The sequence below is a fragment of the Meleagris gallopavo genome, chromosome 9, assembly GCF_000146605.3.
Source record: "Meleagris gallopavo isolate NT-WF06-2002-E0010 breed Aviagen turkey brand Nicholas breeding stock chromosome 9, Turkey_5.1, whole genome shotgun sequence".
In the NCBI taxonomy this organism is placed as follows: domain Eukaryota; kingdom Metazoa; phylum Chordata; class Aves; order Galliformes; family Phasianidae; genus Meleagris; species Meleagris gallopavo.
Window position 1 is genome coordinate 1,725,210 of NC_015019.2, and position 63,749 is coordinate 1,788,958.

The following is a 63,749-nucleotide window of genomic DNA, read 5'->3' on the forward strand; positions in this document are numbered from 1 at the left end:
GTGGGGAGCGACAAGGCCTTCACTTACGACTACGTGTTCGACCCGACGGTTGAGCAGGAGGAGGTCTTCAACACCGCCGTCGCTCCGCTCGTACGGGACATCTTCAAAGGTCTGGCTCTTCCCCTCAGCTCACACTGATTTAGAAGGGAGGGCAGCGATGGCAAAGTGATTTCTCGGGACTCCCAAGAGAAGGGGGGTGTCGCCGTATGTTGGTACGGACTGATACCTTTTTACAGTGGCCACGTGCATTCCCTTGTAGAACTAATAAGGTACGTGGAGTAACTGCAGTGTTGGTGTAGGAGGTTATTCCAAAACGCTGAGGAACTTCTTGGTCCGTCAAGGACCGTGCGCTGTTGAAAGTTAAACTCGTAAGGAAAAGATGAGCTGGTTACCAACTTGCTTTATTTCAGTGTTCACGGGGTGGTGTCTGTGGCAAGTTGATGTTGTGTGCTGTTCATTTTGTATTTTGGTTGCGATAGTACCATGTTTTGTGTTAAATGTATTTGTTTGTTATTGTTAAATGTGTAATTGTCACTCTTCCTTCTATTGGGATCAACCTTACATTTCTATACTTAACAATGGCTGCTATTAAGGAAAGTAATAGCACTCTCATTAGTGGGCATGAATATCGTAATGGAAGTAATCTAATGAGCAGGGTGTCGTTTTGGGGTGAAAGGGTTTTCTAAGGGTTGGCTGGGCAGAGATGGGAGAGCTCCAACTCCCACCAGGCATAGTGAGAACTATTTGAAGCCAGCATCAAAATCCAAGGAGGATTACCAAGGGGGTTAAAAGGGTAAATCACCCATTGGTAAGGTATAATGCAGGGTACCACAGCTTTGTGAGAGCCCTTATCCCAGTGTTAGGAGCTGGAAAAGGCTATAATGAGTATCTCTGCAACTCTACAAATAGTAGAAAATGCCACAACAAACGCAGTCCAAGAGGAGGCATCCTCTTTGTCCAAAGTAGTACTCCAAAACAGGATGGCACTGGATCTATTAACAGCTAAAGAAGGAGGAGCGTGCACAATAATAAATCAGTTGCTGTGCTTACCTAAATAAGGATTTGAGAACAGACTTAAGGAAAATCTGGGAGCAATCAAAAGTCCTGCATAGGACAAGTATCAATTACACGACTGGGAAACAGATCCATGGGCTCGCTTACCAGCTGGTTACTGAATCTAGGGTGGTTAAGGTGGCTCTTCTTGGCATGCATCATACTGGTACTATTGGTGGGCCTTGCCTGTGTGTAATGAGGTGTTCTATGTGCCTATGCTGCAATATTAGAAGGAAGTATGAGGTATGGAAGAGACATGAGTTAAGGCAAAAGGTGGAAAGTGAGGTTTATTTCACACACTGAGAAGGAGTAATGTAGCAGGTGGAAATCCTGCTGGACTAAAGAAAAGGGGGGAATTGAAAGGTGAGAAGGGCCCCACAATTGGAAGTAAAAAGGTAAGAAGGCTTCACAGTGACTGAGAACAAGGAGGGTGAAGGGGAATAGTTATAGATGGTTTATAGAAGCAGGAACGTAGAGCTTGTTAGGAAATAAGAGATGGCAGACACTGAGACTGGGATAGTGAGGGGGATGAAGGCCATGAAGATAAGGGTTTGAGAACAGTCTGAGGGCATTTGGCAGTAGGTGATCAGATGTCCACAGGGCAAGAAGAAACTGGTTTGGGGGGACGCCCCCCTGAAAGGTCAGAAGCCTTCACAAGGAAAACAACAAATCTTCAGCACACAACCTGCTGCACACAGCAGGAGGGGAGGGTCTGCATGCTAACGAACTCTCAGGGGTGTAATGAATATGGATCCAAATTCTGGGAAAGCTATTGATTATGTTTTAGTTCAGCCTATATTTGTAGCATGATTTTTCCAGACAGTGTGCAAGTTAGGCAGATCTATGCCCCCCCTGCACAGCACTGGATAAACCGTACCTGCTTTGTAATCTTACTTGGGCTACAGAGTTTGATTCCACACGTCACTCATTCTGGCTCTATTGAAGCAACAGAGCAAGTTTATTTTTAAAGAACTGACATACTGATTATTTAAAATACTTTTCATTCAGTCTACTTCTTAATGTTGTTAAAGTTGTTTGATAAAATTGTTCTTTCCTATGAGAGTGGTGAGGTGCTGGAACAGCTGCCCAGAGAGGCTGTGGATCCCCGTCCATCCCTGGAGGTGTTCAAGGCCAGGTTGGATGGGGCCCTGGGCAGCCTGGGCTGCTATGATATGTGGAGGTTGGTGACACTGCGCGTGGCAGAGGGGTTGCAGATTTGTGACCCTTGAGGTCCCTCCCAACCTGGGCCATTCTGTGATTCTGTAAGTATCATCTGTGCATAAAAGTTGTATAAACCAACAGTGGGTTGCTTTTCCTGGAGTGCTGCTTTTCTTGTTGAAGTTTCTTCTGGCTTCTTCTCCAGCATCTGATCTGGACGTCCTTTGTTCCCTCAGGGTACAATGCCACAGTCCTGGCCTATGGACAGACGGGATCTGGAAAAACGTACTCTATGGGAGGTAGTTACACTGCCAGTCAGGAGCATGATCCCAGCATGGGGGTCATCCCTCGTGTAATCAAGCTGCTGTTTAAGGAGAAAGAGCAGAGGCAGGATTGGGAATTTGTCCTCAAAGTCTCCTATTTGGAGGTAAATGTTTTGATCATCAAACTGTTATAAATGTATGAACTGCAGATAAGGAGATTTTTAACAAGGCCAGGCCTACGTCAGACTGCATAAGATCTTGTCTGAGTGCTCGATATCTTGCTCTAAAAGTAAGATGAGTGCACTATCACGTGAACTTAGCCCTGATTTCAATGCAGGTGTACATCATTCTTCATGCAAATTGCTTTCTCAAAAAGCTGCTAATTCTCAACTGCTGTTCTGATGCTTTCAGATCTACAATGAAGATATTCTAGACCTACTGTGTTCATCGAGAGAACGGTCTTCTCAAATCAGTATTCGGGAGGATCCGAAGGAAGGCATAAAGGTCTGCTGGGCTGTCAGAAGCAGTTTGGGGGCTGTGTCACTGCAGACAAATGTTCCAGTGAAACCACTGTCGGTCTGCTTGAGCACTACTTTATATTAGTGCATAGGAAATCGCTGCAGCTTCTCCTTCCAATTGAACTCTTGATGGTCCTTATGTGTACTTAAAAGATAACACCAGTAGGGTTACATTTGGGTGTAGAAATGTGATGGGTGAGAGGTAAAGGACTTAAACCCCCGATACAAACTTTCTCTGGGGGGTCCATACCAAACCTCTGTCTTGAACTGAGACTGTGATGCTTGTGAATGCGCACGTACACTGAAGATAATTTTTGTGATGCAGAAAGGTAGTGGTGAAGAGGAAGGAGAAGATAAATGATGCTTTCTTTCTGGATGCAGATTGTAGGATTAACAGAAAGAAATGTCGCCTGTGCACGAGATACTGTATCCTGTCTAGAGCAAGGGAACAATTCCAGAACTGTGGCCTCCACGGCAATGAACTCCCAGTCCTCACGGTCCCATGCAATCTTCACCATTTGCATTGATCAGAAAAAGAAAAATGACAAGTAAGTCATCCCGCAGCTGCCAGGAGCCGTACTTATTAAAATTGCATTCTCTTGGTCTTCTCCTCTCTTGGTAGCTCAGCTGAGCTATTCTTGAGGCAGTTCTTTTCTTTAAACTGCCTCTGATAACAGGTACATTTCTAAGCCCTGTAGCTCAAGTGTAGTAACTGCTGGACTGCTTCTTTCCCAACTTTACGTTTACTTCAGCAAGTAAGAGTCTGTCTCTGCCATAGGAACAGCAGTTTTCACTCCAAGCTACACCTGGTTGATCTTGCTGGATCTGAGAGGCAAAAGAAGACCAAAGCTGAAGGAGACCGGCTGAAAGAAGGTCTGTAGGAAAATGAAATAGCTTGGCTGCTAAAATTCAACTTCATAAATGAGTTCTTGTCAGGGAAAGAAGATACTTCTTGAATATTTTTAATGCATGCACTTTTTGAGTAAACCTTCCTATGCTTTGTAAGAAAGGCAGGAACTGAGTGGTTTGTAGCTACTAAGGTGGCTCTACTCATCATCATTTGTTTGTGCACAGGTATCAACATTAACAGAGGTCTCCTCTGCCTGGGGAATGTAATTAGTGCTCTTGGTGAAGAAAATAAAAAGGGTGGTTTTGTCCCCTACAGAGACTCAAAGTTAACAAGATTACTGCAAGGTAAGAGACAGATAATGACAAAGCTTAAATCTACAGATGCAATTTAAATAACAAAGTACCAAAAGAAATAATTCACTAATTATTTTGGCTTTTTCTCAGAGCATTGATCATGTCCTGTTTTCCTTCTCAGATTCTCTGGGTGGTAACAGCCACACTCTCATGATTGCCTGTGTAAGCCCAGCAGATTCCAATCTAGAAGAAACTCTAAATACCCTGCGCTACGCTGACAGGGCAAGAAAAATAAAAAACAAACCAATCATCAACGTCGATCCCCAGGCAGCTGAGCTGCATCATCTAAAGCAGCAGGTATTGGTTGCTTTCTTCATGTGGCAAGAATAGATCTATCCTTTTGGTAATCAGCTCAGTAAGTAGCAGGCACAGAGATGGGACACCTGCACAAAGTATGGAAGATATTCAGTATGTTTCTCCATCTCTTGAGATGGCTGTGTAAGTGCTGTAGGGAGAGTATGTGAAAGCTGCTCCTAATTCTGCAGCAACTGTTCCATGTGATAGAAAAGCAGCAACAGTGATTGACGTTTTGCTTGCCTGCCCATTAGCCTAGAATCTCTCATGTAATGGAGCAACAGCATTGGTTCAGCAAAGTGTGAGACCTTCCCTTTGGTTCACTGGGGTCTGACACCGAGCTCAGGGCAGCCTGCAGGTGACTCAGCATGCTGTGACCTGGGCACTCCTGGTAGGTGAGCCTGGTAGGTGAGGGAAGAAGATTATTTCACATACTGGAGAGACGTGCTCCCTTCCCTCGGGAAGCAGTGAAAGCACAGTTGTGGAGCACGTGGTCAGAGGCTCTTAGTTATATTCCTTCAGCTGTCTAGCTACTATAAGAGACTTGAAAGCACTGTTTGTTTGTGTTTCCAGGTACAACAGCTACAGGTATTATTGCTGCAGGCCCATGGAGGGACTCTCCCAGTGTCTATCAAGTAAGCTTTGTAGATAAATTCTCAGTGTAAACGATGGCCAAAATCAGTTGTGAGGAACTAGGCACTGTACTCCTGTATGCCTTTCTCAGGCCCGTCCATTCTTCCTCCTCCTTTCAACACTAAAAATTAGGGATCTCCATCTCCACTGTTTGTAAAAGCACAAAGCAAAAGGAGGAGTTTGGACTGTGTGGGTGTTTTCTCCTGAATATATTTTAAAATCCAAATGCAGTTTATAGACTTAGCATTGGTTAAGCAGCATTACTGTGTTAAAAGGATGTTTTCTTTTTTTGCAAGTGTCTGCTTTCAGTACCGTGAATTCCTCAGAGACTTTGAATTCAGATTAGTCTTTCTCCAATTTTTCTATTCATCTGCTATAACCTGTATTTGCTGTAAGTTATTTAAGAAACTTGGAGGCAGTTCCAGTGCTATTACAAAACCTCCAGTGAAGTCATGCTCACAAACAAAATGGTTCCTTGATATTTCAGTAGCATGGAGCCTTCAGAGAACCTGCAGTCTCTGATGGAGAAGAACCAGTCGCTAAAGGAAGAGAATGAAAAGCTGAGCAGAGGGCTGAGTGAAGCTGCTGGTCAGACAGCACAGATGCTGGAAAGGATCATCCTGGTAAGGCTCAGTTTCCTGAGAAGAGCCTTAATCTGTGTGATTTTTCCCTTTAGCTGAAGATTGATCAATAACTCCTGCACTAATGACATGTTAGCAGTCTCTTTAGAGTTCCACACGTTCATCTCAGATTTCTAGCTATTGGGTAGTCAGAGCCAAAAGTCTTCTGGATTCTGTCGAGGCCTGAAGATCTGGAGCCTACAGGAGATGAAGGAAACTGGATTCTTCCAGCTCTCCTGTTGCTTTAATGTTTTAAAGATGCTTTTGAACTCCCGCTCTCTCCTGTTTTTCCTTCCTCTTTGTTAATTCGTTGCTGTGTATAAACCTGCAATAAATAAATAAATATTGGATCTAAACAAGGTAATCAAAGTAATTGTGGAAAACATTTCAGTGTCTTGATTTGCCACAGACTGGCAGTTTTGTCTTTTGCTACAAATTGATTGGCTTCTTTCTTTTACATTCCTACAATTCACTGTAATTCTGTTTTCTCGTAGACAGAACAAGAAAATGAGAAGATGAATGCCAAACTAGAGCAACTTCAGCAGCATGCTGTGTAAGTCTGTTACCACAGCCTGCTTGTGCTGAGGAAATGTCTTACAGCATTAAATATCCTTGTTGGGGTAAACAGAATGCCATCAATTTGTTGATCCAGAACTCATTTGTTTGTTCTATGGGAAAATTTGTCACTTACTGGTGTGTGTGACACAAACCTGCCAAGTAAAACTTGTGGGCTTATTCCTGTGTCTGCTTCGCAGATGCAAGCTTGACCTCCAGAAGCTGGTGGAGACTGTGGAAGATGAGGAACTGAAAGAAAACGTGGAGGTGATCCGTAATCTGCAGCAAGTGTTGGCTCAGTTCCAGGTAAGACCAAATTCAAGGAGACAAGTGGGTTTTGTTAGTGAAGCTGCCTGACAAACCCAATTCCCACCTGGTCAACCTGCTGCAGCAGAAACCTCCCTTAAGGAGCCATGAATTAAAGCTGTTCAGTGACTCTAGATGTCCACTTCCAAACAAGCTGCCATTCTGTGCTTTTAATGCAACAGAAGGGCCACTTGTGCTCAAGTGCCTGCATGTACTGGCAGAACGGAAGGGAGGTAAGGGGAGGTAAGAGCCTCCATTAAAGAATCTAATGACTGGGAGAGCAGTGTGGATTTCCAATCCAAAATCTGAAAGCTGAATTAAAAATCTGGTGGCTTCATGGGCAGCCCCAATTGCAGAAACCTGGAATTGTTTTACAGAAGTTGCCAGATCTTTGTCTAATTGAGAACTTCTTTGTACTACCTTACTAGCTATTTTCCCTCCTCCCTCCTGCCCCACGTTCCTTGCTCTTGTGTCTGGGGAACACAGGCAGAATGCCTTGTCAGGAGGGGGAGGCTGCTCACTGTGCAGAAGAAGGAAGTCAATGGCATCCTCTTCCCAGAGATGGCTTTCTGGGCAGAGGAGGGTAACTGGCTTTGTTGTTATAGACCAAAAGGCTGCTATTAACTTCATCTTAATTTTCCACCTTCACTTTTTTTTTCTCCCTTTTTCCTTATATAGAGTGAAAGTGCTGCCTCAGTGGAAGCTGCTACGGAGATGACAAACTCTGAACAGGATGCTACAGGAGTAAGTGAGGGGAGTCCTGAGTCTGTAGCACAGTCTTACCAGTGGCATATCTTTGCTCTATTGCTCTCCTCTAATCTGTCTTTTTGCTACTTCTCTGATTCGAGTAACTGTGAATAATGTGTCACTTTTGTGTACTGCTTTTCTTCATCCTTATACACTCAGTTCAAGTTCAGTAACCTGTTCTCATAAATAAATACTTTTTTTCTTAAAAATGAATTTGTTCTGTAGAAACTAATTGTTGTCAAAGCGCTTTAGGCTGGCCATTCCAACTCATTGCTGTGTCTTCTCCAGGAAGGAGAAACAGGCCAGGTTACCAAGAGGTCCTCGGATGACTTTACCACACAGCATGCCCTCCGCCAGGCACAGATGTCTAAAGAGTTAGTTGAACTGAATAAAGCCCTGGCTCTGAAAGAGGCACTTGCAAAAAAAATGACACAGAATGAGAGTCATTTGGAGCCCATTCAGTACCAGGTAAATTCTTTCACAAGTAGCTCCTTTAAGGGTGTGTAAGTTTTGTTTTTGTTATTAATGTATCCATTGTACACTGGAGATCTACCCTTTCATGAACATTTCTTGAGTCTCTTTCCTTCAGTTTTGGCCATTGCCTTCTTGGGCAGGGGGGGATGTTGACTATAGGTCAGTAGAGAATAGAGAGAAGCCATGTCTGATTATCTAGAAGCAGCACAGCAGAAGGTGGTCTTTTCCCTGAAATAGATTATTAGCCACTGGATGTTTAATGTGAAGTAGGTTCCTTTTTTTTTTTTCTTCTTCAAGATTGACTTGACCATACTAAGCCAACATGCAATACTTATTAAACATCATAACGCAGCTAGCTGGTCTGGCTTTCCTCGTCACAAGCTGTGATGGGATCTCCCTTCTCTGAAACTGTTCATTTTTAACTTTTAGTTGATGTTACAGTGGCTTTGTGCACTGACTGCAGTTTCAGATGTGCTGGTTTTAGAAAATGTCCTACAGTCTGTTTGGAAGAAACGTGGTTCCCAGGGTGTCCTGTCTTAAGGCTTTGTCTCTAGGAGGGGGGTTTTTAGGTTGTTATTGGGAGGCTTACTGCTTCTGTCTTTGCAGACTAACATCAAGGATCTGGAATTAGAAGTCAGCAATTTGCAAAAAGAAAAGGAGGAGCTGATCCTTGCCCTGAACATGGTAAAGAAGGATGTCAACCAAGCCAAGTATGTGTGACTACACAAGCTGCATGCCTTACAGCGCTGAAATTTGTGTTAATGCATCTGAGAAAATACATTGTCTTAGCCTTACTTTAGCCACATGGCAAAGCTCTTATTTTGATGTAAGCACTGGATTAAGTGCACCTCTCATCCATGGTAGTGTGACATGCTAGTGAGTGACTGTAAACACTGCAAGCATCTTTGGTGTAGGGTATGTTTGGAGGCTCTGGGAGGAAGAAATCTGTTTGCCAGAATATTTTTGAGAATACTTGTTTAAGAGTAATGGTAATCAGAGGTCTGTTATTGAAATGTGGCTTCTCTACAGGCTGAGTGAACGGCGTCGGAAAAGACTTCAGGAATTGGAAGGGCAAATTAATGAGCTAAAGAAAAAGCTGAATGAACAAGCAAGGCTCCTAAAGCTGAAAGAATCAACAGAATGCACAGTCTCCAAATTGAACCAGGAGATCAGGGTAACTAACCCTAGCAGTTCTCAGCCCCAGTTTAGATAAAGTGGCTTCCAAACAGAAGACGCTGATGTTCTCAGTCTAATAAAGCAGAAAATAAAGCCAGTCTTTTGGCAAAGTTCTTCTGGCTACGTGATCTCTGCTCGTGCAATGCAATAGGGAGGTGACTGTGAGATGGAGGAATGGAAGAAGCCAGAAGTGTCTTCTAGCTATTCTGATAGTTTGCTGGCTTAGTCAAGTTTGATTTCCATGTCTACATCATGCATGCTTTTTTTTTTTTTTCCCCTTATGGCTTGAAAATGAATTCCTGGGGTTTAGCACTTTGAAAGCGTCCTTAGGCATGTCCTCCAAGAGAGCAGCATATTATAATGCTTTCTGCCCACCCCCACTCCTGGTAATCGTGTCTATCAAGCCACAGCATGGGAATGTGGGTTGAAACTACCCAGGGTTGAAATATTGGACAATTCTTCCAGCCCTCTGTATTTTGTAGGAAATGAAAAACCAAAGGGTGCAGCTGATGCGCCAGATGAAAGAGGATGCGGAGAAATTTAGACAGTGGAAACAACAGAAGGACAAGGAAGTGACCCAGCTGAAAGAACGGGTGAGCAAACAGCAAGCTTCCAAACTGTACCTCTTCAGAGTGAAACAAATCATGAATGCCTTTGCTGTAAGGCTTTACTGAATTTACAGGCATCTGGAAAAACATCTGGAGAATGCTTTGAAGATAACAAAACAGTTTATATGGTTGCCAACTTTTACCAGTTGTAAAAGGACTCTCATGCTTATGTCTGGAGAACTTAAAGCTATCAACAGCTATCGTTCAGCTCTGTCTAAAGCAAAAGACAAATATAAATATTTTTAAGTGTTTAAAGTCATAAGGTTTGGCTGCAAAATAGGAGTATTCAACCTTCCAAAGGAATATTCAGTCTGCAGTGAATAGTGAGTCAGTTAAATCCATCTGGCTTGTACTATTCAAGTCTAATAAAGAGCATACATATGTACCATTTGATTTCTGGTCTCATAGGAGATCTTAATACAAAAAGTTTACCCCCCAGTGCTTAGGGATGCTACATTCTAAGCTTTGATTTGCAGTCTCTTACAACCTTCAGGCTCCTAAACCTTTTTGCTGGGAAGTGTGGAGCCCTTCTACTCCAAGCCTAACAGCCAACTGTTAACAACAGTGCGTGACTTTAAGCTTGTAATGATCAATGAAATCACTGTCATGAAGCACTTCTCTTTGTTGTTCTCTATCAAAAAGTGTAAAATTGGCCACTGCTATTAAGATGACACACAACTTCCTGCATCTTGGATGTATTTCTTTGCAGGATCGCAAAAGGCAATATGAGCTACTGAAGCTTGAGCGAGACTTTCAGAAGCAGGCCAGCGTTCTTCGGCGCAAAACAGAAGAGGTGAGGAGCCATTACCTGCCAGAAACTGCTGACTGGTTCCAAATGTCTGCACGGTGTGTTGTGATGGGATGTGCAGAAACGTCCAAACAGCAGTTTGGTGGTATGTAAGTAGGGAGAAAGAGGGGCAGCCCGTAGGGAAAATGCTGTGCTTCTGTCCTGTAGCCTGAGGGATTCTGATTAAGTCCAGTCCTTAAAGGATAGATTATCCCCTGCTGAGCATCAGGTTGCTGAGGAGAACTTGTTGCAGACCCCCAAGCTGGAAAGTGTACGGTGAGCTTTGATGGATGCACTGGATTGCAGTTCAAAATTCCTTCACAATGCCTGAATAGAAGACATGAATCGCGAAGCCATTTTTTGGTTCTTTTCTTCTACCTTCTTGCATAGAAGCAAGCTGTCTTTAAAGCAAGACTTGTAGCAAATGAAAATATGTCAAGGACTCTGCAGTCTGTGCTTAGATCTGAAGTTGTTTCGGTTTTATTATCCTACTTTCTCACTGTGTCACTGAGCCTGGCTTGCACTGTGAATACCTCACGTTTTCAGCCATTAGATGTTAAATAACAAACCAGTGTAAATTCTTTTGCAGGCTGCAGCTGCTAACAAACGCCTGAAGGATGCTCTGCAGAAGCAACGGGAGGCTGCAGATAAACGGAAGGAGAGTCAGAATAGAGGAATGGAAGGAGTTGCTGCACGAGTGAAGGTGTGTAACAACAGGTTGTGCATCCCAAGGGATAACAGCAAACCTTGTTCTGCCACGTTATGAAGTGCTGCTGGGGTTGATGAGTGGTTATTGATGTAGTTATTGATTCCTGTTAATTGGAGGTAATTCAGAGGATTAGCTGTGAAGACATTTCAGATAAGGAACCAGTCCTGAAGCTGAGACTGCCATCAACCACTGTACTGTTCTTCCTCCAGAGCTGGCTGGCAAATGAAATAGAGGTACTGGTTAGTACTGAAGAGGCTCGCAGGCACCTTGCAGACCTTCTGGAGGACAGAAAGATCTTGGCACAGGAGCTCCTTCAGCTTAAAGAGAAAAAAGAGTCTGGGGAAAACCCACCCTCGAAGCTCCGGGTAAGAAAAGGAAATGCCACATTGCCTGTCCCACACCAGTGGCTGATTAGCAAGTGCCACAGCTTACTGCTACTTGAGCATTATTCCAGGAAAAGGTTAATGTTCTTATTTAATGCCACAGACTCTCTTGAGTTGGATGGGATCCTTAAGGGTTGTCTAGTCCAACTCCCCTGCCACGCACAGGGGTATCTACTGCTAGATAAGGTTGCTCAGAGCCCAGTCCAGTCTGACCTTAAATGTCCTTTTATGTGGTGGAAAACATGTACTTAACCTGCTACGTAATGCAGTGAATCTGAAGGGTAGGAGCTGGTCACAGCCCTTACCAGAGATTTTGCTGGTGCAAAAGAATAGTGAGATTTAAACTTTGAAGAAATACTTGGAGGCTTTTGCAATAATATCTCTACTTTTTGCTGAAATGCAAAAAGTAAATAAATGAAAGCTCAGCCTTGCATGCATTACTAAAACTACTGCTCTCTTCTGTCTTGCTGCAATTCTCTAGAGGCGAACCTACTCCATCGTAGATTTGCAGGCATCAGAGATGGACCTTTCTTTATCAAAGCAGATAGAAAGCCTGGAGACTGAGATGGAGCTCAGGTAAGGTAGTATTATAAAGCTGATTTCCACAGCCTAAGGCTCCTTTTTTCTGCTTTATGTCTACAACTGTTCTGTGAAACAGAAGAGGAATTAAATATTTTCCTTGTCAGTGTTTGAAATTATTGAAACAGAAAGAACCTGTAGTTTTCCTGGTTTAATTTTTTTCTAAAATGCAGCTATTTGAGGACACTGCTCAGTCACTGACATCTTGCCCCTCGCTGTTTGCAAGCATTTTTGGCTGCTGCAAAAGAATCCCTGTTGTAGTGCATAGCAGCTGTAGTCTGCATTTGTACATAGCAAAAACATTAACTTCATCTAATTTGTCTAAAATTTTGCTAAGTTTTTAACCTGTGTTCTCACCTGTGTTGTGACCACAAATATATGTGCTCTTCCAAAGGAGTGCCCAAATAGCAGACCTGCAGCAGAAACTCTTAGATGCAGACAGTGGAGACCGTGTGAAACAACGCTGGGACAATATTGCAACCATCCTAGAGGCTAAATGTGCTTTGAAGTATCTCGTTGGGGAGGTAAACTGAATCTTCCTATTTTAGAGCTTTTATTTTTAGTGGTGAAATCTACTTATCTAGAAATGAAAAGAAGTGAATAATAGATAGTAATCTGAATGGAGTAAAGGGCAGTGTTATCTGAGACCAGGCTGGAAGCAGTACAGTGAATGTTGGGGTGGTAGACCCTTAAACAAGACTGGAAGTAGAAGACAGTAAGAATTGGACAGTAAATCAGGGGAAAAAAAATCAACTGAGTGACAGAAACAAAATGCAGTTCCTGAAGCTAAAGGAAGAGAATGAAGGTAGTTATATTGGAGAGCATTTGTTTTTGGGGTTCTTTCTCCCCTTAAATACTGAGCAGGACAGGATTAGAACTGGCTAATAATATTTCCTGTTACCTTTTCTTCACTTCCATAGATGCTCACTCAGGATGTCTCATCTACTCCCTTTGTTGCTCAAGGGGCTGCTCTACTACTTAGAATGGCTGGCTGTTAAGCAGAAATGCTTCACATTCAGACTGCATTATTTCTGTCCCAAGTACACTATGAAATGTGTGGAACCAAGCAACCACCTTTGTCTTTCAGCTGGTTTCCTCCAAAGTCCAGGAAAGCAAACTGAAGAGCAACCTCCAGCAGAGTAAGGCCAGCCATGCAGACGTACAGAAGATGCTGATTGAAGAGCAAAACCATGCAAGAGAAATGGAGGCTGAATTTCAAAATCAGCTTCTGCAGCAGGAACAACAACACCAGGAAAAGGTAAAGCACACATCAGAAGTCTTGGGAGCCCCTGTGTTTAGGAACTCTGATTCCCAGATCTACTTATAAAGGTAGTCAGGAATGCTGAAGCTGATCTATTGCTATATGATAATATTTGTTAGGCTCTTGCAGGTAAGGTAACAAAAGCCCAAGAAATCTTCTGTCTCTTGCAAGTTATTGAATAAAATAACTTTTCAGTGCTCTAAGTGAGGATGTTGCACTTGAGCACATAACTTACAAAGCAGATCAGGTCAGAACAATACTGGAAGTAGCAAGAGCTTCTTTCTCAAATTGTTCAGGCCTTTACTGGCTGAGATGCCAGGTGTCACTTTAGGAATTCACACCTGTTTTGTCTTTGGTATGTATTTGCTTGTAGGTTCTGTACCTGGTCAGCAAATTTCAGCAAAAAGAAGCAGCAGAGAAAAGAATGCAAGATTCCCTAAGTGAGCAGGAGAAACAGATGCAGGAGAGACTCAAGTTTCAGGTAGTCTTTGTTATGTTTATTTTTTTCCCCAAGGGTCACCTGTTAATTGGAATAGTATCCTTAGAGTGAGGAACATGCAGAGGGATTTGCTGAGGGTGTTTGCATTTATAGCTAAGATCAATGCTGTTATTATTATTTTAATGTAAAAAGAGACATAAGAGGAATGATGCAGGCTTACTGGAGCTTGAATAGCAACTGTTCTTCAAGATCAGCAGTGTCTGACCAGTTCATGCAAGCATCTGTGCTCAGAGCACCTTTTGTTAGGATAGTCAAAATGCTATTACAAATTCTTTGCTGAGCTGACATCTCCACTGTGATAGCTGAAGCAGAGCAGCTTTTACTTGATCGTATGTGCGTGGTACAAACTGCACCTTGTCGTCTTGCTTCCTGCAGAAGGGCATACTTGGTGATGCACTGAACTAAAACTAGTCCTTGGTGCACCCCCTTTGTCATTGAGCCTTGGAAACAGAGGAAACTTTAGATCCTCAGTGGGCACTGTAAGAGAATTGACTTCTTTCTATTGTGTTGATAATGTTATGCATAAAATGAGACAGAGGCACTAATGATTTTCCTGACCTAGAATGCGGAGCTGATATCCTGTTGTAGAGTATATGGGAAACTGACACTGCAAGAAAGTTTGAAACACAAAAACTTTTCCCAAACTCCTACTTGTGTGTGTCATCCCTGTGTAGACCTGCTGACTTCATCTTGTCTTGCAAACAGGAGGAAGAGCTGGAGAAGATGAGGGAGATTTGTGAGAAGAACCAAGAACTTCTTCAGGAAAATGATATTCTTAAACAGGTAGAGATCTGTACAGATGTAAGTGATGTAAGGGCATCTTGGCAGTTGGGTTAATATATTTTACAAATTTTTGTCCTTCACAGAAACTGCTGCTTGTCCAAGTTGCCAGTGGACAGAAGCTCCATCGCATTCAGCAAGTGTCACCTGAGTCCCCAGACTCTCCTTTCGATTACATTCCACCCAAAGTAAAGTTGCTGCATAACAATTTTCTCATATTGTCCAAAACTGCATGTTGCTTAGTAATCCAGCTGGTTTCTCTGTAGCACCCTGTTGAATCCTGGAGTGAGGCATCTGTTGTAGCAAACGTAATCATGGCCCTGCAAAAGATCCAAATCTTAGTGCTGAGAAAATTAAATGATACAAAGCTATTTTGCCAAGACTATGACACAAATCAGTTAATTTTTCTGATGATTTGTCATCTGCATTTTTACAGACTCTCTAGCAGTTTAAGCTGACTGATTGAATTTTGAATCCTCACCACTATGATCATTGGTCTCTAACCCTGTAACTCCATCAGCTGTCTGAGAGGAATGAGGATGAATGAGGATGTGGAGTGGGACTTAATTGTAAAACCTTAAAAGGTGTGAAACCCCTCTTGTGTGTTCTGAGACTTCAACCCGTGTGATTTCTGTGTGCAGCCAAAGGCTCGCCGGCAAACGGTGGCAAAACCATGTGCACCAATCCCAGAAATGAACGTGGAAGAGCTGTTTTCTGACTCAGGAGAGTCTGGAGAGGAGGAGGAGGAGGATGCAGAATGGGTTCCAGTAAAAGCAGTCAAAGGAACAAAGAGGAGTGTATCAGGGGTGAGGTCACTTTTGTCACTTGATTATCTATGAGGGACTTGCATCCCTGAGCATCTAGTAGGCGTACAGCAAAGCAGTGAGATTGTAGTGTCTGCTCTGCTGGGCATCTGAGCTGTGCAGTCTGCTATTGCTTCTTGTACCCAAGCTAGCAAAGAAATGTTCCTCAAATATGCCATGAAATAACTAAATTGTGTCACTTCCATTTAGAGAGAGGGCCCAGGGTATGGTGGTGGTGGTGGTTTGCCTCTTAGTGTTTTTGTGTTAGCTTGTTCAACTGGAACTGACTTCCTTTGGGGTTACTTGAAGTCAAGTTCTTCAGAACCAAAGATTTATTTTCCATACTGAAGGTGAAGAGGACATTATTTTTCCCAAGGTGTCAGACTAGCAATGAAAGAATGAAAGGTATGTGATAGTTTGGGGTTACTGTCCTTCAAATGACTCCAGGTGTGGACAGCTGTAGCAATCTAGATACAGCCTATAAAGCACTGAAGCCTTTTCTCTACAAAACTCTTTTTTTACTCAGTGCTTCTGCAAGGGCCGATGTGGGAACAGGCAGTGTGGCTGCAGGAAGCAGAAGGTGGGCTGCACTGCGGGCTGCAGCTGCGACTCAACCAAGTGCAGAAACAGAGACCCTGACTTTCAGGTGAGAACTGCCTGTGCCCAACACTACTCAGTGTATTAAAGCAAGGTTGGATGGATAGACTAGCAGTTTCTGTACCAGCCCACATGCACGGTTCCTCAACTTTTCCGAGGCTTTTGTAAATGTTACTGTAATTTATGGCTTTATCCATGGTACAGTTCAGAGTCTTCCACTGCAATACAGAAATTCTCACACCACAGTACAGAAATCTGGGCAGTGTCCAAAGCCACTTATATCCACCCAGTGCTGTCAGCCACAAATCTGAGAACAATTTGTCTTTTTTTTTCTTTAATCCCTCTCAGTAAATGAAACTTATATCTTGCACTTCAGGTTGTACTGCAGCTTAACCCTTCTAAGTGCACATGTACTCATTCAGTGCTTTATTCAAGGAAGGAGTAGAAGGGATAATGAAGGCTTTTAGCAATGACTGTGGCATCAGGATGGTCTGTGAACAACTGATGTTTGTGAGAACTGCTAGAAATATCTGCCTTACTCCTGGATCTTAAAGATTGAAGCAGAGACCTCCATAGTAACTCCTTAATTACTGTTTCATGAAACCAGTTGGCTGATGGAGGCATCTGCATTCCGTAATACGAACGACTTGGGAACTGGAGAACAGATGGCTTAGGGAGCTGTAGTATTTCCTCAGCTGTTGGTGGGGGAGGGAGGCTGGGTAGTGAAGAAATGTTCAAAAGAGCACTGCCCCTCAGGATGCCACGGTGTGTGAGGACCAAACAAAGGACTCAGATGGTTCCTTCAAACTGGAAGACCTCCCTGACATGACTGCAGGAGGGACCTTCTTTCAGCCCGTGTATATCCCTCCAACTGTGAAGGTACTGGCTAAGGTTTTTTATAATTATTTTCTTTTAAACAAATGAAAGAGCATCAAAACACTGTAGTGTGCACACATTCAGAAATGTCTGTTAGATTTAGTGATAATCTGAATGGGGAAGAAGGGGGAAAGGGGTTGGACACAGAAGTTGATGTGTGTTAGAATACTGAACAGACTACAGCTGTCAAGCCAGCTTGTATTTCATTTTTAAGTCTGCTGAATTGTTAAGTTTTTGTATGAAAGCTGCCACTCAAGCTTGCCATGAAAGGAGCCAGAGCCAAGATGCTGAACTCACCTATACAGACTGATGTTGTCATGCTGTCCTTTCCAGCAGTAAGAGGCTGGGAATCGAGGAATGAGGACAAAGTCCTATTTGTGTCCAAATGTAACTCCTCTTAAGTTGGTATGTGCTCTGCCTTGGCAGCTGTAGTTTTGCCTCAGATAAACTGCATTATTTACTTATGTGTATTTTCTGTACTTTATTCTTCAGAGTTTTGACCTTGGAAAATAAATTAGGCAACTTCTGATGCAGATCAGGCAACTTTATGTGCTGCCCCCAAACTCCAGTGCAAGCAGGCTGGCTTCCTCAGGGCTGTGACAAACTCCACAATTGTCTTCTTTGCTTTCCTGATAGGTCTTGAAAGATATCACAGACCAAGATGTGCTCATGAAGAAGCCCAGCACCGCTGCTTCCCTGCTGGTGAGGGATGAGGAGTCCCAGGAGAACCAGCTTCCATTTGTAAAGAAAAAGAAGAGAATGCTGAGTAGCAATACCAGCTTCTTCTCAGGTTGTACCCCAATCAAAGAGGAGATGAACTGATGAGCCACGACTTTTTTTTTTAAAGGAAAAAATGAAGGTGTTGGAAACTCCTGCTGTGGAATAGTCCTGTGGACTGTCCTGCCTGACAGCTGGCATCAGCAAGGGAGTCAAACACTAATTCCTACTAGAACTAGATTGCGTCCAATTGTATGTAAATAACTTGTGTGGGACTCGAGTAGATGTCTTTTACCAGGAGCAGGGTGAGAAACCTTCCTCTTCAAGAATTCTGGAGCGAGTGCAGGCGATTTGTCCAGGTTGCTCATTACAGCTGCCTTCCTCATGCTGAGCTGTGAACATGTTGGGTACAGATTAATCCGTGATCTTGAAAGAACTTTGATGTGCACTGGAAATCTGGGCATTGCCTTCCAATACAATTTGAGGAACTGTTCCGAGCTGCCGTGTGAGATCAAATGGTGCTTGAGGGGGAGGAGGCACTGTCAGTAGTCTTAAAGTAGCTAGCAGATGAGAAATGCCAGTGTTCCTGTACCTGCTGGGGCACTGGCCTATCCTTGTTCAATTAAAATAGAAATTTGCTAGCCGTATGTGAACTTAGTACTGGTTTTTAACTTCTTGTTGTAGCTTTAATAAAGGAAATAATAATAAGGTCTTAATTTCACAATGCTTCCTGTGTGGTTCTTTGTAGCATCTCGTTAGAATTGGTCTCGGAATGGTCTGGCAGTAGTAAGGCAGCTGTAGGTCTGTAATCCTGCTTTCCTTTCCTACAGCACCAAGAGAAGTGAGAGCATCTGAGAACTCTGGTAATGGGAGAGGGTTCCTGTTTGTAGCAACAGCACAAGCTGTAGTCCATCTGATGGGGTCAGGTTTATTGTCTCTGGCTGTGTGGCTCCTGGGTTGGTGCAAGCTGAGTGTGGTTCTTAGCACAGGGGCTGTTCAAACTTGTCTTCATAAACATCAAAGGGTGAGAGGCCAGTTTGTTCTGTGTGAAATTGGGGCTGTGCCTCTCCCTTTGCTCTCCATCACCTCACAAACCTTCCCCTCTGCTGGGGAAGGAGATGTAGGGTGAGTCAGGCCTGGTTCGTGGCTGCAAAACGAAGATGGCACAAAGGAAAAAATCTCCATGCAGGTAAAACAGCTGGGGCTTCATGCCTGGGGCTGCAGGGAGCCTGTCCTACCTGCTGTGCTGGGTGTGCCATGCGGTGCATGGGATATATATACATCTATATATGTATGTATACATACATAGGGGGGTGGGAGGGTGAACAAGAGACCCACACAATGGAGGGGGAGACTGATGTTTATAGGAAGTATGGCATGATAATACATTTACTACCTGTCATATCATATGCTGTACATTCTCATATAGCAAAGATTGGGCACCTGAGTGTCTGTAGGCATACAAACAAGGCAGAGTTTGTGAGACTGTTTCTGTCCATTACATAGTAGCTATATTTTATTACATGTATTGTGTGACTATGTGAAATTCCATGTAGATACATAAATACATGCATACATTACACAAAATGAAGTGTGGGTGGGGAGTGAGTCTAAGAGGTCTATAAAAACAAGCTTTGTGTGAGAGATGCTTGACATATATTTAGATAATACAGTTTTATGTGTATATATATCACACCACATGCAACACTGTGAGTACAAATTAGTAAACAGTTTCTGTACAGCTAATGCATTATCTATTATACTTTCTATTGTAGGCATGAAAAATGGCATCTGAGATGGCAGAGCATAGAAATGTAGTCGTGCATTTATGCAGAAAGTGAGAGGGCATTCACACACACACACAGTATATGCATACATGTATATACATACATGTGGATGTATCACACAATTCTATGACATAATACAGAGTGTAGCACAGTCTGTAATTATAACCATTGCAATCAAGCATCATGTGGAGCCACCTATTACTATTTTATACTTACATAAATAAGAAAGGCTGTCTGAGCCTGGCTGCATGGCATCTCCATGGCTGTTGCTCTATAAAAGGTGACTGCAGGGGGGGGACAGGTAAAGCCATGTGTGTATACTTGCAAATAAACATTCTGCTTACATTGAAAAGTAGGTGTACGTGAGCACATATGCCCTTATTTACATATAAACTTACATTTTTTCTTATACAGAGTGAGTATATGTCAGAATGTGGCTGTGCAAGTATGTGGAGTAGATCTGCATGATGTCCTGTTACAGCCTGGGTGTTATGCAGCTCTACAGAGTACCTGAGATGGCACAGAGCTGCAGCAGGTGGGTATAACAGAAGTGAAACACAAATGTGTGTGTGAGAGAGCCCTGTACCCACACTGATAATATACAAGTTGCTTTAGAACATGCTCATGTGGCTGAATAAAGCCTTCATGTGCCTCTGAGGGGTGGAAAAATGGGGTGAAAATAGACCACACTTGTATTGCTGAGACCATTTTGTTCCTTTGGTCTTTAAACATAGAGAAACAAGTTGAACTTGTTCTTCTGTTTATTACAGCATTCCTGGGACCTTAAGATACAATAGAAGCATCTTCCAGCACATAAAGCCCCACATCAGACACCTGAAGGGCAGAACCACCTGCTTTGCCATGAGGACAGAAATGGTTTCCTCAATGCACACGTAAAATACAAGCTTGAGGAAGTGCCCACTGCTATAGAGCTCTTTGGAAATATGCAGAACAAGGGAGCTGGGAGCTGTTACCTCTTCCCTACCTGTTCCTGTCTATATTTCTCCTGTTAAAGAGAGCACCAGAACAGCACATGGAGAATAACGTATACAACCTCTGCAATCTAGAAGCTTTAAATGCATGTGGGGGTGGGGAAAAAAGTAGCCAAGATACTTCCCTTATCCAAGACTTCATTTTTTTATTATTTGATATGAAATTAATTAGCTGTTGTATTCTACACCACCCTGTTCTCTAAAAGTTGTGGGTTTTTTGGCACAGAACAGCACTATGAGCATCCAGCTCACCAGGCTGCAGGGAGATGGATTCTTCTCTGTGTGAAATAAGGCAACAGAAGAGATGTGAGGGCTGTACTCCAGTGACAGTCACCACTGCTGTGAAGTCCAAAAGCCATCAAAGACCAGACGAAAATGCAAATTGCTTTGTAGTTTTTCCACAGTTCAACCATCTCTTTCTCACTGTATACCCAACTGCATACTAACAGAGTCCTGACATGCTATTGAGTAGCTTAAAAAGAACACCTGGGGGAAAACACCCTTTCAGACTCAATATGAATCACTGAAGAACAGGAGGGATGGGGCAGCTTCCTCACAAATTATCGTAATCATCATCGTCCTCGTGCTTCCTTTTCAAGGGATTCGATTCATTTGCTGCATTCTGTGATGATACCATATTTGTAGTAATAAGAATGTTCTTTGGTCCAATTAATGAAGGATTAATTAGCACATTCTGAACTGTTGGAGTAGTCGGTGTGGCTGTAAAGATGAAAGAAAGAAGTCAGTAACTGAACATGTGGAAAAATGATTTTCGTACACTGAACCCCCAATCTCCACTGTGAAGCTGTCAGGGAGAGAGCAGAACAGTGAGGGAATGCAGAAGGGACAGTGAAGGGGGAAGGGAAACCTGTGCAACAGTGCGTGCTCTGATTGACATCCCTGTGCTACAGATGGGAACTAGAAGTAGGAGTTACCAGAATGACTGAAGAGACGAATGCTTGTCTCACATGAGGAGATGCAGGAGATTTATAATACCTAACACTGGAAGTGAAATAACTTCCCCCACTATTACTATAAATTCTTTTCTGCTAAAAAGAACACTGGGAAGTTGTGCAGAACTGAGAAATCATTGCTTGGTAGTTTGTCTCTTACCTGTCTTGACTGCTGCCTGAGAAGAGGGGATCTGCACAGTGAACCTCTGCCCAGTGAGCGACACCGGAGTGCCCACTTTTGTTGAAACAGACACTGTTTGTGCTGAAGGTGTTCCTAAATCCAAAACAATTCACTCAGAATACACAGGAACACACTGATACGCACTGTGATGTAGACTTACCAAAAGTTACAACAGTAGTTTTAAAATAAACTTACTTGTTTTTTTGATGCTGCCGGTTCAGGTGCCAAATGCTAAGTTCGTGTGGCACCCACCATTACCAGCTCCCTAAGCACACTTTAAAAACACTTCTCAAGACTTTTTCCTTCACCAAATCACCATGGGAAACCCCCACCGAGCTGCTGCTTACCTAAGGTGGGTGTGCTGGGCCTGCTGCTCACAGCTCCGACGCTCAGGCGAGGGACTGTGATCCTTCCTGCAGAGGAGGCCACCTGAAAAGAGAGAACGCTCAGTTTAACATCGCATTCGGAATTAACAGCTCTTCACATGAAAGTGGGAAGTGGTTCCTCCCACAAGGCCACAGACAGCAATAGTTTGTTAGACTGCAATCTGTGTTCCAGTACTGAAGTTCTCAGACTGTTTGTGGTGTGAATCCATGACCTGGAGAGCTTGTGGACAAAGACCTGCACAGAGCTGATCTGCCAGCAGCACGCAGGTCGGTCAAGTTAGCTTTTACAGGGGAGAATAACTACAACACTGATCCACAATGGCCCTTCTGCTCCTCATCTAGCACCAGGTCACATCCCTGTTGATACCAGCAATCTAACCTTAAGCCCAGTGTTTACAGTTCTTTCTTTAAAACACAGGAAAAAAGCCATGAACAGAGGCATTCAATACTATTCAGTAAGCAAAGTGAATCTTCTCCCTCTAAAACAGATTAAAAACTAAAACACCTTTTAGTATCTGTACCACCAAACACCTTACCTTATTTTTGCCTTTTCCAAGCGGATTGATAAGGCTCGTAAATTTTGCTGTAAGACTAAGAAGACTCATAGATGCTCTTTTTATACTATTTGTATTGGAAGTTAATCAGCAGTTAGCATACCTAGAAATCCTTAGAGACAATAACCACTTACTTTCAGTGTGCACAGGTCGGTATTCATAGAATCATACCATATACCAGCCTGAGTTGGAAGGGGTCTTAAAGATCAGGCTGCCCAGAGCCCCTCGGGCACCTCCAGGGATGGGCACCCCCAGCTCTGGGCAGCAGTGCAGGTCACCGCCCTCTGGGTAAGTCATTTTTCCCCTCACGTACTATATAAATCTCTCCCCTTTTAATTTAAAGCCATTCCCCTCTTGTCCTGTCACCATCAGACTGTGTGAAAGTCACCCTCCTTCTGTTTATCAGCTCCCTTTAGGCAGCAGAAGGGCACAGCGATGCCTCCCTAGGGCTCTCCCTCCCCCAGGCCAAACACACCCAACTCTCAGCCTGTGTCCAGGGGAGAGGAGGCGCAGCCATCACACCCCCCTTCAGCAGCACTCCCTGCAAACGCAGCGTGCTCTCCGTGCAGCCAGCCCTGCCCAGCCCCTCACCTTCTTCTGCAGGGACTTCAGGCGGTAGTTGGGCGCTGTCAGGCAGTATCTGTCAGGGGGCAGCCTGGGCCCGGAGTAAGGTTTGATCAGCGGCAGCGGCGTCTGGTTCTTCTGCCTGGCGATGTCCAACAGGAACTGAACGCAGACCGTTACGCGCCCGCCCGCCCCGCCGCCCCCGGCCGTAACTCACATCGCGGGGCGGTGGGGACGTGAAGGACTGGTCGGTGCGGCACTGGATCGCCAACCTCACGTCGTCCGCGTCCACGCTGGACTTCTTGGCGTGGCTGGAGTAAATCTTCGCGTCCTCCAGGATCGTGGTCACGTACCCTGCGGAAAGAGGCGCTGGGCTCAAACCCTCCCCGCCCGGCCGGGCCCGGCCGCCCCGCAGCGCCGCCCCGCTCACTGTAGGCGAACTCCAGCATCTGGTTGATGACGCGCGGCTCGTACTCCGTGATGCCCATATCCTTCAGGATCTGCGCCATCACCTGCGGGGATACGCGCACCGTCAGTTCGGCCCGGCCCGGCCCGATTCGGCCCCGCGGTCCCGCACCGTACCTGCGCATCTTTGGGAGCGCTCTTGGGGGACGCCATCTTGGACGGCTCCATCGCTTCCGCCTCCTCGGGGAGGCCGCTTCCGGTTGCGTCATCAGGGGGCGGGAGCGCCGCTGCGGCGGCCGGAAGCGCGGGAGGCGTTGCCATGGAGACGCGGCCTCGTTGTGGGGAGGGAGGGAGCGCGGCTTGCCGCATCGCAGGGACCGCCGCTTTCCTTCTGTTCAACACACAGTGTAGTGCTGCAGGATCGGTGCTTTTCACATAAATACGTCGGTGGAGAAAAGCAACGGCCACGGCAGCACCCCCTTCGGGGCCGTGCTGAGCACAGAATCATAGAATCACAAGGTTGGAAAGGACCTACAAGATCACCCAGTCCATCCGCCCTCCCACCACCACAAGCACTAAGCCAGATCTCGCAGCTCCTCATCCAGGCGCCTCTTGAACACTGCCAGGGACGGCGACTCCACCACCTCCCTGTGCAGCCATTCCAGTGCCTGACCACTGAGAGAAAAGTTCTTCCTCATGTCTAACCTAAACCTCCTCTGCTACAACTTGTGGCCATTTCCTCGGGTCCTGTTTGTTGCCTGGGAGAAGAGGCCAAACCCCTCCTCATCACAGCCTCCCTTCAGGAAGTTGTAGAGAGCAGTGAGGTCTCCTCTGAGCCTCCTCTTCTCCAGGCTAAACAATTCCAGCTCCCTCAGCCGCTCCTCATAAGCCTTGTGCTCCAGACAGCGACTGATCCCTGCAGCCTGAAGGAGCCCAAGGACGGCCCATCCCACACAGATTCCAACTGAGCCCCACATCTGAATAGAGACAAACAGCCACTGTGACCCCACTGTGATCCCACAGGTCTGCACTGCCATGCACAGCAAAGCCTTCCTCAGGTTCTCATCCCCACAGAGAACATTTCATAGAATCACAGAACCATTAAGGCTGGGAAAAGACCTCTGAGATCACCACGTCCAATTAAGTGCCAATCTGTCCCCATTGTGCCCACCACACCTGGAAGCAGCAAACGCAACCTACACAGAGCTCTCAGCGCAGTCCTGCACACAGCAGTGAAACAACCCCAGCTGTGGGGCTGCAGCAGGAGGGGTTCCCCATCCCGGGGTTGTTGCCTGCATTGCAGAGCATTGCAGAGGGCAGAGGTGGCCCCGCGGGGCTCGAGGCGCTGGGAGCAGCACGTGTTGGTGCTGGACGTGCAGACAGCCAAGTGCTGCTGCTGAGCTCTTTGGCTGGAAGTGCTGCAGTGCTTTGGTCCAAGTCATTTGACTTTCATGAGTCATAGAATATTACACAAAAACATCCTGCAAGGAGGGAACGGAGGATGAATTCCAGAGACTGACCTTAGACAACAAACAAAACCCACTTTTTCCTCTCGTCTTAGCATAGAGGAGGAGGGGAGCTTTTCCTCCGTGAACAGGACACAGGCTGGGGATTAGGGTGAGACTCAGCCTCAGCAGGCCATCTGCCAGCAGCACCTTTTATAAGAGGCAGGGCACTTCATACGGGTTTACTTCAGAGAGCAGCCGGAGGCCCTTTTGGACCCAGAGGCTCCATCCCTCCACTTGGCCTCAGAAGCTTCCCCCCCCGGCTCCTGTCCTCTGGCCATGCTATGAATGTCGGTGTTCAGCTCCCTCCGTGAGCACTCCTCCTGCTGCCTGAATAAAAGAGCAGTTGCTTCTCATCTCTGCCCAGACACTGAGGTTTCTTTCAGAGTTAGAAAGCAGGAAATCAGGTCACAGTGTGGCCAGGCCGAGCACTGCCTCCTCCGATTGCCTCCACTGAACCAGTGACATTCATCAGAGGTGACTCCCCAGGCTGGAAGCTATCTGCTTAGACACTGTGCAGCCCACAGCCCACAGCCCACAGCCCACCCTGGCTCTGCTGTTTAAATTCTGACCAGCACAGCGCAGGTGTTGAGATTTCTAAAGGATTTTTAGAAGTGCTTAAGGTGCAGCAAAAAGTGCAGCCTTCACATGTAGGCAGTGCTTCAATCTCTTGGAAATGACAGCAGAAATCCTGCTAATGTTAAACGCAAGGCTCTGTCAACATAATGCAGTGACTGTGTTCAGCACTGACCTTTCAAGCCCAAATCCCACACTATTTGGCTATGCAAAATGCTGGGTTTTGGACAGTCTTTCAGACACAAGAGCTGTAAAGAGTAAAGCTCCAAGGAAGATGGATGAGGTTTCTTTCATACCAGGCATCCTGCTCACTTCATCCAGGGCTAGGGAGGAATTCCTGAAGAGCGTGGCAGGACTCACCCTGCTGCAAGCTGAGCAGTGAGAGCAGCATCTCGGATGCTGAGCTGAGCGCCATTAACCCACTGCTCCCTAGAGACTTCCCTTGTTTTCTCTGGCACTGATCCCATTTCCCTTCGCCTCCCCTACCCTGGTGCTTCCAGCTCGCAATCTCTGATCTTTTCTGAAGTGGAAAGTAAATCAGAGCTCAATGGCAGGCTGTCTCATTCTGAAGACTGATGTTCAAATAAAGGCTTTTCCATCCTAACTTAATACAGCCACTAGAAATTTATCACCCCATGGCATCTGCTGGGGAAGAGCTCAAGTGGGAAAGGCCCTAAATAAACACAGAATGATGGAAAACTGTGAAACTGGTCCAAACGGGCTTGTTCATTTTCTACTATCAAAGGATAAAACAGTTCTATCTGTGACTGCAGGCACTCTTTGCAGGCTAAGGAGGAAAGCAAAGTGAAGTGATTTAGTGCAGCGCCATTAGCAGCACACAGGGAGGAAAGGATGGATCACTGCACAATGGGCAGCATGGGAGACAGCCACAAAAACTCAGCTCTAGCTGCTGTCCTCAGAAACTGTGCTCACGAATCTGGTCAGCCCTGCCCTCTCCTTATGGGACGGATGTGGGAACGGCCTTCTGGAAGAGTCATCTGCTTGCAAAGCCACAGAGCTCCTGTTCTACCCTTCCCAAGGGCCGAGGTGCAGCCTGTCTTCAACCACCCGCTGCTCAGCACCAGCTCTGGTCCATGCCCTGCCACAGCCCCCGAGGAAGAGGGACTGCAAAGTTCTGAGCTCGTCTGCTGGACAGGACTTACTGCCACAGGATCACCAGAGCACTGCTGGCTGCGTCACGTCATGGAGCCCAGAGCCCAGGTTCTGTGGGTTCTGTGCCCGGCGCCTCTGCAGCCTGAAGGCAGTCACTCTGAGTCCTGAAGGCAGAACAAAAAGCCACACGTTAAGGAACAAACTGAAACCTACGCACCGTTGGTGGCACGAGACAAAACGTAAGCAGTGACAGAAGGGTGAGGGCACAACTCCTTTCCTAACGGCCCTCCGGGACACCTACCTTTACCTTTTCTTCCAGAAAGAGCTGCATAAATTCAGTTCAGTGACACTCAGCATGATACCACGTTCCTTCAGCTTCAATTACACGCTTCAGAAGCGACTGCTCCCAGACAAGGACAAAGCCCACAAGAAACACACAACCACCCTACGGTCAAATCTGAATACATTCGTATTATTTATTGGCTGTATTAAATATATTATCTATTTGATAGTTACAATTTAGTAATACAATGCATGGCAGCTTTAACATAGAGATACCTCAGAATTACAATACAGAAGAAATGAAGATACCTAACACATTAATGCCACTAGGGTGTATCGTTCTGGAATGGATAAGAGCTGATGTCCGTCTGCACTGCGGGAGGCTCTCCGGTACATCTGCAAACATTGAGTACTTCGTGGCAATTACAGAAGAACTTTTACTTTTTCAGGAGTCGTCCCTTGTTAGTATTTACTTTGCAATCCTAATTTACCTTTTAAAATCATCAGAAATAGCATTGCGAATTAACCTCTACAAACTTCGTTCTAAGAGTTAAAAGAAGTAACCCTTTGGCAACAGAGATTTGCTGAAGGCGGTCGTATTTGCTAAAAGTAGACTATAAAGAGGAACAGAGACAGACTGTAAACTCTTCTGCAAACTAAAGACACTAAGATCTGTATAAAACTCTTTCCAAAAGCGGAGGGAGAGATTTCTAGGATATAATAAATGATTAACTTAAAGTTCTGCTACAAGTAGAACAATACATTCAAACATACATTTTTCCAGGACTTTTAATCAAAATAAATAGAGTACAAAATGAAGAGTACATTTTGAAAAGATTAATTTCAGATTGCACCATAAATCTACTTTTACGAGTATTAAGCGATACTATGTCATAATTTAGGTTCTCCACATCTGAAATACAACACAATGCCTCGAACTACAACGCAACATTATTCATCAACTGCCATAGGAGAAAGACCCTTAAAGTGATTAATTACTGGCAATCCTTAGCCTGCAGCACTAGCACATCCAGCACCCCACGTACAAGTGCCTTGTTCTGGTGGGTATAGTGTGATAACCCTCTCTCGACCTTTCTATGCCACATCCCACGCTGTTGGGAAGCCCCATCCTGAAACGCCTTCTGAACTTGCGAGCTCCAGCTTTCAAACCCTTTGGCACAGAGGAGACAGCTGTCAGATTCACCCGTAGGCATTCGCAAGCAGAAGTAACGAGAAGGGCAGATGTAGTGCACAGTGCCCACCCCAAATCCCCCCCGACAAACAGGACACGTCTCAGAGAAGCTCATAGCAGGCTGAACATTCCCATCTAGGAAACAACGGAATGTGAAGCTGCTACCACCGGGATAGCGAGTCGGTTAAAACATTGTACAAATGTTAGCTAAAAAGAGTTCTTTCACGTACAATTTGATCATTCGGGTTACGTAAGAAGGGCATCCAAAAGCAGTCTGAAGTTTCATTTTTTAGGTTAATAATAGTACAAAAAACATTTGCTCAGTTTGAGCCAAATAGTGTAACATTTATCATAAATGCACTCTTTCTCCTTAAAGACAATACCTGTGCTTTTCTGGAAACGCTGCAAAGATTTCATCCAAAGCACAGGAAATTACTTTTCTCTCAGGCACTGAGAGTGAAATGTGGATTGGGCCAACAGCTGCTCACCACCAGCAGGAAGCACTGCGTTCACAAGTGTGCAATGCAGAGGGGCCTTTCCTGCACTGCTCTACCCGAACGCAGCTGCTGCACGGACGTGGCATCCTGCTAACATTGTGTCTAAGCATCTCGATTCAAACCCTACAAATGCTGGCACCCGCTACTTTAAACGCTCGAAATGATTATTACTGAATCCAAAATATTAAGATAACTGTAAAGTAGTAATATCACTAAGTCAAAGTCAATATTCTGCTTTCCTTCTACAGTATATTAAACGTGGTATGCTCTAGTAATGTTCTGCAATACAGTACTGCTCTAAGCTTAAGCATTTGTGCTGCTGTACGTCACGTATACCAAACTGCGACGATGCCTGGTTACACACTGCTGATGGGCTGCCACTGCTCTGGCTGTACTTGGAAAGGACTTGTTCTAATAACGCCGTCCCCCTCCGGCTGCCCAAGGGGCCTCGTGTGAATTCAGAGAGAGCAGAGGTGCACACACGCACACCCGTGTGCACAATAAGGCAGTTTGTGCTGTTTTCTTAACAGCTAACCCTGATTACAGAGGACAAAGGATTACCCCTTCTACAAGAAATCTGTGTTCAGTATTTGGAAAGGATCTGCCGACCCAGCCTCGCTGTCAGCCAGCAGCAGGGCGGAAATGCGCATATCCACACATTACCAGCTAGGATTTCAATTAGAACTAACCATAAATACCCGAAATAGCTTCTGTACAAAAAGCTGAGCGCTGAGTGGGTTCTTGTCTACTTGATCACAAAGTACTGAATAACGACAGCAAATAAAATGGCGACCACTGCGAACCCGCAGAGCAGAACGATGGCGATGAAGCGCTCCTCATGCAACGTCTTCTTACTGTCTGCCAGCTCCGTGGGCACGGCGGCACACTGCGACTCCAGCTCCTGCTTCTGAGATGAGAACACTGCACTGGGGCTGTAAGGTCCATACAGTTCTTGGGATCCAGCAGCGTCCTGGGACTGACGGCCAGCGCAGACTCTGATCCGGTATTCGCAGTTTGTCTGCAGGCCTGTGAGACGGAAGGAAGTCTCTGGTCCCTTGTACACCTGGTCAGCACAAGGAGAAAGAGAAGCACTCTAAATAGGATTCGTCTTACAAACTGCCTTTGCAGCCATTTGCTCTGACAGTACAAGCAAAGCGTCCGCACAGATCTGAAACACTGTGTTTGCTTAACAGATTGTATCTGCATAAGTGCTTCTACTTGAAAGGAAGAGCAGAAGCAGCAGGAATTTGCCTGCTGACGAAAACAACGAGCTGAAGAAAATGTACAGTTGTGCAACCTGTGTCAGGCTTGAGAAGAGCACTCCAAAAAGCCTGCCCACCCTTCCCTGCCGGGACAGACATCTGTAGTGATGCTCCTTCCATGCAGTGTGACTAACAGCAAACAACTGGTATGAAACATTCAAACTACTGCTGCTGCTTGGAGACCTACTGCTCTCACCTGAGCTGAGCAGGGGAGGATGTGCTTTGGAATTACTTAAGAATTTAAAACGTTATCAGATTCGTTAAAAAAACCCAAACAATTCAAGAGGAAAATGTTGGCAATCCTTTTTACAGGTAAAAAGCCTTGAGTTCATTTTGTGAAACAGAAGGTACCTGATCAAACTCTCTCCCAGCAGCAAGCTGGAGGATGTAAACAATGGAATCTCCTTTCATCGGCTGTAAAGGTTCCCATGTGATTTCATAAGTGTTTTCTTCCAGCTGATTTGCTTTGGGTGCTAGAAGAGAAGCAATTTGTTGGTAGATTAGAAAACAGTCTGTACGAGCATTCTTTCTTCTTCCATTGGAAGGAAGAAGCCAAAAATCACCAGTGACAGTCATTCATATTCATAGTTTCCTTGCTTAAAATAATCCTTTAGTTTGCACATGTTCCATTTTACTGGGAAAGTGGGTTTTTAGCATCCACCACATACATGGCTCACTGAGGTCTCTGACGCTCACCTTTAAGAGATGCAGGGGGAGACTTGGTTGTAGTGAAAGCGTAAACGTCAGAAAACTCTCCCTCTCCAGCATCGTTGTATGCCTGGATTTTGAAATAGTACGTGGTGGATTCACTGAGCCGCTGTACTTTGTAAGTATGACATGGACCACTATAAACTGTAACAAACCTGGAAGGAAAAGCACGACACGTACAAGTCAGAAGTATTCAGGGATCACTAAGTGGAATGTGTGCACAGAAATGCTGACAGTGCACTCCTTGTGCCCCAGCATCACACACACGTGCTGTGCACAGCAGGCAGCTGAGCACTGCTTTTGTGACCAGCGGTTCCTTGCGTGCACTCCTCAGCAGCACACACCACCCATGCTGCTTCCAGACTTCATTTATATTCCCCAGGCATTCATTAAACTGGCAGGGCACTGAGCTACAGCACCCCACAGAAAATACACGGCCAAACTCTGGGTTTCAATGAAGAGAACCACCCCTGTGTATGCTAGGTTTGTTTGTAACTGCAAGTCAAGAACAGCTGTGTGCCTGTATGCAAACTGGACTTCATTTCAGGACTTTCAAGAAATACAAAAGCTGACAAGGCTGTCAGACAGTGATGTGTTATTAGCTGAGCAGTAAATAGGATTTACTCTTTACAAGTACCTACAAGCACAGCAGCTATTCGCAGCACTTCTATAGTTGAAAATGGGATGCCAAAATTCAAATAAAGCAGGAACATTTGGGAGGTCCAAGCAACTCACTGGTGCAAAGATAGGTGAGAATAGTTAAAAGGCCTTAAAAAACCTGACACAAAGTTTTAATGCGACAAGAATATCCTCAGTGTTCCACTTATCTTACCTGCCAAACCTGTCCTCCATCTGCAAGTTGAACTGTGTAGGGTTGGTAATTAAAGCTCTGCTAGGACCTTCACCCCATTTAAGTTTAAGGCTCTGGTAGCTGAAGACCACACATTCAAGGTGAGGAGGGTCAGGAGGTAGTGGTTTTGTTTTGGCTTTAATGGAATGACTGAAAGGACCAACTCCAAAGCTGTTGATGGCCTGTATTCTCACCCTAGAAACATGAGGAGAAGAGCTATATGGTTATTACTGGGCCCTGAAAAATGCTAGGTAATCAGAGTTAAAATCTGTAAAGAATATAACTACGAACAATAAAGGAATTAAAATGCAGTTAAAAGTTAAAAATAATCTATTTCAAAACAAGTGAAAATTACTGCAATTTCAACCTAATAAAACTTCAGCATTTCTCAGCATTGTTCAGGTTTACACTGTGAGCAAGAACCCAGCTTCTCCAAGGTGATGTTCAGCCAAGAGAGGGTCTCTACCCCTCTGCACACACACACTCTCTTTTGGTGATGTACCAATCATACCAAATAAGCAACCAGGAATTAAAAGAAGCCTAGAGCAAAGCCTTGGTTTGAGACCGAACAACGGTCCTAGTGCAGCAAGCTTCCTGCTCAATGTCAAGGCTTCAAGTCTTGGTATGACGATTTGTTCAGAGTTGCAGAGTGAACCGAGCAGATATTCTGTATGCTGAATGACATTACTACAGAGTTTAAAAAACTGCCCTCAAAGCTAGTGAACGAAAGCTGCTACAGATGCAGCTTCGAAAGAAAACTGGTAATTATTACCTGTAGAGAGTATCAGGCAGCAGATTCTCAAGAACGTGGCTTGTATTCCTTCCAACAGTTACAAGCTGCTTTTCCCCATATTCTATATTATATCCAGTGATCTCTGCCCCATGACAACACGGTTCTTCCCATTGAATTGCAAGGCACGTTGATAAAGGAAGAGAAACTTCCATTTGGTCTTCCTCCAGCAGCTGCAGTACGGACACGGCCGCAGGCACTGATGCAGGGGTTGTCACCACTCCAGCCTCTCCAAACAGCCCAACCCCAGCCACGTTCACAGCCTGGAAGGGACACCATGGATTGTGAACTGAATCCACACTTTTCTACTCAGTAATTTACCATGCTTCCTTCTGCATGCCATCACAAACATGGAAGAGCAAAGGAAACTGCCCAAATAAACTGCATACATGACAAAACACCTGGTATTTAATGCGATATCTTATTTTTAGATAGATGTTGCTAGGAGGGACTGGGGGGGGGGAGGAGAGCCTTAATAAATGGCAGTACATAATTGCATTGATCCAGAACTGAAGTTTTTCTTCCACCTGTATCTACTTGCTCATTTGGTTACTAACACAAAAAAGGCTTTTCATACCTGTACACGACAATAATAGGTGGTTGCAGGTGTGAGACCCTTTACTTCATAGCTCTGGCAAGGGCCTGTGTAAATGACATGCATTGATCCTTCCACCTGTCCCCACTCCAGTCTGTATTCACTGATTTCTGCACCATTGCACGCAGGACTCTGCAGGTTTCAAGCAACAAATGACATGTTCATCATATAAGTATGGTCTCTCACTACACTGAACAGACATCAAAACAAGCACTGGGGTTGAAAAGCTGAGTTTGAGAGAACAGTCTGTCTTCTCAGATATGACACTCTGGCACTTTACTACTGCTAGTACAGCGCACCAAATCTACAGAAATAACACATGCCTCTACACAGAAATGTCCAACATACAGCACCCATACACTTGTCACTTCTTCCATTTCTGTGCCATCTGTATGCTAGCATGATTCTAAGAGCCACACAGTAATTTCTGTCTTGCTGAACAGCCGTTAGAACCTACCTCCCAGGAAACTGCAACACAAGTTGCATTTTTACAAGTGATCGTAGGTTTGCAGCACTGATCAGGGGGACCTGGAGCAGTAGAGATTTCTGCTTTGTCCGAGTGAGGACCAAACTGACAAAAAAAAAAAGTCATCTTCATGAGTACAGCAACAGAGTCAAACAAAAACTGACAGGCAAGCGTGTGAGCCGAAGGAAACAAATTATTTCTAACAATAAGGAAGCAAAAGGAAGATTTCCATGCTCATTTTCAGAGCACTGTTTTCAATTCCTTTCAGGCGGTTCAGAAGCTGGCCCTGTGCCTACAGGTTCCTATAAGCCTCCCACTCCTGCAGTTGTGTCACTCCTCCTTTCCCCATGGTCAGAATCTCGCTTCCAGAAGCAGCTGGGTAGTGTTTCAGAAAGGCTTTTACACAACTAATGTTTACCCTAACCTCATTCAAACCTTGCATTGTTTGAACACACCCTCTCTGCACAATGCTATTCCCACTGCACCAATCTGTGAAGTCCACATAACTGTAAAATACAGGGCAATTTCTTAAGGCACAGACACCACGTGATTTCTACCGCCAGAAACGTAGGGTTTACTTGTTTTTCCTAATATATATATACACACATATGAGAAATTCTGCTCTTCTCATGAAAATACGACAGAACACAAGCTACAAGTTACCATCAGGCTCTGAACCGGACAGCACCACCACCAGCCTTTGTGTAAAACCTGGCCCTGTGAGCAGGGCACTTACCCCGACCCTGTTTGCAGCCCGCAGCCAGAAGCAGTACGTTCTCCCCGGGAGCAGGTTGCTCACAGTGCACTCGGGTGCAGCACCCTGGTACACCTGTCTGCGCTCCTCCTGCTCTGAGTCTGCCATCTCTAAAACGTATTCTGTTATGTCAGATCCTCCATCTACAGGTGGTGGGCCTGCAAAATAAAAAGGGATTTCTTTCTATTCATTTCACTAAGTACGTTTTTTCTTCTAACTAGTTTCTACTTCTCAAGCCACAAATCAAGCTAGATGCATGCTAAAAATCAGGGTGCAGGTGCTCATTGCAGCTGAGCAGAACAACATCAAGTTTTTCTTTCCCCACAGGAACTGGTTTATTAGTTTAAGATAGCCTTTATCAGGTTCTTTCATAAACGACCATCAAAAAACAGTCTATCTTCACTGCTGCTCGCTTATCTCCTTTACTGAGATAAAAGTAATAAATAAAAATAAATAAAAGGAGGGTTGATTCTTAACTTGCCAATAATAATAATGAATGCATCAGTAACAAGGCAGCCAGAGAGCTCTCCTCAATGGAAGACACTCATTTAACTCGCTCCATATCATTGCAGACATGCATATCACAGCTGGTTTGCAAGTTGTTTTTTTTTTGTGTGTGTTTTTTTTTTAATACAAGTATCACCATGGGCAATATCACTTATATTCCTTTGATATTAAAACACTTACTTTAAATAAATAGATATGTAAGTATTTTAAATGTGTCGAGCACATTTTTCAGGAGCTTACCCCACTGCAATGCAATCTCCTTGGGCTTCGCCTTGCCTGCCAGGCACGGAGTGGGACAGGGCCCCGGAGGAACAGCTGACGTCGTAACAGTCAGAATATCAGAAGCCTGCAGTAACACACATCATTTCAGTGGAAGCAAACAGTGCAATGAAACAGACCAAAATGTCTTTCTGAAGCAAATTCATCCTCCTTGCTCTCACCTGGCTCTCCCCACCTCTGCTGACACAATGAACTCTCACTCTGTACGAAGTCCCAGGCTTGAGATGATCACACACGTGCTCTCTCTGGGAACCGCTGTAGATGGTGTCCCATTTACTCCCTGCAGCAAAAAAAAACCAGCCTATATACTGCAAAGCTTTTGCAAAAATCAACCTTGACAATTCCTGTACAGTTATTAATGATGAAGATAAAGCACAACACTCAATTTGAGGGACGAATTCGACAAAGAACAAAAACACGTGTGAGAAAAGAACAGCAATTGCTACAGCAACAGTGGTGAATCACCAGTTAGTACACAAGCTCAAATATGACAACTGCTTACCAATTACTGCTTCTGAGATCTCCAAAAAGTATTTAACAATGTCTGATCCTCCGTTATCTTTGGGTGGTTCTGAAAGAAAACATCACCTTAAAATAACTTACTGAAGATGTAAAGACAATGCATTACTTTGTTATCAGCTTCTTCAGGTAACATTTTAATCTGCTGTAGAATTAATTCAAGTGAAAAAAAACAATTCAAAAAGAAAACTGTGTACATACATACAGTCACAGTACATTTCACAGAACAATGTTTTTTTCTATTATTAATCATGAGGAAGAGGAGTACTATGCATTTCTCCTGCAATACCATTCCCTGCAGAGACAAGTGTTCAGCCTACAAGTTTGTCTCTGTGTTTTAATCTGCATTACCAGGTGACTGCACATACACAGAGTGTGAGAACAACTCAAAGACAGTACTAACAAACCTACCCCATGCTACTTTCACACTGTGGGAATGGATCTTCCCCTTTGCAGCTGGTTTACTTGGTGGCCCAGGTTTGTCAGGCTTGGTGCTGTGTTCCACTACCTCACTTGGGCTGCTTTTTCCTTCGCTGTTGTAGGCAAAGAGCTGTTTCAGGAACAAACATGTAACATGTAAGTGACTGGAAAGACTGATCTAATGATGGGTAATACACTGATGATTTACAAAACTCTTCCATGCAAAATGACAACAATTGCAGGTAAATTTCTCTACTCGCCATTGAAAGGGTCTTAGCTATAAGAAAATGCTAAAATCCCAGAAATGCATATGGTCATAATTAAATTAGTAACAAAACATAGTACAAACCCTAAACTTATAGGATGTACTCCTTCTAAGATTTCTTAAAGTGCACGAGAGTTCATCTCCGTTGTACTGTGGCTGGAAACCATAACCCTACAAAGAAGGAAAAACAAGAACAAAATGCAGTCACTAATTTTCCATGATAAAATGAAAAAGTAATTGGACAGTGAAGGAAAGAAAAGGACAACGTCCTTGCAAAATAAAATTTGGGAGGAGCAAAGGAAGGATAGGGCGTCCCTACGAAACAAGATAAAAGAAAAAGCTGAGAAGAAGAGTTTCAGTCCCAAGGATCTGGTTAAACAAACTCATCTTGCAAGTAGATGGCAGGAGATGCTGGCTTAGCACCTCGTGTACACCTTGATCGTTGGGCAGAATGAAGAGTGACAGACAGTTCCAGATGGACAAGAGAACAAACTCTGAATCCGGAGTACAAAGTATGTGTCAACAAAGGAAACGAGGGGCTGAACCACAGGGGGATGCTGACAGGAGAATGGAGAAAATGTGAACCTCGGGCACCTCAGCCAATGGGGAAAGGGCTCACTAGTGTCGGGGGACAGGGATAACAGAGGGGCTGTGTGTCCCCCAGAAATGTGGGAGACCCCACAGGGGCACACCCCAGTGGACTCTCCCTTTATTCAAATTAAGAAAGATGAAGACTGTCCTGAGTCTTTTTGGGTAAAGACGGTTGAACAAGCTTACTGGAGCAGAAATTTTTTTAACAGACAGATTGTTTCTCATTGTTCTTGTTGTTCTAGCTGGAACTTCATCGTTGTTTCATAAACGCATGCAGTGCTTGCCAATTTGGAAGTAAAACACTGGTTGAAATGTTTATTTATGCCCAACCGCGTATTGAGCTTTTGTAGACGTGAAAGAAAGCTGCACTTACAGAACCTTCTTCTTCCACGTCTAGAGTGTAAGTGAGGGAGTCCTCCGAGGACACTCCACTGGGTGGGCTCCACTGCAGGGCCAGCCAGGTCACTCCAGCTTCAACGAGCACGGGGGGTGGTGGGGCTGGGGGCACCATCCCAGCTGTGTAGTACGTCACCGTCTCACTGAACCCACTGCAAAAATGGTTTTTTGGGAAGTTAACAGTGGCACTGCGCAGCTGATGAGAAAGTGAACTGTACCACAAATTGTCTCCCTTACCTCATTCCAATATCGTTTTTAGCAGCCAGTCTAAGCGAGTATTTTGTGGAAGGAGAGAGTTTGGTAAGCTTATACTGCTTCAGGTGCCCGTAGTAGCACTCTTTGAAGGGTCCGTTCTTCCCCTTTAAAAAAGTGAGAACGACCTGAGCAACTTCTTGCACTCAGACTGCGTGCTCCCTGCTAAGGTCGTTTTCTTATCCCCTAACTTTTCCTAAATTTCACCGCATTAATTTAATAAAAACTAGATTAAAAAAAAACAACCAGTAAGTCCAAAGAATGAGAAAGCTACAGTCACCCACACCACGTTGAGCATGCCTGCCAGCAATCCTGAGCACTCCGGGTGCCAGGATCACATCTGATTGAGAGGAGATGATTTTTTGGTGCTGGAGTTGTGACAAAATGGTAATAAATCACTGCAACTGAAAATAAACCACAAATTTGCAGTTTTTACCGTTTTGGGATATATTTCTGTAAGAAGTTCAGACTGGAGCAGTACTTGTGACAGCTACTGAAGGGAGAAGCCAAACACTTGATAAACAAAGGCCAGGAATTAACGCTGCTCTGACTGACAAGGACCACATGAGGACACCGAGCACAGCTCTCAGAGGACCTGAACGGATGGTCTGCTCCAGTGCTTCACTACTTCCAATGCATTCAAGATCTTTAACTGACTTAAAAACTGCCTCGGCAGTTGCACTGAAAATAGTGGATGAACCAAAGCAGAAAACTATTTTTAAAGTATAATTGGTCATTACATTGTTGGGTATTTTTTCCACTAGAAAAAGGCTTACCTCATCCCATTCTAAAAGAAAATTAGTTATTTTGGAACCGTTGTCATTTGAAGACTGAAAATAAAGAAACAGTGAAAAAAGTTAGAATCAAACGGTTGAACATTTGCATCTTTTGCATATTAATACAACAACTGAGCGATCAAATGTATTTATAAATTCCAACTGCTGAAAAAGTCCGCAATAAGCACACAAAGCAGCTCTCTTCTTCCACAAACACGTGTGAGAACCTGCAGCTCTGGGCACGTGCTCTGTAAAGTGAGCCAGAGAGGAGTGGGTAAAAGCCAGCAGCTCATTCCATCCCTCACTCGTGATGGCCCTCTGAACTGCTACATTAATATTTTGTATTAATTGTGCTTTCTAGGAAATACAAATCAGGAACTTCCTAAGTGCAGATTATACAGATAATTTAACTGATATTATTCACCTATTAACCATTTTTTCCAGGTTTAAACAGCTGTTAGAAAAAACATGGAATGATAATAAAACACAGTGACTGAATCTTCAGATTATACTGCATGTATTCAGAAGCCAGATTCAAAGGGCAATGTACAAACTAGAGAAAGAAATTCACTAGGAGCTGGTACGAGTAACTACCAGAATTATGGAATTATAACATTATCATCCAGAACCCCCACTTAAAAACATAAGTGCTCTATCTCCTTTCTTATAGTGCCATTTCAGAAGAGAACTTTCCCACCAAACAGTCCATACTTAAGAGAGTGCTGCTTCCAACTCTGTCATGCTGAAGCCATGTGCAAGAACTAAGCAAGCAACAAAGGAAGCAGGAAGAAGCGATAATGATTTCAGCCACCAGCCTTAACTGAGCAACATACAAGCTAACATCTAAAACAAACACTACATTACAGGCAAAGCTAACGTAAGCACACTGTGTGCGAATGCATCAGTCTGCTTTCTGCTTACCTTCCACTGCAAACTCAGGCTGTTTTTGGTTCTATTAATTAGTTTCGGTGCAGCTGGACAATCTGGCTCACAGCTTTCCGTAGTGAAACTCACTAATTCTGAAACAGATTCCTTTATGGAACTGCTGGTTGCTGAAACTCTAAACAAAAGGACAACAAATTATGTTATCACGCCGGCACCTCAGAATCTAAGGAAAGGTTTATCAGCTTGAGAAATGCATTTAATTGTAAGCTGTTGTAACAGCAGCAGGACCAGAGCCTTTTGTTACTGCAGATCACTGATTCCAAAGCATTGCTCAGGAATGAAGAAACAAAACCTCATTTCATGATCTCACTTCAGTAACCGATGTTCACATCACAAACACCAGCATCCAAAAGAATTCTAAAATCATAGAATCACAGAATGGCCTGGGTTGCAAAGGACCGCAATGCTCATCCAGTTTCAACCCCCTGCTATGTGCAGGGTCGCCAACCAGCAGAGCAGGCTGCCCAGAGCCACATCCAGCCTGGCCTTGGATGCCTCTGGCCAGAAGATAACCCGATGTTTGTATTTTGGAGAAACAAGAGAGGAGAGGAGATAGCAGAACGCTGAAGAAAGAGAGGCGACATTTTTAGGGAGTTAGAAAATATGTGGAAACCAGCCACAGTAACATCCACAGCTGTGATGCTTCACGCACAGTATTCCTCAAGTTTTCTGCCACCACACCCTTCTGGTGAAGCCATGACGACTTTATAATTAGCAGATAAACAACAGCATTAAGCGTTCTGTTGCAGCAACATACCTGGCATGGTAATCAGTTGCTGGTCTGAGATCAGGAAGGGTAATTGTTAATTCCTCCCCACTATAAGAAGGGAAAAGAAGAAAAGTTACAGCTCTTCCTTATACTGTCAGGGATAAAAGCTTATTGAAAAGCAAAACCAAGTAGCGCACATTTAACTTTCAAGTTTTCCATTGTCCATGTAAGTCATACTGAAATTACTTAAACTTTATTGCATGTGAAGTAGGTAGGTCTGCAAGTCAACAAACAGCTCCTGATAAAGAGATCGCTGCTCGGTTAATGGTTTTAAACATCAGTATTGTGCTTAAAGGAAGAAACTAAACTTACACATAGACAGATTTAAATTTTCCATTTTTACCACTGTTGGATATTGCTACTTCAAATGTAAATGCTGCTGGACTATGACTATGGCTCTCTCCATTCTGTGAACTAACTGGGAGATTCCAGGACAGAACGGCTGATCTTGCTTGTATATCAGAAACCTATTAAAAGCATAAATAATGCAAGTAAGTTTGCTTTCTGTAATAAAAGGTATGTTAGTCAATAACACGGTGTTGCTAGTTTGCCCTTGAAGTTCCTCACGGGAGGAATTCTTTACCTTCGTAGTGGAAACATCAAGTCATTGTTTGAATTTAACACTATTTTGTTTTCACTTCTAAAATCACATTAAAGGATTTCCCTTACTTATAGGCACGTTACATCATCTCAGTGTATGAAGAGGAGCTTTGTATTTCACCTGCACTGTTTGCATCACTCATTTTGAGCAAATTTTCAGATCTGGAATCTTCAGCACTGGCACCAGGTCTGTGTTTAGGCACAGTCAGATGACCTCACTTTCTAAAGGCACTGCAACTTCACCACTTCATCTTAACATTCAACCAATAACCTGGGCAACAGCAAGATTTTAACTGCTCAAGACTAAACATCCTCTGTCTAAGCAAAATGTCTCTGACAAAATTCAATACAGCCTTCTGATGCCATTAAGTACAGATGTCAGAGGCACCAGTGAAAAAGCAACTGTAGAAAAGAATGGCTGGACAGCTAGAGCAGAAAAAACACAACCCATGCTTAACGTATCGATAGCACAAGGAAGAGTTCACTGAATGTGCTTGGGACCACAAATCAGTGCAGTTTTAGCCTCTGGATATTCAAATTCATGTTAGCAGATTCCAGTATCTTGAGCAGTGTGTAAATACTCAAATATTTGCTCCAATTTCTTAACGTAAAAAGATGAGCTGTTTCTGTAACTTCCATTCCCAGTACCTTACATCCTCCTCGCTAATTGAAGGCCGCTTCAAAGAGCTAGCAGGCTGTCACTACGTTAGCAGGCCCTCTGCTCTCCAGGCACTCAAGTCCTCATGCACACACACGACTCCATCAGCAGGTACAGCCCTGCCTTACAGGCTGGGAAGTGGAGTCATTCAGACTGCTTCAGTAAAAACAGGTTCCTATATCACCGCTGCCCTCTCCCAGACATAAACCCTGGCAAGTAAAATACATTTTCTCTACTACAGAAATTAATAATGATTGAAAAGGAGATCGATGAGAAAGCTGTGTTATTTCACACCAAGCACGTGCCCAGAAAGTAATGGTATTTTAAAGGTGATACTTACTACTGGCTTGCCAATGCTCAAGTGGGTATCGTACTTCTTGGATTCCGTGTCAGATTCTGAAATTTCAAATACAAAACAGATTACAGAAAACCCCCAGAGTAAAAACCAGTCTGTTACAGAAATGCCACCACAAGATGGAGTGCTTTTCATTAAGAGCTTAACAATAGCACTTATTGTGCAAAGTTAGCTTCTCCTGTTTGTTTTGGCTGCGTGACGGTAAGAAACATGAACTATCCAAAACTAACAGCGTTACAAAAACCCTTTTAGTCCATCCTGCACAAAGGGGATATTTTCCCAATCTGAGCAGAAGCAGGTTTTCTTTGATAACACAAAAACATTCCTCCAAAAACGAAAGGTGTTAAAAAATGACAGCAAGACCTTATCTTGCTATCGTATGTGCTGGTCCCTGAATTTCCACTGTAAGCCGCTTGCTCTGGGTATAATTTGGAAGAAGCCTGATGATCAAAATTGCATACTGGCACTACCTGTGGGTATCAAAAGGTTTACACCTGCAGAATGAACCCTGGCTTGAAAATTGTCCACATCAAACAATTCTGGGTATTTTTCTCAAACATCTCTTGGCTGGTTTTTTTCTTCCTGAAAGTAAGTTTGCATTAAGACAAATCTCTAATCAACTATCTCTTTAGTCCCTGAAACAAGCTGGATAAGAACTTCCACCTCTGTTTACTTCCCCAGTCAGAGAGTCAGATATTTGTTTAATTTCTCTAAGCAAAGAGCTCAGTACAACAGTGACGCAGATGAGGACTGTCCCTTGCTGCCTAAAGAGATCATTTCCCTTAAGATACACACACAGCACTGAAGAGATGCAATTAATTTATAGAACCTTGATAAGAAACCAGGTGCACACCGGTGACAGTGTTCCAAACCAGCACAAAAGACACTGACACAAGGTATTTTAGTACATGCAAGTAAATAGCCATGAGCTATTAAAAACCTCAAACGTTCATTTCAGCAAAAATAATGTACTGCTCCAAACTGCAGCTGATCAAACAGCAACCTGTGAAGCCAGTTGCTCAAACCATCCTATTTCTTCGAGCCTCACATAACTCCTGTTTATCCAAAAAGTTAGGAAGGAATGACACCAGAAGTCACTTATGTGAGTACAACAATTCATCCTCACTTGGAACAGCGAGCAGACTCCCAGCTCAGAAAAGGAAGAAGAGCCACGAGAGGCCCAGACTTAAATCTTCCTAAACATCTCATTTGGTAAAACCTCAGATGATCAAAGTTGATACAACCAGTATTTCTACAGGATCACAAATAAATAAACGAACGACGAAAAATCCAAACACAGAAAAGCTGCATCAGGCTTTATTCCACCCCACGCAAATGGAGAAAATTCACAAATCCAATTTTTTGCAGAAACCACTTTGCACTGAATGCACAGCAGCTTCTAATGACCAAAGATGTGCTGCGTTGGTTCTCTGTTAACCTTTTTGAGGCAACCTACCTCCCATCTCTGCATCTGGACTGCCCTTTGTTTTTCCTATCTGCTTCTGCTTTAGCGGCCCTCCTGTCCCTTGCTGTCCCTTTCCATTTCCGTTCTGAACTGCTGCACTGGAAGAATTATTAACTTTATGCGGTGAAGACGGAGGACTGTTAAGCTTATTGTTAGTGTGACCGCTCGCTTGTCTGTCTTTTAGTCTTTTCTTCAGGTGTTCTTGCATTTTGAGACTCCTTTCATCTCGCTGGATAAAGTTTGTCCTTCCATGAGAACGAGGTTCTAGAAAGCAAAGGAAACACTGCTTTTGATCCCAAATTGACTTCACATTTGTTGTTGCTTTTTTCTGATTTAATTCAGAAAACCACCTTCTGCTAGTTGCTTGGGATTAGGCCTAAAACTCGCTCTCCTTCCCCTGAAACGTATTAATATTTTCAAAGAAGTGTGAACAAGCACAGGACCCAAGCTAACTTTTTAAAATGTAGCTGAAGTGCTTCTATTTTATGCTAGACATCGGCTGAAATAGCTTAATTAATGATTTAAACTTGGTAGAAAGAGAATGATCTTCTGCAGCCTAATTTCTTCCTGCATTAAACGCCAGTTTTCAGAAGCAGCTTATAGGCTGTCTCAGGTCAGCAGGGATCCTCCCATGAAATACTGCTTCAGTCAGTTATTAAATATAGAGCAGACTTGCATTTCAATCTCCAATATGGATGACTACGATTTTTGATGCATGTGTCATTACTTTTTATTTTCTTTCCAGTCCCATTTGGATTCTGTCTAGCAAAAAATACGTTCACACATTAACATTAAGCACGTTTTCAAAAGCTGTATGCCAAGGCTGCAACCAAACACAGCAGTTTTTGAGAGCACAAGCTTAGGGGAAGGCAGAAGCAATCACTGGGACATAAACAGCAACAAAAATAAAGACCCATTTAAAAACACATGCAGCAACATAACATTGCAAAGCCATTGCTTTTGCAATAAATCCTTACAAACAGAAGTTTCAGCTTTACATACTGCTACTTTGCACACGCAGAGTGCCACAGGCCGGGCTGTGGGTTTCAGGGAGGCTGGAAACACGAGAAGGAGCTACCAGCAGAACTCAGGTGTCCCAGCCCACACACCGAGCAGAAAGACTCCTCCTGTATTTCAGCTCTGCCTGCACGCTCACCTTGCTCCTGGAAAACGTGTGGCGGTGGATGCTGGTGGATGAACTGCGGCGGCAGCTCTCCTGTCCCAGGAACAGGGGGGTACACTGGGTGTGGGGGGTGGGGGAGCAGAGCGTGGTGATGATGCATGTAATGGGGCACGTGGGGGGGAGGATGAGGAGGAGGATGCATGGAAGGATGGAATTCAGCCGAGTGTGGCAACACCACCACTTTGCGAACTCCATTTTCTTCCACCACCTGTCAAGCAACGTAAGAAACGCAAAGTCAGTTCAGATACAAGCTTTAATAAGGAATCTGCCTGCCTAGGTCTTCATCCAGCAATCTGACAGTCAGGGGTACACAAGCAGAAGTGAATCCCAGTGGAAATCCAGCACGTGTTATTAGAAGGAACTGGAATTTCAGGCTGTCAGGTTTAAGAAGCTGAGTCTCACACACTGAAGCGTTAAGCAACCTAAAATCTATGAATTATTTACACTTTTTTGAAGAAAACCAAGTAGTGTGGACTGACCAGGGTGCAGTGCCCCCTGCAGCTGCAACTACAGCCTGCTTTAGACCAGATCCAGTCAGACAGCACGAGCCATGTGCAAGTCAGTGCACGCCGTGCCATCCTCAGAGCATGGCTGCACACACATCCACAGCCTGTGGCCAGCACACAGCACTGCATGTCAGATCTGCTGCCTCTTGCTGTGATCCAACCCAACTCAGACGTCAGGACAGTTCATGTCAGCCATGGGCTAAGGGAGTTCAGACAGGGAACCTGCCTGCAGCTCTGGGATCAAAGGCTGCTCCGACTTACAGAAAAGAGACTGCATGTGTATGGACAGGTGCACACACACTGTCAGCATGTCCTAAAATGGCAATGTGCCAGATCAGCTAGACTGCATTAAATCCTGTTTAAAGGTAGACAGTAAGTGAATTGTCTTCTGTTCTCCCTCGTTCCAAAAAAAAATAATCAGGGATGAACAACGCAATTGGGAGAAAAAAAATCACTACTAGAAAAATGCCTGATTTTTAGGGCAAATGGACACTTTCAAATTAATCATCTTGGCAGGAAAACGGGGCATTTTTCTTAGATTGGTTTAAAATTGGTCTGCAGCTTTATGCTTCCTTCTCCTGTGAGCTGCATCAAAAGCACGGATCACATCTGTGGGTGGGAAGGGCCTTCAGTGCTGCAGCACTGATGCAGTGGTGGGTCCCAGGGCAGCTCTGGGCTGAGGCTGTAGGGAGGCCTCCAGCTGCAGGCTGACAAACAAACCAGAGATGCAAACCCTTTTTTATGCAATCTGTAAAGTAAATTGTATAAAATAAAACCTGCTCTTAGGTAAGTTCAAATCTTCTACATAGCACTCTGTTACTAAAACATACAGAACTTATATTTTCGGGCATTTATAAAAAGCACTTTCCTCAAAGCAGACCATATTCTTTATCCTGTTAGTTCCTTCGAGATCCTCTCTTAAAGCATGTTTGGTTTGGCTGTAAGAAATCACTCCAGCATTTCCTAGTTGGCAAAGAAGGCATTACGGATGTTGAAATACTGCTCGTGCCAAAAGTACATTTTGAAAAGCTCCTCAGCAAGAGATAGAGCAAACGAAGCACAAGGATTCTGCAGAAGGGAAATAGGACGTGTCCAGTCCCAAACTGCTGTGACAGAGTTCAGCTGCACGATGACCTCGGAGCCAGCTGTGCTACCAGGAATTCTTAACAGACCTCACAGAGAAGAAAAAAATGGTATGAGGTCACTTAAGACCAAATCTGTGTTACACTGAGCATGGTTTGTTCTGGAAGCAACATGGGGGCTTTCTGATTTATCAGTGGAACTGAACACCCCACTCCACCTACATGACTGTACACAGCACTGTAACACATGCATTCATTCACACATGCAAGCCAAAGCTCCTAGCACAGGCTGTGGGTTACACTTACTCTATGCACACAGTAACCAAGCAAGCACAAGAAGTCTATGTTCTGGCAGAAGGGATACACTGCTACAATAAAATTTTCATATGATTTTACAGTTTGAAGCTGCTACATTTTCACTAAGCACTACTGAATCTCTTCATTGCACTTTGGAAGAAAGCAGCATAAATACTTCTGGGTTCCTTCAGACAGCTCTGAGAACAGCAAGTTCAAGTCTCATACGCTGATGAGTTTTTACACACGTGGCTACATGGCTCTCAGTCCTACTTGGAAAACTCCAGATTCTGAGCATTACCAGAAACCAAGAAACCCAGCTTAGCCCATTGGGGAAAAAAAAAGTTTCTCATTACTTTCCTTTAAAAATGCATTAATTCAAAAGTAAATCAAACTGAACTTCGAGTATGTCTGATAGGAGTTCGAGTACCACACACTGCTCTGATCTGCCATGACTTAACAGCACAGCAGAGTGGAAAATCAGTGAGAATGGAAAAATTAAAGCAGGAGAGAAGCCCAGAGCCCTGCTGTTTTCCTAGGCACGTGTCACCAGCATTAACACTCGTGCTCACACTTCTGCTACAACAGCAGAGTCTTTTGCTGAACGCTAAGCAGATCAGAGCTGGGAGATGAACAGAGTTATGCTATAATAGAAAAATCTGAATTACGAGAAAATGTTAAAAAGAAATAATAAATGCAGTCTTGGGAAAAAAAGAAGATGAGAGATGAAAGAGCTTGGTAAAGATCTGTGGTCCGTGTAACCTCCATGTGAGAAACTCGAGTCTCACACCCAGAGTGGAGACGAGTTCACCTCGTGCTCCCAGAGGCTGTTCTAACACAGCCAAGCTCCATCACACCCATCAGCCCTCCGGTACTTTGTGGTCTGCAGTCCATGTAGATATGCCCTAAGCACTTACTTTCACCCTGAAAACAAGGCTGAAGAAAAATCAGGATGTGCATCGTGTTAATGGAACTCAACGGCCAATTCAGTCGTTCATTGCCTCGCAAAAAAGGAATCTTTTTTGGCCACCTAACTATCGAAGAAAGAAATAACAGCCCTGAGAACTGGCTCAAGTTTTACCAAGCAAACAGATGGTGAGAGTGCCTGCAAAGTCAGTTAAATATTTGGTAAGTTCAATGGAAAAAATGAGAAATGCTTTTAACAGTTGTTGCAGATAAAACAATCGATATCTTTCTTGCTAAACAGCCACACCCACAAACACACTTCAACACAAGAATAAATGAACGTTTACCTGAGATACGTAACCGGGAGGCACAAAAATAGGTGGCATAGAACCATTTGGTGACATCATAGGAACATGGGCTGGACCTGGGGAGGAAAGAGGTGCCACTTCACAACAGGTATGGCTCTGGGACACCAGTTTTCAAGAGTGATGAGCACCAACATCATTTGCATTACAGTAATGCTGATAAACGGTCTACCAACATTTATAAAAAATAAATGTATATTATTTTTCACATCAAGCTGCAAGACTGTATTCCTCTCTGGGATGTGATGAAAACAGAATAGACATTTTTGTATAATATTATTTGAGATATTTTTTACAGTGGAAGTACTGATAAATTCAACTTGACTTACAGGAGATATTTTGAACCAGCAGCAGATTTGCAGTCCGGTCACCTACCCACAAGCCAAACACTGGTTTGTAACCACACAGAGGGCAGTGACTCTTCCCTCAGTACTGACACACTGCTAATGCCACTGCCTCGCATTGCAGCAAGGTCACACAGCACCCATTAATGTTGTTTAGATGGGACTAAATCTCACAAGTTCATGTGCTGTGAATCTGAGACGATAGATGCTTGAGGACCACTAGAAGAGCAGCTGAGATGCTGACCTCTTAAAAGCTATCAGCAAAGCGTGCAGGGCTGCAGGGAAGCCTGCCAGTTTCCCAGCTCTGTCTTATTTGTGCTTTAAGTACAAACTGAAAAAATCTGGTTTATTGCATTGCAGAGCACATAAAAACACGTCTGATGTAAAGAAACAAATTGCAGTAATTTTATGATATTTATGATATTTTATGTAACTTGATTTAGTACTCCAGTCTTTCCCTTACCTTGAATACACTGAATGTGTCCATCTTCAGTTGTAATTGTAAATGTTTCACCTGGGTTCACCTGCACAAGAATAACCTATTAAAAAAAAGACAATATAAAATAATTAGTTAGCTTTTTACTCACTTATTTTAAAGATTACTTAATCTTTACACACATATCTTACTTCACGTAATGTTATGCATTCCTGAGAAGTATTCTCCATTGCTCAGAACAGGAAGTTTGCACAGACCTGTTAGATTTAAGCAATGTGTGTAAAACAAGACCCAAAGGAACAGCTTGTTAAATGCTGGTTAACGCCAACTCTACAGCTTCTGCATACTGCCACACTCATCTTTTTTAACTTATAACATGGGATGTGGAAGCATAACTGACACAGACCCTACCCCAGGGAGTTCACAGGACAGGGAACAATTCTGCTCTGGGTAGGTAAGCTGCTTCTGGACATGAGCACAGCACCTGGAGAAGTCAGGCAGCCACTCAGCAATACTTACTGTGGTTCCAACAAGAAGTCGGGGCAGACAGCACTGCTCAAAAAGGTGTAATTGGGACACCCAACTGTAACTAAGTCTGTCGCTTCAGTACATCAGCAAATGTGTAGCTTTAACTTTGCTACATTTCTAGTAGTAGAGAAAGCGATTTTAATGTTTCTTATTGGTTTGTTAAACAACATACCGAACGGACAATAATAGGCTGGGGATTTGCCAGAGCACAAAGGAAATAAAAACAAAGCCTGCAGTGGAGAACTGCTGCTGGGACCGACCCCACGGGCAGGTATTTAAGCTCACAACTCACCTCCGAGGACAAGAGAAATCAGAGGCAGGAAAGGGATGCTTTAAAAATTCAGAGCCTTTGAACAGGACTGATTTTCAGAAGTTCCAATTAACTGAAGTTCAGGAAACTATTAGCTGAACTGAGTGAAAAGGAACCCAAGTGGTGTAAGCACAGGACTGCAGAGCAGCACTGAGATTGGAATGTCAGGAATGCACGGGGCAATGTCTCAGAGGAATGACTCACTATAATTAATGAAGCAAATGCAATTCCATCTACCTTCCACCAAGGAAAACTTCCAGGAAGCCTGAGTGCTCCTCAGGAGTCAGCCTAAGGCTGGTAAGAGGCAGCACAGAGCACTCACACTAAGGCTGACACCTCCAGGTGCCCCACACAACCATTTTGGAACTAATGGGACCAGCACAGTTGAGAGCTATTTCAAAGCACCGTTCAGCATTTTGCTGCTATGCACTTTCTATTGCTGAAGTTTTGTTGTTTTTTCAAAACAAGAAACCCTTCCAGAAAACTTCCCAGTTCCTTTCTGTGAAATGGAACTGATGAGCTGGAAGCTGCATCTGACAGGACTTGCCAAACAGCACACATTTTACTTCTACAAACCACTGTGTAATATTTTATAATTAGCCCATCCTCTTTGGCACTGGCAGCAAAATGATTAAAACTCATCTGCCTTAACAAAGCTTTCAAGTTAATACTCTGCTTAACAGCAAGCTTGCAAATGTGGCTCAGAAGCTTCCACTCCCTGCAAACGAGAGCAGCAGAGGAGAGCAGAATTTTGTGTGTAATGTGACTGCAGGATGGATGGCAGCACGGCTGTTTATAAACAGTGAGAAATGCTGGCACAGTGACACGAAGTGACATTCTCACCCCATGAAGACAGACACACCTATTTTCACTAGACAGACTTACCCGTTATTTCCAAAATAACTCAGTTAGCTTCGAGACTATCTGCTTTCAAGTCTGCTCTTAAAAGGCCATTTTCCCATGCATCTCCAAGACTCAAATCTTTTAAGCCCTACCTGACTGCAAACAGCCTCCACGTGGCTCCCCAGACTCCAGTGACAGTCACCTTTTGGTCACTCGCTGCACACTGATATTCTACACACCGGTCTGTACAGGGACACGTTACACAAACAGCGACAGAGCTGGTGTCCAGTGAGACCCACTCATCTCCTTTCCTCGTGTAACAAGAAACACCAGCTACTGAATAATCTCACAGCTGGTCAGTGTCTAAGATTTCATGTTGCTAATGCTAGAACTGCAGAACGAGCTGAGATATTCTATAGCTTTGTTTATTTCAAGTCATCTTATCTCCAGAGTAAGAGAAAAAAATGCAGAGTACAATTACTCATCACTTTTTTTATAGTAAGGGCTATCATTTCTACAAGGAAGTGCCCTACAAGTGAAATAATGCAGGTCTCTCCTCTTTCTCACCTGAAATGTTTACAAAATAAAAGAGATTTGATTTAAAACCTTCCAGCATACACTGCTTCCCAGATCCCCAGCAGCTCATGATGCTGCTGTACCCTATTTATTTGCCGTGCACTCAAACACACCAAGGTCTTCACAGCCCCCCTTCCCACCATTCCACAGGAGAGTTATCCTACAGGAACTCCTATGCAATTTTCCCTTCTGAATTAACCCCCTAATTCCTATTTTAAATACTGCCAGACACTCAAAGCTACATACTGACCAGAATGAAGGAATGGACAACTTTGTTCCTCCCTTCACCAAGACAATTATTCCACGCCAGGCACATAATGCCTTCAGATTTATCTTTTGTTATTCCTGCAATTCAGTTATGTCAACAAACCAAACACTCTTTTCTTTCCTACAAGGACCAGTTATGTTTGTAGCTTCTTACATTAAGATCCCAAGTTAAAACAACAGGACGTCTGTGAGATTTCAGTGGTTGTTCAGCAATGCATCTCCCAACGATGGGCATTTATAGTAGAAGACACTTTACTTTTATTGCCAAGTACTAAATTTACTTCAAATTTAGCGACAATCTGAGCAAGCTTGTACTGTTGTCTGTATTTCTACTCACAATAAGTGCTTCTGAAGGGTTGCGTCCCCCAAAATTCTAAAGTTTCAGCTCTACTCAGGTTTCATTAGCATGCTGTAATTATTAATGAAGATTCCTAGCATCAGGAAGCCAGAGGTCTTTCCTTTCCTCTACGTTTCCCTGCAATACATTTCTCAGTTTAAAGTGCTGCAGCTTCTTTCCAATCTGTATCGATTTCTTTCATTATGTATTAAATCCACACGTTTTCCCCTTTACTATTTGTTTTTTTTTTTTTAAGTTTATTATTAAAGATTTACATGCGTATAAAACACTGCAAATTAAAAGCAATCCTTTCATATCTCCACTGCAGTAACGTTGAATGATTTTCTTCCTCCTTCTATTTGCACTGACGGTATCAGTGCTGAGAACCACACACTTGCAGAGTCACAGAACAGGATGGAAGGGACCTCACTCACCCACTTCCAGCCCCCACTGCATCAGATTGCTCGAGGTCCCATCCAGCCCAGCCCTGAACACTTCCCTGGAGGGAGTAACTACAAATCAGTACCACGGTTGCTTTCTTTGGAGCCTTCTCTCAGCCATCACAAAAGCTGGCCAGCAAATAGTTTGTTTGAATCTGTTCTGCCCTTACAGTACAGCTGAACGCCAGCCTCCCTGTGAGCCCTGCAGGCACAGTGTGACAGGGACCCGGATGGGAGCACGAGGGATGGACTTGCCTGTTGGATGCTGTCTCCATTAACCATGTGAGGTAGAAGTGGCACTTCGTTCAATAGAGGCGTAGCTTCTAACGGAGGTGGCTGGTCGGCCATCATGTCTGAAAACCATTCATTGACAGCTGCTCACAGTAATCCCTGCTGAAACAAAAAGACAGCACCAGTGTTAGGTTTCAGCCACTCCCCTTTCCCAAATAATTCTCCACTTTGTTTGCCAAACATGGTACCAGTAATTCAGAAGAAAAACACAGCGTTCAATGCCTTCAGCATTCCACAACTCTGCCCCAAAGATATGCAAATCAATTGACCTTAATTGGAGCCTAAAGCTGGTACGAAGCATTCCCTTCTGCCCTCATTGCACATCTAAGAACTTGTGCAAACGGACAGCCGGGGGGGGGGGGCATCACCTCAGATGTCCGTGTTCTTTCCAACGGTGCTCTCAAGGAGCACAAGTTATTATCCTGTTCTCAAGTACTGTGTATCAGCAATACATATCCTCTTTCCAAAAATACATCCTTTAAAATAGCACACGTACCCCACTCGACATACCACAAGGGCTGACATCGCGATGCGATCACACAGCAGCATCATGTATGCTCACACAGCATTTATTCTTAAAATGTGGAGTTTTCTGAGTTCCTGAACTCGCTGTAAATAAAGTCTCACACCAGATAATTCATAGAACATGCACACATTTCAATCTCTGTGGTGATCAAAACCCCTTCATTCTCCCCACTGTTGCAACGTGCCATTAGTACAGAATTCTGGCACGTGAAAACAAAGCCTAAGGCAATGTGAGACAGACCAGAGTGCTTTGTATAGGAGTCTTTAAACCAGTACCATGGAGAACTGCAACTGGAAAAGCGCTGCATAGTTGTGAGCTTCCCGGGAACGATCCATAATTACAACAAAGCAAAATGAAATGCAACTCTTCATGAATTTTTGATGAACAGTTAATTCAGCGTCCACAGAACGCACAAGGTAACAGGATACAGGAAATGCTGCCATTTCCTTCTCCTCTCCCATTACCTCCCATAACCCAGACAGAAGACCAAAATGCATTTAAGACAGACCGATTTATTACGTTAAAAAAAGCAAAACAGAAACAGAGTGCAAAAACACCAACTCACCTATGCCTGAACCAAGCCAGTCTACGAACAACTGCTAAACCAACATGGAAATAGCAGTGTTCAGAAAAACATCACAGCTGGACTCTCATAATCTGTGCTGACGTTAAGCTCGGGTTGCCCAGAAAGGGCCTGCAATAAAGGTCAACATTACAAGGTCCTCCTGCACGGCTGCTGCCAGACGAGGAAGCTGGGAGAGCACAGAGGCACAAACAGACTCATTCTTGTTTGCAAGAGCATCTCAAGAGAACTGATACAATCACACGGCCACAAACACAGCACGAAGGAACAGCCCATGGTGCCACACACAGCCCTGGCTCTGCACACCAGCCAGCCCTGGCCCTGCTCCTGCCACGGGATCTTAGGAGACCAAAGCAGACCGAGGGGTGCGAGGGCCACAGAGGACTTCAAAGTGCCAGTTTGTACCAGGATTGCCCTAAACATACCCAGCTCCCTTAGATCGTTATTTATTTTCTGCAGAAAATCACCTTCCCTTCTGTTTGCCAGATTCTGAATGACCACTGCCAAGGAAACAAGCTCATCTGATTGTACACAACTATTTCACTTAAAAATAACTGCTAACGCTGCCGGCCCATGGGCTAAAATTACAGCTGCAGTTTCTTCTACTACAACTCTCCTATTTTTAGAGGTTTCTAGCTAAGACTTCAGAGAAACTGCTTCCATAATAGGAATTCAGTACACACGAGCAGATTAAAAATACATTGTTTTATACATATAAATAAATACATAAAACACACGTGTCTGCGTGCACAGTCTCAATTTCATTCATCTAAAGAACCTCAGCAACGACAGAAATTAGCAATTAACACGAAGGGGAAACCACTCACCAAAAAGCATTCAGCAGATCCGCGTTCAGCAGTGCAGCTGAGCACACAGAAATACTGTGACATTTTGTCATTTTGATTAAAACAAGAGGCTAAAATCTGACGTACAGCAGAGTGCACATCCAGCAAAGCACTCACGTGGCTGTCTCAGCATGGGACACAAATAAGTAAAAAAAAAATAATGACCGTGTGCCTCAGGAATTGAATCTGTCTCAGTACTCCGCAGTGATCTTTGAGACACAGTCAGACAAACCTTCTCCATTTATTACACGGAGTGCTCACGCTGCTTTCCACATTAGGCTTCCCTGTTCTAACACCCAGAAGTAACGCTTTTCAGACTTTAATTTGTGTAACAGTTTACCAACAGTTGTGAAATATGGATTTCAAGTTACTCCATCGATGTTAACAGACCCTAAGGGTTAGGTTTTGCCGTATCTGCTGTGCCAAAATAGGGCATAAAGGATTTTTAGAGCAAAGAAATCAGCTCAGATTGTAGAAGTGCTCTCTGAGAAGCACTGACTGAACCAAAAGCACACGGTTCATCACGCTAACCATATTAAAAGAGGCAACATTTTCCACTGACAGTCTCACACTACAAAGGCTTCTAAGAAAAACAGAGAACCTTAATGATCAGCCTTCCAGAAAACAATGACAGCACACAGCGCCGGGTCTGACCTCACTTCCTGACACAGAAAAACGCACGGCCTGCACCGCTGCAATGTGGGCCTTCCCCTTCCCAGCCCCGATGCTCCTCCGGCAGCACTGCAGTCATCCTGGAGCTGCTCCAGCTCTGAGCTCCCACCGAGCACAGTGCTGGTGGATTCCACTCGCCTGCAGCTGAACTCAGCACCTCCGGGATGGAGCAGGGCTGCTTCGTGCCACCAGCTCTGCTGTCCGCCAGGGAAACCCCACCGACTTCCATGAGACGTTCTGAAAATGAAATCTCAGATGGTTTCAGCCCAAAGGAAAAAGAAATACGCTATTGCTATGCATGGCTGTAGCTATTAACAAAAGGTGACTGAAATGAATAGACGAGATGCTCACTGCATGCTGGGTTTGCAAAGCCCCACTGAGCTACATGTCAGTGTGCAGAACGGAGCGAGGTGCCACTTCAACCTCAGCTCACACCAGCACTGCTGTGTGCACGACAACAGGAAGCTTCCAGCCTGTGCCAGCAGTCCCCCTAAGGACAAGCCACGGCTGTAAGCACCCTTCAGCACACAGGCTCTGCTTCTGCCTCACCCAGAGCTCTGCGACAGCAACCAGCAACCAGCAGCAGCATGTCACCACGCTGCAGGCGTGCTTTGCTTCTGGCAGTGACCACGATCTGATTGGGTTGGACTGGAATCTCCTGAGGTCCCTTCCAACCTCTGCAATTCCGTGGTTCATAGAATATCCCAAGTTGGAAGAGACCCCTGGCTCCACAGAGGACCACCATGCAGTTATTTACATACAAGGTGCAAAACGGTAAGTCGTGCATTCTTTGTGTTCTACCATACTACACAAAATTAGGAACATTTCACAGACCGAAAGACAGTGTTTGCATTGGAATGATATCCTCATATTAACGGCATGAGATTATTTATTGTGCAAATGTGCAGCAATGTCATACATTCACACAAGTTGCAGGCATCCTGCTATTTCACATTGAAGTATTTTCCCAATGCACTGAAAATGTCTCTTCAAAAGGCTTCATACTTATCCTAAAAGGGGGAAAGGCTGTAGGCAGAAATGGATCAACCTCATTCCACTGTCCAGAACAAAATCTGAACCTACTCCATAAACAGTCAATATGCATTTCTAGCCCCACACAGAAAGGGATGTAAACGCTTTTCATTATAGTAAGTGCTGGGTTTAATATGAGAAAACTGCTGTTTTAAGGAGCTTATTATTTAAATGGAGATACTTTTATTTAAATAGAGTGAGGCTGAGGTAGGGAGAACAACGTGCCCAGGGCCACCGAGGGACTCTGATGGGAAGATGGTGCTCAGCTCACAGAGGTGCTTCCATGCCTTCAACTCTTGCAAATCTTGAAATATTTTGATATAAAGTTTGCACCAAAGGCTGTTAAACAAGACCAACAGATGAACAAAATGCCTCCCCAGCATCGGGGTGAGGAACTGCCTCGTCAAAAGATCAGACCTTCCCAGGAATTTCAGAAAAGCCTCACCCCCCACCCCATCCAAAATGCACACCCCATGTGATTTTGAGGTAGGAAACATTTGGGTTAAGGACACAAGTTGCCTTCTCCCAGTGTTTTTCAAATAAACAGCCCTAACAAAGTGTTTAAGATACCATCCTGGTCCCAAAATAGTTCCCCTCGGCCACAGGACCACACGTGAGCCATGGAGAGCACTGGTTTACTTTCAGTGAGATTAAGGGAGCGAGAGCCCCAACAGAACCACACTTAACAGAGGCTCAGTTACAATTTTAGCTCTGAAGAGACCACCATCGCTCCATAACAGTCATCTGTTCAAAACTAAATATATGTTTTGATTAAAATGTTGGAAATAATTCATAATGACACCCGAGTGGATTTGGCTGCAGCACCTTGCCCGGAGCCTGGCTCCCAGCCAGGGGGCACCGCAGCCCTGATACTGAGAACGCTCTTCATGGCTTCTCCAACAGACGTGCTCAGTCACACACTGAACGCCTACAGCTGTGAAAAACCCCATATAATGGATCTAGGTGTACCCTGTGTCATTTTGACCTAGGTACTGCTAGATCTTAGAGGTCCCTTCCAACCCAGGCCGTTCCAATCGCTAGCAGTTTGGCTCTGGGAACGCTCTGCGATGTTAAACCTGCCAACTTGTATTGCAAAACGGTATAAAACCCCAACAAAATGCCCACTGCACAGACATGCAGTATGTGGTTTTAGCACTTTGCACCAGGTGCTTTCTTTGGTACCACGAAATGATAACACCTCAACCCCAGCAGTAGTACAGATGCACTGGTGCAGAACAACTCGTGTCCCTGCTTTGCACCACGATGAAAATAACAGCTACAAAAATGGCAGAGTTGGAAGCAGGGCAGGGCAACCTGAAGAGGCTACAGATGTGGCGATGCTACAGAGATGCAAACATTTTCTTGTATTTTCCAGAAAGCCTTACTGTCACTGAAATGTTGATTCCATCACAGAACACGGAAGCCAGCTCCATGCTTTTATCAGCCTGGCTCGTTGTCAGACCTGACTGCCCACAGAAATTCTCCCCAAAGGAAAATTCAGATCGAGATGGGAAGCCCTCATGTCACAGCCACCAAAGAAAAAAATCCCTAAAACCACAGAAACAGCAGATCAACAGGGTAGGACACACGGGAACTCTGCCACAAGTGATAGCATCACCTTCCAGCCTCCCCTACCAATCCGGATCAGGTTCCTGATGTGACCGTGCCAGGAAAGCAATAAAAAGAAATCCTCCACCCGCTAATAAAAACTACACAAGCAACTGCCCTCAGCACTTACAAACTGCTTTGTGTTCTGCTATGGCGGCCCTTAAGGTCTCAGAGCAGTGGGGGGACAGCAGATGCACCACCTGAAGGGAAGGGATGTAAAATATAAAACAGTCAATTGAAAAACAAACTCGTGATCCAAGAAAGCTTTCCATCAGGGCCACAAAAATAGAGCGCATCTTTGAAATGAAAAATTGATTTAAAAAAAGAGAGAGAAAGGAAAATCCTGCAAAGGGAACAAATGCAATGACAGCATCCTTACAGGGACTGCGGTGCAGTCATGTAGCAATGGTGAGGAACAGCTGGAAAACTAAAGGGGTATTTCCCTGCAAACAAACACACAGCTGTAGAAAGACAACACTCTGCTCCTAAGACCACAGGCTGTGATGTGCCAGAAAACAGGCATCTGTTCCACACCGTGGTGACAAGCAGCAAGAGCCCCAGAGAAACCCTCCCCAGCCACCCCAAAGCAAGCCAGGCTTCACAACTAAGTAACTACTGAGCTCAACAGATGAAGCAAAATGTTTAAATCGGTGCCAAGAATGACAAGATGGGAAGTGCAAGTTTCTACAGGAGCTGCATGTGCTCTGAGGTTCTGAATTTCAGGTTAAGTATCTGGAAAACTAAGTATGATTCTTCCCCGTGGGACAAATTTGGTCTTGAGGTGCAGCGTAAAGTTGAATCCCTCTTACAGTAACATTTTATTTACCAACCATCTTCACGGGGAAAAAGCGTTGTTTCACAGAACAGAAAAAAACCCCAAAGCTTTTGTGTGTGCAGACAGCCCCACCACAACAGGAACAGGCATATTCCACAGCATCATCCAAGCCTCCTCCGTGAAGAGAGGCATACCTAGACCACAGAGGGCACGAGCACGCTGCCACTTCCAAGTGCTGTGTTTTTGTCTCCCATGGAGGGCAGGTGGAGGCTGCCCTGCCCTGTCCTACACACTGCATTTCCAGACACTGAAATGCCCCTGGGTGCCATGCAGCCATGGGTGCCAGCGTGCTGTGCCCACAGAGCCTCCTGTGCCAAAAGCACAGCACCAAAGCACAGACCTCTGCAGCACCAGAAGGCAACCTAGCGAGCACTGTGGGCTGGCAGACGCACACACAGTCAGACAGATGGTGTGATACAAACACCAGCTGATCCAAAAGTTATTGCCCAAATGTTCTGCATTCCTAATCCTGACTTTTTTTTTTTCTTCCAGGCTTGACTGAGAGGAAGCAATCATTCAGATTACTAAAAACAACAGCCCTACTTCCAGGAAAGGCTCTCTACCACAACACAGGTCAGAGCAGTCAGTTGTCATCTAATCCAACAAGAGAGAAGCAAAAGCAGGACTTACATGTTCAAGAACAAGGAGGATGAGAAACATTTTGCTTTTGCTGTATTGCAGTTTAAAAGTTTGACACACGAACCAAAAACTTTCTTGCACAACAAGAGAAGTAATTCAGGCTGTAGTGCTTCAGCTGCAGAGCAGATCAGACCAGCCTTGTTTAAACAGGTTATACTTAAACCTAGTGCTAAAACACACCAAGAAACTACTTAAATTACCACATCTGAGCAGTCCCGTGGTAACTGACCATGTGCATTTCTTCAGTTCGTGAAAAATGTGAGGCAAAATGCAAATATGACATCATGCACGTGAGGTTTAAGCAAACGCCCTTCACCCTGCACTTGTGACAGTTCAGCAGCACGCAGAAAGCCTCCAGCACAGCTCACCTGATGCATGCTAGCACTGAAATCAGCTGCTTCTGTACCTGGATTTATGGGCAGATCAGCTGAATTGCAACACCTCTATGTAAGAGAATGAGTGGAGCTTAGCACAGTTTTGAAGACTCCAGGAATGACTGTTTACATCTACGCTTACTGAGGTTTTTTTCCCAAGAAATCTAGGCACTAAAAATCAAAGTGACAGATTAAAATATACCAAAAGGTTGTCTATGTAATATCTTCCCGAAAACCTGCTTTGTATTTAATTATATTGTTTCCCATCACACCCTATTCTGTATTAGGCAGCTACCATTCAGGTCTTTCCTTGATCTCTTCTACTGCTTTAGACAACCATGAACCAAACCAGAAAATGGTTAAACTGCTCTTCACAAAGCTGAAAATACTGTTCTCCGAGCAAATGTAATCCACAGGGATCTTCATTAAAAAAAAGAAAGTACAAGTGGTAGAATTCCGGCCTTCAAGACAAAGCAACTATCACACTACTGATAATTTATTGTGCCAGGTCTCTCCCCCCCTCCCCTAAAAAAGGTCAATCCCATGACCTGTCAGTTCCGTGAGCTCCACCTCAAACCAACACACTGAAGCAGTGCCATCCAGTCGGTCACTTATTGGTATGCTGCCACTCTCTTGAACTGTTTTCTCTACAGGAAATGCCTTTGCTAAAAACAGAATTTACTTTCTTTATACGAAGGCTGATTATGCAAGTCTCATTAAGACGAAAATTCCAGCTGGGGGAAGGAGAGTGAGATTAATGCCAAAATAAAGATAAGGTTGCTACATTATAAAACCAATAACATTTATCTGGAAATACTGAGCTTCTTCCTACTTCAAGAACCCTATCAGTTCTTGCTTCTCTAACCCGTTTTTCATTTGATAGTAAGTTTCAAACAAAACAAAAGCAGAGAAGAGAAAGAGAGTCCTAAGCTTAGAAGGTTCTCAAATATTTATATATTATTTCACCTTAGCACACGAGAGACTTACAGAAAAACGTCTCAGAAGATCTGGAAGAACAGCAAATTATGGCTAATTACCGCTGACACTCTCCTGACTTGAAGCTGCTCCTGTTGATAGACGTCTACGGTCACTGCCTGCTGTAGTAGGAGCAATGTGCCGAGCTGTCCCTCAGCCTTCCTTCTGTGGACAAGGAAAAAGAAAGAGTGATTTTCTTCTTAGAAACTGGCAAGCACAGTCTGAAGGAAAAAAAATAATAATATTCATGCAGAAAATAGCTTGTATTGAATAAGCTGCTGGAAAACAGCCAGAGATAAACTCCACCAGGATCTGCAAATAAGACTCAAGGAAGAGTCCAGTGTCAGAATACCTTACACAGCCTTCTTGCATCCATTCAGCACATACAGAATGCAAAGCCTGACAACTGTGTAAACATACTGCACATACATTTATTGCAGTATCAGCCAAAGCTATGATCTCATTAGTGAAAAGGAACTGAATGCAGTGAAGACAGCTCTCGTGCACGGTATGTTCTCTGCAACTAAGTACAAAGTTGTCTGCTCACTGCTCTATTCTTCTATTTGACGTAATGAGGGGAAAATCAATTTCCTTACAGTACATAAACATACCCAGGTTGAAATTACCAGGAACGTACTTGTCCTCTGATAAGGAACACTGAAAGCAGAGCAGCCTGAGGAAGGCGGTCATAGCTCTGTGTGATGGGACAGCGTGGCTTCGTTCCAGGAACTGTCCCACAAAGATGCTCCACCAGAAGATGCTGAGAACACCTTCAGCATGCACCAAAGCCATTCAAGAAGTCTCATTTAACAACGTGAAAGCCATGGTCTTTCTCAAGGCGCTGGATTGAGTACCAAATTCCCGTTCTGTCTGCACACTGATGAAAAGGAATTGCCCTGTTTTGGCTCTCCAAACTTACAACAACCCCAAAACATTGATCAGTTCCCAATATGCTTTTCCTAACACCAGGGCACAGGCCCCAGCTTTCTGGCTAGCTTTGCGGGCAGCAGACAGAAGCCCCTCCTGCAGACACAGCAGCTCCTTTGTTGCTCCCACCAGAAAGGTGATCTTGGCTCGAAGCCGCAGACGTCGCTGAGGTCGCAGCCTCATCGTGTCCTCCTGAACCACTTTTCATGAGATATGGGCATAAAAGCACAAAGCGCCAGGCCTCAGTGCTGGAAAAGCCTATCCTGAGCAAACCGAGGCATTTTTCCACATCAATCAGATATTGGGAACAATAGCAGATTTACATTAAGATTGAACCGGACGAAGGGCGCTGCGCCAGTGGTCTGTCCCTGCCGGTCGATACACAGAAAGGATTGTGTTAGCACCACCGAAAGAATAAATTATCGCTGCTTTTACAATAAGCTCTTCAAGAATGCAATAAAGAGTTCAGTGTGTGCTCCTCACTCAGGAATCCAAAACTTTTCAGTGAAGGTCTGGCGTGCAGCAAAGATAACAGCTGAAAACCAACCATCTTGACCTTGGTAAGCTTCATGACAACTTGCTAAAAACAGGTGAAAAAATTAAAAGGTTACTTCTGTGATATTCACCAGCCTTGAAACGGGAGCAGCGAGCAGCCACGGTTCTGAATGCCAGCAGCTCAGAGTGGATCGTTCCGAGATGCAGCACAGTTAGAAGTGAGAGATACCGCTTTCACTTCAGCTCTCCTGACTGTTGCAGTATTACTAATACTGAGGTTTTCTCATCTGCTTTCAGAGGTAAATTTAAAATTTTTCTGTGTTTAAATGAAATTGCGATAGGAAAATAAGAGAATGTATAACCAAGGCATTCTTACAATGCTCTGCATCAAAGTCACGAGCCAATACGATGCCTTGTAGAATCACAGCATCACTCAGGTTGGAGAAGTCCCCTCAGATCCCAATTCCAGCCCATCCCACCGTTCTGGGACACCTCAGGGACAGTGACCCACTGCTCCCTGTGCAGCTGTGCTGTGCACCACTGCTGTAGGAATGCCTTCCCAGCTGTCTGTTTTCTTAAAAGCAACAAGTGTACGTCTGGAGTTTGATGGGAGGCCTTTGAAGTTGGGCAAATCACAGGTCATCAAACACAAGCACTGGCTCCAGCCTCCCAACCCTGAACACGTATTTCAATTTGCACAAAACTCACCCGAAGGGATTTCCAAAAGCTTTTCCACCACAGGTGTACAAACATTCACACAAACGCAGTGCTGGTGCAGCAGTCCTGGGGCTCACCAACGTCAGGTACGCACTGTGAGCACAGAGCTACAACTTCTACTGGCCACAAAACACAAGTGAAGTCTTATTTTAAGGACCAAACCTTTTCTAAAATTAAATATAAAAGATAAAAGAGCCTTGGCAAGGGTGTGACAACCCACACAAGTCGACAAGATGCAAATACTGGTCTCCAACTACACCCAAACAAAGAACCATCTAAAAGCTACATGGAACCTTTGTGTTCAACTTGGTTGCAAATTTGGTTTCTGCACAACATCAAAGCAGGATGCGCTTTGTGACAGAGGGCTGTGGCAGGAAGCAGATTTGTGCAGATCAATTATCGTTATTCTCTAAAGGTGAACACACCAGGAATTATGGTTTTACACCATTCTAACAATTGATTCTTCAAAGCTGCTGGCAACTGTAACGCTCTAGTAATGTCAACTACTGTGTTTTACGAACCAAAGTGACCTATCCCAGAATAACAGCGTGCATCTGTGCAGACACCTGAGAAGCTGAAATGATTCCATTCCATTGCCTGCGTGATGTTTAATTAGAAGTAAGGCCAAGTTTATCCAAAATCTGCAGCAGCACTCCTGAGCTACCAGTGATCGATACGCACCTTGCTCCAGGAGATTCCCGAGACAGACAGCACAAGCCCTGGTTGCTCACAGACTGCTTGTTAAAAATCACAAACTAAGACCCAACAAACAGCACGTTGCTTTCAACTCAGCTGCACGGAACACGAGATTTATTTGATCCTGGCTAACAATAAATTATTCCCAGACAACAGCAGCATTCTGAAACTTTCAGGGGTTTGGAGCACAGTAAAGTAACCAGACGTAGGAGAGAGGAACAGCGTAACAGCTGGCTGCTTTTCAGCACGCATCATTACACACTGAGCCTTGAGAAAGTCAACATCTTTCCCACTTTTCCACCTTATCCTCTTTCACATATAAACTACGTAAGAGAGGAAAAAAGAACACAAGCGTGGGGTTTTGCTTTTTCCTCACAAGGATCCTGACCGAAACGCAGAGAACTCTCTTCTATGCTGGATGCTAACTCCAAGGACAGCTTATTGGCTTAAAACACAGAGAGGATGCTTCCCTGGTTAAAATGCTAATCTGAGTCTCAGGAAATCTAGATTCTATTCCCTGCCTGACCACACACTTCCTGCGTGACCTTGGGCCATAAATATTTCTGTGCCTCAGTCTTTCCATCTGGGACTGAGGTAGGATTTCCCTATCGAACTAAGTTTTGTAATGATGAATATATTAACAGGGCACAAGGAACTGGACGATATGGACACACATACCGGGCTGTTATCTGCAGAAGCACTGTGGTGATGCTCAACAAGGAGATATTTGGTGAAGCACAGAAGGACTGACAGCATTATAAACCACCACGGGACAGAAGAGATACGAAACATTCAAGGAACGGACAGAAACCGAAGCAGTACAACAAGGGTTATAGCACTCCAGGTAGGAAAATAACTGCGTGGAAAGTTTCCACTATTCTAACACAAGGTCTGAGCAGCAAGCTTTAAACACGAGACTCAAAAAGCAGCACGGACAGAGCAGATCCACCTGCCAGCTTCTGTGCAGAGGTGACGGCAGTGCCGCGCTCCGAGGGGCAGAGCGGGGCTGCGGGGCTCCGCGGACCATCCGTGTGCTTCCAAACAGCCCGCACAGCCTTCGGGAGGCGGCACTCAGCGGGACGGCGTCGATCGCAGAAGGGTCCCCGCCGCCCCCAGAGCCGAGAGGGGTAAAGCGGGACGGGGGGAGGGAGCGGGACGGGAACCGGCACGGAGCGGTGACAGCGCTGACCTCCCACTGCCCCGACCCCGCCGCGCTGGGGGAGGTGTCTGAGCCGGAGCAGCGAAGGGGAACAGGCAGAAGGCGACGTGGCATTCGCAGGCAGCGGCTCCGCTGCGGGGAGGGAGAACG

General features: G+C 44.4%; 3 protein-coding genes across 6 annotated transcripts in view; 1 reads left to right on the top strand and 2 right to left on the bottom strand.

Annotated features, from left to right (window-relative positions):
• Positions 1-18,320, top strand: part of KIF4A (kinesin family member 4A) — an 18,565-nt gene extending 245 nt beyond the window's left edge. Inside the window, exons 1-29 of one of the 2 annotated variants that reach the window (XM_003208277.4) lie at positions 1-109; positions 2,448-2,638; positions 2,886-2,978; positions 3,374-3,540; positions 3,771-3,865; positions 4,067-4,186; positions 4,317-4,492; positions 5,063-5,124; positions 5,610-5,745; positions 6,237-6,295; positions 6,498-6,603; positions 7,282-7,347; positions 7,639-7,818; positions 8,431-8,534; positions 8,854-8,998; positions 9,483-9,593; positions 10,318-10,401; positions 10,985-11,098; positions 11,314-11,469; positions 11,969-12,063; positions 12,461-12,590; positions 13,154-13,324; positions 13,701-13,808; positions 14,532-14,609; positions 14,693-14,794; positions 15,248-15,412; positions 15,936-16,055; positions 16,763-16,885; positions 17,519-18,320. The exon at positions 1-109 is cut by the window's left edge and continues 245 nt beyond it. In XM_003208277.4, the coding sequence (XP_003208325.1) occupies positions 1-109; positions 2,448-2,638; positions 2,886-2,978; positions 3,374-3,540; positions 3,771-3,865; positions 4,067-4,186; positions 4,317-4,492; positions 5,063-5,124; positions 5,610-5,745; positions 6,237-6,295; positions 6,498-6,603; positions 7,282-7,347; positions 7,639-7,818; positions 8,431-8,534; positions 8,854-8,998; positions 9,483-9,593; positions 10,318-10,401; positions 10,985-11,098; positions 11,314-11,469; positions 11,969-12,063; positions 12,461-12,590; positions 13,154-13,324; positions 13,701-13,808; positions 14,532-14,609; positions 14,693-14,794; positions 15,248-15,412; positions 15,936-16,055; positions 16,763-16,885; positions 17,519-17,704 (3,552 nt within the window). In that variant the 3' untranslated portion in view covers positions 17,705-18,320. Of the gene's footprint in view, positions 110-150; positions 270-2,447; positions 2,639-2,885; positions 2,979-3,373; positions 3,541-3,770; positions 3,866-4,066; positions 4,187-4,316; positions 4,493-5,062; positions 5,125-5,609; positions 5,746-6,236; positions 6,296-6,497; positions 6,604-7,281; positions 7,348-7,638; positions 7,819-8,430; positions 8,535-8,853; positions 8,999-9,482; positions 9,594-10,317; positions 10,402-10,984; positions 11,099-11,313; positions 11,470-11,968; positions 12,064-12,460; positions 12,591-13,153; positions 13,325-13,700; positions 13,809-14,531; positions 14,610-14,692; positions 14,795-15,247; positions 15,413-15,935; positions 16,056-16,762; positions 16,886-17,518 lie in introns of those variants that run through there. The other variant, XM_019618117.2, reaches the window with a different exon arrangement.
• A 1,809-nt stretch (positions 18,321-20,129) lies between these two features.
• TAF9B (TATA-box binding protein associated factor 9b) lies at positions 20,130-23,706 on the bottom strand. The gene is made up of 7 exons (XM_003208278.3): positions 23,599-23,706; positions 23,447-23,528; positions 23,234-23,370; positions 23,044-23,178; positions 21,860-21,941; positions 21,492-21,605; positions 20,130-21,098 (listed from the first exon to the last, which is right to left on the bottom strand). Exons 1-7 carry the CDS (start codon positions 23,647-23,649, stop codon positions 20,932-20,934), a joined length of 768 nt encoding a protein of 255 aa, XP_003208326.1. The 5' UTR covers positions 23,650-23,706; the 3' UTR covers positions 20,130-20,931.
• A 3,360-nt stretch (positions 23,707-27,066) lies between these two features.
• On the bottom strand, positions 27,067-59,770 carry LOC100539152 (fibronectin type-III domain-containing protein 3a-like). Of its 3 annotated transcripts, none has more exons than XM_010715095.2 (26): positions 59,668-59,770; positions 51,481-51,615; positions 47,952-48,027; positions 47,127-47,203; positions 43,965-44,199; positions 42,800-43,072; positions 41,329-41,384; positions 40,043-40,197; positions 39,719-39,778; positions 38,938-39,076; positions 38,017-38,070; positions 37,226-37,347; positions 36,966-37,140; positions 36,086-36,172; positions 35,728-35,866; positions 35,300-35,368; positions 34,959-35,077; positions 34,759-34,864; positions 33,994-34,169; positions 33,249-33,362; positions 32,774-32,923; positions 32,179-32,459; positions 31,389-31,601; positions 30,545-30,711; positions 30,200-30,321; positions 27,067-29,649 (listed from the first exon to the last, which is right to left on the bottom strand). In XM_010715095.2, exons 2-26 carry the CDS (start codon positions 51,574-51,576, stop codon positions 29,332-29,334), a joined length of 3,579 nt encoding a protein of 1,192 aa, XP_010713397.1. In that variant the 5' UTR covers positions 51,577-51,615; positions 59,668-59,770; the 3' UTR covers positions 27,067-29,331. The 3 variants fall into 3 exon arrangements, with proteins under 3 accessions (XP_010713397.1, XP_010713396.1, XP_019473667.1); XM_010715094.2 differs by having other exon boundaries at positions 51,481-51,618; XM_019618122.1 differs by having other exon boundaries at positions 59,618-59,770.
• Between the last annotated feature and the right edge of the window lie 3,979 nt (positions 59,771-63,749).

What these genes read in the sequence shown, in the direction of transcription:
- LOC100539152 (XM_010715095.2), bottom strand. Translation starts at nt 51,576, where the DNA reads ATGATGGCCGACCAGCCACCTCCGTTAGAAGCTACGCCTCTATTGAAC. An exon ending in ATGGAGACAGCATCCAACAG is followed by an intron (nt 48,028 to 51,480) that starts GCAAGTCCATCC and finishes TTTTTTTAATAG; the next exon opens with GTTATTCTTGTGCAGGTGAA. An exon ending in ACACGTTTTCCAGGAGCAAG is followed by an intron (nt 43,073 to 43,964) that starts GTGAGCGTGCAG and finishes TTTGCTTTCTAG; the next exon opens with AACCTCGTTCTCATGGAAGG.
- TAF9B (XM_003208278.3), bottom strand. Translation starts at nt 23,649, where the DNA reads ATGGAGCCGTCCAAGATGGCGTCCCCCAAGAGCGCTCCCAAAGATGCG. An exon ending in CGTCCCCACCGCCCCGCGAT is followed by an intron (nt 23,179 to 23,233) that starts GTGAGTTACGGC and finishes GTCTGCGTTCAG; the next exon opens with TTCCTGTTGGACATCGCCAG. An exon ending in TCAGGCAGCAGTCAAGACAG is followed by an intron (nt 21,099 to 21,491) that starts GTAAGAGACAAA and finishes TCATCTTTACAG; the next exon opens with CCACACCGACTACTCCAACA.